Source organism: Tinamus guttatus, unplaced genomic scaffold, assembly GCF_059628265.1.
Source record: "Tinamus guttatus ecotype Peru unplaced genomic scaffold, ASM5962826v1 Tinamus_guttatus_pri_ptg000361l, whole genome shotgun sequence".
Taxonomy (NCBI): domain Eukaryota; kingdom Metazoa; phylum Chordata; class Aves; order Tinamiformes; family Tinamidae; genus Tinamus; species Tinamus guttatus.
This window is the reverse complement of record NW_028288895.1, coordinates 111,700-181,307: the sequence shown is the minus strand read 5'-3', so window position 1 is coordinate 181,307 and position 69,608 is coordinate 111,700. Positions and strand designations below refer to the sequence as shown.

The following is a 69,608-nucleotide window of genomic DNA, read 5'->3' as shown; positions in this document are numbered from 1 at the left end:
CTGTGAAACGCTTTAGCAGCCCGTTGGTGCTAGTATGGAGTCAGGGGATGGATGAAGCGGAGAGCCCCGTTTGGAGTGAGGCTGCAAAGGGCATGCCAAGGGAAGTGTTCTGCTGTGCCAAGACTCGTGCTGCGCACGCTTTGTGCTTGGAGTGAGAAACAGGTTCCTTGGTGTTTTCTGTGAAACGCTTTAGCAGCCCGTTGGTGCTAGTATGGAGTCAGGGGATGGATGAAGCGGAGAGCCCCGTTTGGAGTGAGGCTGCAAAGGGCATGCCAAAGGAAGTGTTTTGCTGTGCCAAGACTCGTGCTGCGCACACTTTGTGGTTGGAGTGAGAAACAGGTTCCTTGGTGTTTTCTGCGAAACGCTTTAGCAGCCCGTTGGTGCTAGTATGGAGTCAGGGGATGGATGAAGCGGAGAGCCCCGTTTGGAGTGAGGCTGCAAAGGGCATGCCAAGAGAAGTGTTTTGCTGTGCCAAGACTCGTGCTGCGCACGCTTTGTGGTTGGAGTGAGAAACAGGTTCCTTGGTGTTTTCTGCGAAACGCTTTAGCAGCCCGTTGGTGCTAGTATGGAGTCAGGGGATGGATGAAGCGGAGAGCCCCGTTTGGAGTGAGGCTGCAAAGGGCATGCCAAGGGAAGTGTTTTGCTGTGCCAAGACTCGTGCTGCGCACGCTTTGTGCTTGGAGTGAGAAACAGGTTCCTTGGTGTTTTCTGCGAAACGCTTTAGCAGCCCGTTGGTGCTAGTATGGAGTCAGGGGATGGATGAAGCGGAGAGCCCCGTTTGGAGTGAGGCTGCAAAGGGCATGCCAAAGGAAGTGTTTTGCTGTGCCAAGACTCGTGCTGCGCACAGCTTTGTGCTTGGAGTGAGAAACAGGTTCCTTGGTGTTTTCTGCGAAACGCTTTAGCAGCCCGTTGGTGCTAGTATGGAGTCAGGGGATGGATGAAGCGGAGAGCCCCGTTTGGAGTGAGGCTGCAAAGGGCATGCCAAAGGAAGTGTTCTGCTGTGCCAAGACTCGTGCTGCGCACACTTTGTGGTTGGAGTGAGAAACAGGTTCCTTGGTGTTTTCTGCGAAACGCTTTAGCAGCCCGTTGGTGCTAGTATGGAGTCAGGGGATGGATGAAGCGGAGAGCCCCGTTTGGAGTGAGGCTGCAAAGGGCATGCCAAGGGAAGTGTTCTGCTGGCCAAGACTCGTGCTGCGCACGCTTTGTGCTTGGAGTGAGAAACAGGTTCCTTGGTGTTTTCTGCGAAACGCTTTAGCAGCCCGTTGGTGCTAGTATGGAGTCAGGGGATGGATGAAGCGGAGAGCCCCGTTTGGAGTGAGGCTGCAAAGGGCATGCCAAAGGAAGTGTTTTGCTGTGCCAAGACTCGTGCTGCGCACGCTTTGTGCTTGGAGTGAGAAACAGGTTCCTTGGTGTTTTCTGCGAAACGCTTTAGCAGCCCGTTGGTGCTAGTATGGAGTCAGGGGATGGATGAAGCGGAGAGCCCCGTTTGGAGTGAGGCTGCAAAGGGCATGCCAAAGGAAGTGTTCTGCTGTGCCAAGACTCGTGCTGCGCACGCTTTGTGGTTGGAGTGAGAAACAGGTTCCTTGGTGTTTTCTGCGAAACGCTTTAGCAGCCCGTTGATGCTAGTATGGAGTCAGGGGATGGATGAAGCGGAGAGCCCCGTTTGGAGTGAGGCTGCAAAGGGCATGCCAAAGGAAGTGTTCTGCTGTGCCAAGACTCGTGCTGCGCACGCTTTGTGCTTGGAGTGAGAAACAGGTTCCTTGGTGTTTTCTGCGAAACGCTTTAGCAGCCCGTTGGTGCTAGTATGGAGTCAGGGGATGGATGAAGCGGAGAGCCCCGTTTGGAGTGAGGCTGCAAAGGGCATGCCAAAGGAAGTGTTTTGCTGTGCCAAGACTCGTGCTGCGCACGCTTTGTGCTTGGAGTGAGAAACAGGTTCCTTGGTGTTTTCTGCGAAACGCTTTAGCAGCCCGTTGGTGCTAGTATGGAGTCAGGGGATGGATGAAGCGGAGAGCCCCGTTTGGAGTGAGGCTGCAAAGGGCATGCCAAAGGAAGTGTTCTGCTGTGCCAAGACTCGTGCTGCGCACGCTTTGTGGTTGGAGTGAGAAACAGGTTCCTTGGTGTTTTCTGCGAAACGCTTTAGCAGCCCGTTGGTGCTAGTATGGAGTCAGGGGATGGATGAAGCGGAGAGCCCCGTTTGGAGTGAGGCTGCAAAGGGCATGCCAAGGGAAGTGTTCTGCTGTGCCAAGACTCGTGCTGCGCACGCTTTGTGCTTGGAGTGAGAAACAGGTTCCTTGGTGTTTTCTGCGAAACGCTTTAGCAGCCCGTTGGTGCTAGTATGGAGTCAGGGGATGGATGAAGCGGAGAGCCCCGTTTGGAGTGAGGCTGCAAAGGGCATGCCAAAGGAAGTGTTTTGCTGTGCCAAGACTCGTGCTGCGCACGCTTTGTGGTTGGAGTGAGAAACAGGTTCCTTGGTGTTTTCTGCGAAACGCTTTAGCAGCCCGTTGGTGCTAGTATGGAGTCAGGGGATGGATGAAGCGGAGAGCCCCGTTTGGAGTGAGGCTGCAAAGGGCATGCCAAAGGAAGTGTTCTGCTGTGCCAAGACTCGTGCTGCGCACGCTTTGTGCTTGGAGTGAGAAACAGGTTCCTTGGTGTTTTCTGCGAAACGCTTTAGCAGCCCGTTGATGCTAGTATGGAGTCAGGGGATGGATGAAGCGGAGAGCCCCGTTTGGAGTGAGGCTGCAAAGGGCATGCCAAAGGAAGTGTTCTGCTGTGCCAAGACTCGTGCTGCGCACGCTTTGTGCTTGGAGTGAGAAACAGGTTCCTTGGTGTTTTCTGCGAAACGCTTTAGCAGCCCGTTGGTGCTAGTATGGAGTCAGGGGATGGATGAAGCGGAGAGCCCCGTTTGGAGTGAGGCTGCAAAGGGCATGCCAAAGGAAGTGTTTTGCTGTGCCAAGACTCGTGCTGCGCACGCTTTGTGCTTGGAGTGAGAAACAGGTTCCTTGGTGTTTTCTGCGAAACGCTTTAGCAGCCCGTTGGTGCTAGTATGGAGTCAGGGGATGGATGAAGCGGAGAGCCCCGTTTGGAGTGAGGCTGCAAAGGGCATGCCAAAGGAAGTGTTTTGCTGTGCCAAGACTCGTGCTGCGCACGCTTTGTGGTTGGAGTGAGAAACAGGTTCCTTGGTGTTTTCTGCGAAACGCTTTAGCAGCCCGTTGGTGCTAGTATGGAGTCAGGGGATGGATGAAGCGGAGAGCCCCGTTTGGAGTGAGGCTGCAAAGGGCATGCCAAAGGAAGTGTTTTGCTGTGCCAAGACTCGTGCTGCGCACGCTTTGTGCTTGGAGTGAGAAACAGGTTCCTTGGTGTTTTCTGCGAAACGCTTTAGCAGCCCGTTGGTGCTAGTATGGAGTCAGGGGATGGATGAAGCGGAGAGCCCCGTTTGGAGTGAGGCTGCAAAGGGCATGCCAAAGGAAGTGTTCTGCTGTGCCAAGACTCGTGCTGCGCACGCTTTGTGCTTGGAGTGAGAAACAGGTTCCTTGGTGTTTTCTGCGAAACGCTTTAGCAGCCCGTTGGTGCTAGTATGGAGTCAGGGGATGGATGAAGCGGAGAGCCCCGTTTGGAGTGAGGCTGCAAAGGGCATGCCAAAGGAAGTGTTCTGCTGTGCCAAGACTCGTGCTGCGCACGCTTTGTGCTTGGAGTGAGAAACAGGTTCCTTGGTGTTTTCTGCGAAACGCTTTAGCAGCCCGTTGGTGCTAGTATGGAGTAAGGGGATGGATGAAGCGGAGAGCCCCGTTTGGAGTGAGGCTGCAAAGGGCATGCCAAAGGAAGTGTTCTGCTGTGCCAAGACTCGTGCTGCGCACGCTTTGTGGTTGGAGTGAGAAACAGGTTCCTTGGTGTTTTCTGCGAAACGCTTTAGCAGCCCGTTGGTGCTAGTATGGAGTCAGGGGATGGATGAAGCGGAGAGCCCCGTTTGGAGTGAGGCTGCAAAGGGCATGCCAAAGGAAGTGTTCTGCTGTGCCAAGACTCGTGCTGCGCACGCTTTGTGGTTGGAGTGAGAAACAGGTTCCTTGGTGTTTTCTGCGAAACGCTTTAGCAGCCCGTTGGTGCTAGTATGGAGTAAGGGGATGGATGAAGCGGAGAGCCCTGTTTGGAGTGAGGCTGCAAAGGGCATGCCAAAGGAAGTGTTTTGCTGTGCCAAGACTCGTGCTGCGCACGCTTTGTGCTTGGAGTGAGAAACAGGTTCCTTGGTGTTTTCTGCGAAACGCTTTAGCAGCCCGTTGGTGCTAGTATGGAGTCAGGGGATGGATGAAGCGGAGAGCCCCGTTTGGAGTGAGGCTGCAAAGGGCATGCCAAAGGAAGTGTTTTGCTGTGCCAAGACTCGTGCTGCGCACGCTTTGTGCTTGGAGTGAGAAACAGGTTCCTTGGTGTTTTCTGCGAAACGCTTTAGCAGCCCGTTGGTGCTAGTATGGAGTCAGGGGATGGATGAAGCGGAGAGCCCCGTTTGGAGTGAGGCTGCAAAGGGCATGCCAAAGGAAGTGTTCTGCTGTGCCAAGACTCGTGCTGCGCACGCTTTGTGCTTGGAGTGAGAAACAGGTTCCTTGGTGTTTTCTGCGAAACGCTTTAGCAGCCCGTTGGTGCTAGTATGGAGTCAGGGGATGGATGAAGCGGAGAGCCCCGTTTGGAGTGAGGCTGCAAAGGGTATGCCAAAGGAAGTGTTCTGCTGTGCCAAGACTCGTGCTGCGCACGCTTTGTGCTTGGAGTGAGAAACAGGTTCCTTGGTGTTTTCTGCGAAACGCTTTAGCAGCCCGTTGGTGCTAGTATGGAGTAAGGGGATGGATGAAGCGGAGAGCCCCGTTTGGAGTGAGGCTGCAAAGGGCATGCCAAAGGAAGTGTTCTGCTGTGCCAAGACTCGTGCTGCGCACGCTTTGTGCTTGGAGTGAGAAACAGGTTCCTTGGTGTTTTCTGCGAAACGCTTTAGCAGCCCGTTGGTGCTAGTATGGAGTCAGGGGATGGATGAAGCGGAGAGCCCCGTTTGGAGTGAGGCTGCAAAGGGCATGCCAAAGGAAGTGTTCTGCTGTGCCAAGACTCGTGCTGCGCACGCTTTGTGGTTGGAGTGAGAAACAGGTTCCTTGGTGTTTTCTGCGAAACGCTTTAGCAGCCCGTTGGTGCTAGTATGGAGTAAGGGGATGGATGAAGCGGAGAGCCCTGTTTGGAGTGAGGCTGCAAAGGGCATGCCAAAGGAAGTGTTTTGCTGTGCCAAGACTCGTGCTGCGCACGCTTTGTGCTTGGAGTGAGAAACAGGTTCCTTGGTGTTTTCTGCGAAACGCTTTAGCAGCCCGTTGGTGCTAGTATGGAGTCAGGGGATGGATGAAGCGGAGAGCCCCGTTTGGAGTGAGGCTGCAAAGGGCATGCCAAGGGAAGTGTTTTGCTGTGCCAAGACTCGTGCTGCGCACGCTTTGTGGTTGGAGTGAGAAACAGGTTCCTTGGTGTTTTCTGTGAAACGCTTTAGCAGCCCGTTGGTGCTAGTATGGAGTCAGGGGATGGATGAAGCGGAGAGCCCCGTTTGGAGTGAGGCTGCAAAGGGCATGCCAAGGGAAGTGTTCTGCTGTGCCAAGACTCGTGCTGCGCACGCTTTGTGCTTGGAGTGAGAAACAGGTTCCTTGGTGTTTTCTGTGAAACGCTTTAGCAGCCCGTTGGTGCTAGTATGGAGTCAGGGGATGGATGAAGCGGAGAGCCCCGTTTGGAGTGAGGCTGCAAAGGGCATGCCAAAGGAAGTGTTTTGCTGTGCCAAGACTCGTGCTGCGCACGCTTTGTGCTTGGAGTGAGAAACAGGTTCCTTGGTGTTTTCTGCGAAACGCTTTAGCAGCCCGTTGGTGCTAGTATGGAGTCAGGGGATGGATGAAGCGGAGAGCCCCGTTTGGAGTGAGGCTGCAAAGGGCATGCCAAGAGAAGTGTTTTGCTGTGCCAAGACTCGTGCTGCGCACGCTTTGTGCTTGGAGTGAGAAACAGGTTCCTTGGTGTTTTCTGCGAAACGCTTTAGCAGCCCGTTGGTGCTAGTATGGAGTCAGGGGATGGATGAAGCGGAGAGCCCCGTTTGGAGTGAGGCTGCAAAGGGCATGCCAAAGGAAGTGTTTTGCTGTGCCAAGACTCGTGCTGCGCACGCTTTGTGCTTGGAGTGAGAAACAGGTTCCTTGGTGTTTTCTGCGAAACGCTTTAGCAGCCCGTTGGTGCTAGTATGGAGTCAGGGGATGGATGAAGCGGAGAGCCCCGTTTGGAGTGAGGCTGCAAAGGGCATGCCAAAGGAAGTGTTTTGCTGTGCCAAGACTCGTGCTGCGCACGCTTTGTGCTTGGAGTGAGAAACAGGTTCCTTGGTGTTTTCTGCGAAACGCTTTAGCAGCCCGTTGGTGCTAGTATGGAGTCAGGGGATGGATGAAGCGGAGAGCCCCGTTTGGAGTGAGGCTGCAAAGGGCATGCCAAAGGAAGTGTTTTGCTGTGCCAAGACTCGTGCTGCGCACGCTTTGTGCTTGGAGTGAGAAACAGGTTCCTTGGTGTTTTCTGCGAAACGCTTTAGCAGCCCGTTGGTGCTAGTATGGAGTCAGGGGATGGATGAAGCGGAGAGCCCCGTTTGGAGTGAGGCTGCAAAGGGCATGCCAAAGGAAGTGTTCTGCTGTGCCAAGACTCGTGCTGCGCACGCTTTGTGCTTGGAGTGAGAAACAGGTTCCTTGGTGTTTTCTGCGAAACGCTTTAGCAGCCCGTTGGTGCTAGTATGGAGTCAGGGGATGGATGAAGCGGAGAGCCCCGTTTGGAGTGAGGCTGCAAAGGGCATGCCAAGGGAAGTGTTCTGCTGTGCCAAGACTCGTGCTGCGCACGCTTTGTGCTTGGAGTGAGAAACAGGTTCCTTGGTGTTTTCTGCGAAACGCTTTAGCAGCCCGTTGGTGCTAGTATGGAGTCAGGGGATGGATGAAGCGGAGAGCCCCGTTTGGAGTGAGGCTGCAAAGGGCATGCCAAGAGAAGTGTTTTGCTGTGCCAAGACTCGTGCTGCGCACGCTTTGTGGTTGGAGTGAGAAACAGGTTCCTTGGTGTTTTCTGCGAAACGCTTTAGCAGCCCGTTGGTGCTAGTATGGAGTCAGGGGATGGATGAAGCGGAGAGCCCCGTTTGGAGTGAGGCTGCAAAGGGCATGCCAAGGGAAGTGTTTTGATGTGCCAAGACTCGTGCTGCGCACGCTTTGTGCTTGGAGTGAGAAACAGGTTCCTTGGTGTTTTCTGCGAAACGCTTTAGCAGCCCGTTGGTGCTAGTATGGAGTCAGGGGATGGATGAAGCGGAGAGCCCCGTTTGGAGTGAGGCTGCAAAGGGCATGCCAAAGGAAGTGTTTTGCTGTGCCAAGACTCGTGCTGCGCACGCTTTGTGCTTGGAGTGAGAAACAGGTTCCTTGGTGTTTTCTGCGAAACGCTTTAGCAGCCCGTTGGTGCTAGTATGGAGTCAGGGGATGGATGAAGCGGAGAGCCCCGTTTGGAGTGAGGCTGCAAAGGGCATGCCAAAGGAAGTGTTCTGCTGTGCCAAGACTCGTGCTGCGCACACTTTGTGGTTGGAGTGAGAAACAGGTTCCTTGGTGTTTTCTGCGAAACGCTTTAGCAGCCCGTTGGTGCTAGTATGGAGTCAGGGGATGGATGAAGCGGAGAGCCCCGTTTGGAGTGAGGCTGCAAAGGGCATGCCAAGGGAAGTGTTCTGCTGTGCCAAGACTCGTGCTGCGCACGCTTTGTGCTTGGAGTGAGAAACAGGTTCCTTGGTGTTTTCTGCGAAACGCTTTAGCAGCCCGTTGGTGCTAGTATGGAGTCAGGCGATGGATGAAGCGGAGAGCCCCGTTTGGAGTGAGGCTGCAAAGGGCATGCCAAAGGAAGTGTTCTGCTGTGCCAAGACTCGTGCTGCGCACGCTTTGTGCTTGGAGTGAGAAACAGGTTCCTTGGTGTTTTCTGCGAAACGCTTTAGCAGCCCGTTGGTGCTAGTATGGAGTCAGGGGATGGATGAAGCGGAGAGCCCCGTTTGGAGTGAGGCTGCAAAGGGCATGCCAAAGGAAGTGTTCTGCTGTGCCAAGACTCGTGCTGCGCACGCTTTGTGGTTGGAGTGAGAAACAGGTTCCTTGGTGTTTTCTGCGAAACGCTTTAGCAGCCCGTTGATGCTAGTATGGAGTCAGGGGATGGATGAAGCGGAGAGCCCCGTTTGGAGTGAGGCTGCAAAGGGCATGCCAAAGGAAGTGTTCTGCTGTGCCAAGACTCGTGCTGCGCACGCTTTGTGCTTGGAGTGAGAAACAGGTTCCTTGGTGTTTTCTGCGAAACGCTTTAGCAGCCCGTTGGTGCTAGTATGGAGTCAGGGGATGGATGAAGCGGAGAGCCCCGTTTGGAGTGAGGCTGCAAAGGGCATGCCAAAGGAAGTGTTTTGCTGTGCCAAGACTCGTGCTGTGCACGCTTTGTGCTTGGAGTGAGAAACAGGTTCCTTGGTGTTTTCTGCGAAACGCTTTAGCAGCCCGTTGGTGCTAGTATGGAGTCAGGGGATGGATGAAGCGGAGAGCCCCGTTTGGAGTGAGGCTGCAAAGGGCATGCCAAAGGAAGTGTTTTGCTGTGCCAAGACTCGTGCTGCGCACGCTTTGTGCTTGGAGTGAGAAACAGGTTCCTTGGTGTTTTCTGCGAAACGCTTTAGCAGCCCGTTGGTGCTAGTATGGAGTCAGGGGATGGATGAAGCGGAGAGCCCCGTTTGGAGTGAGGCTGCAAAGGGCATGCCAAGGGAAGTGTTCTGCTGTGCCAAGACTCGTGCTGCGCACGCTTTGTGCTTGGAGTGAGAAACAGGTTCCTTGGTGTTTTCTGCGAAACGCTTTAGCAGCCCGTTGGTGCTAGTATGGAGTCAGGGGATGGATGAAGCGGAGAGCCCCGTTTGGAGTGAGGCTGCAAAGGGCATGCCAAAGGAAGTGTTCTGCTGTGCCAAGACTCGTGCTGCGCACGCTTTGTGCTTGGAGTGAGAAACAGGTTCCTTGGTGTTTTCTGCGAAACGCTTTAGCAGCCCATTGGTGCTAGTATGGAGTCAGGGGATGGATGAAGCGGAGAGCCCCGTTTGGAGTGAGGCTGCAAAGGGCATGCCAAAGGAAGTGTTTTGCTGTGCCAAGACTCGTGCTGCGCACGCTTTGTGCTTGGAGTGAGAAACAGGTTCCTTGGTGTTTTCTGCGAAACGCTTTAGCAGCCCATTGGTGCTAGTATGGAGTCAGGGGATGGATGAAGCGGAGAGCCCCGTTTGGAGTGAGGCTGCAAAGGGCATGCCAAAGGAAGTGTTTTGCTGTGCCAAGACTCGTGCTGCGCACGCTTTGTGCTTGGAGTGAGAAACAGGTTCCTTGGTGTTTTCTGCGAAACGCTTTAGCAGCCCGTTGGTGCTAGTATGGAGTCAGGGGATGGATGAAGCGGAGAGCCCCGTTTGGAGTGAGGCTGCAAAGGGCATGCCAAAGGAAGTGTTTTGCTGTGCCAAGACTCGTGCTGCGCACGCTTTGTGCTTGGAGTGAGAAACAGGTTCCTTGGTGTTTTCTGCGAAACGCTTTAGCAGCCCGTTGGTGCTAGTATGGAGTCAGGGGATGGATGAAGCGGAGAGCCCCGTTTGGAGTGAGGCTGCAAAGGGCATGCCAAAGGAAGTGTTTTGCTGTGCCAAGACTCGTGCTGCGCACGCTTTGTGGTTGGAGTGAGAAACAGGTTCCTTGGTGTTTTCTGCGAAACGCTTTAGCAGCCCGTTGGTGCTAGTATGGAGTCAGGGGATGGATGAAGCGGAGAGCCCCGTTTGGAGTGAGGCTGCAAAGGGCATGCCAAGGGAAGTGTTCTGCTATGCCAAGACTCGTGCTGCGCACGCTTTGTGCTTGGAGTGAGAAACAGGTTCCTTGGTGTTTTCTGTGAAACGCTTTAGCAGCCCGTTGGTGCTAGTATGGAGTCAGGGGATGGATGAAGCGGAGAGCCCCGTTTGGAGTGAGGCTGCAAAGGGCATGCCAAAGGAAGTGTTTTGCTGTGCCAAGACTCGTGCTGCGCACGCTTTGTGGTTGGAGTGAGAAACAGGTTCCTTGGTGTTTTCTGCGAAACGCTTTAGCAGCCCGTTGGTGCTAGTATGGAGTCAGGGGATGGATGAAGCGGAGAGCCCCGTTTGGAGTGAGGCTGCAAAGGGCATGCCAAGGGAAGTGTTCTGCTGTGCCAAGACTCGTGCTGCGCACGCTTTGTGCTTGGAGTGAGAAACAGGTTCCTTGGTGTTTTCTGCGAAACGCTTTAGCAGCCCGTTGGTGCTAGTATGGAGTCAGGGGATGGATGAAGCGGAGAGCCCCGTTTGGAGTGAGGCTGCAAAGGGCATGCCAAAGGAAGTGTTTTGCTGTGCCAAGACTCGTGCTGCGCACGCTTTGTGCTTGGAGTGAGAAACAGGTTCCTTGGTGTTTTCTGCGAAACGCTTTAGCAGCCCGTTGGTGCTAGTATGGAGTCAGGGGATGGATGAAGCGGAGAGCCCCGTTTGGAGTGAGGCTGCAAAGGGCATGCCAAAGGAAGTGTTCTGCTGTGCCAAGACTCGTGCTGCGCACGCTTTGTGCTTGGAGTGAGAAACAGGTTCCTTGGTGTTTTCTGCGAAACGCTTTAGCAGCCCGTTGGTGCTAGTATGGAGTAAGGGGATGGATGAAGCGGAGAGCCCCGTTTGGAGTGAGGCTGCAAAGGGCATGCCAAAGGAAGTGTTTTGCTGTGCCAAGACTCGTGCTGCGCACGCTTTGTGCTTGGAGTGAGAAACAGGTTCCTTGGTGTTTTCTGCGAAACGCTTTAGCAGCCCGTTGGTGCTAGTATGGAGTCAGGGGATGGATGAAGCGGAGAGCCCCGTTTGGAGTGAGGCTGCAAAGGGCATGCCAAGGGAAGTGTTCTGCTGTGCCAAGACTCGTGCTGCGCACGCTTTGTGCTTGGAGTGAGAAACAGGTTCCTTGGTGTTTTCTGTGAAACGCTTTAGCAGCCCGTTGGTGCTAGTATGGAGTCAGGGGATGGATGAAGCGGAGAGCCCCGTTTGGAGTGAGGCTGCAAAGGGCATGCCAAGGGAAGTGTTCTGCTGTGCCAAGACTCGTGCTGCGCACGCTTTGTGCTTGGAGTGAGAAACAGGTTCCTTGGTGTTTTCTGCGAAACGCTTTAGCAGCCCGTTGGTGCTAGTATGGAGTCAGGGGATGGATGAAGCGGAGAGCCCCGTTTGGAGTGAGGCTGCAAAGGGCATGCCAAAGGAAGTGTTTTGCTGTGCCAAGACTCGTGCTGCGCACGCTTTGTGCTTGGAGTGAGAAACAGGTTCCTTGGTGTTTTCTGCGAAACGCTTTAGCAGCCCGTTGGTGCTAGTATGGAGTCAGGGGATGGATGAAGCGGAGAGCCCCGTTTGGAGTGAGGCTGCAAAGGGCATGCCAAAGGAAGTGTTTTGCTGTGCCAAGACTCGTGCTGCGCACGCTTTGTGGTTGGAGTGAGAAACAGGTTCCTTGGTGTTTTCTGCGAAACGCTTTAGCAGCCCGTTGGTGCTAGTATGGAGTCAGGGGATGGATGAAGCGGAGAGCCCCGTTTGGAGTGAGGCTGCAAAGGGCATGCCAAGGGAAGTGTTCTGCTATGCCAAGACTCGTGCTGCGCACGCTTTGTGCTTGGAGTGAGAAACAGGTTCCTTGGTGTTTTCTGTGAAACGCTTTAGCAGCCCGTTGGTGCTAGTATGGAGTCAGGGGATGGATGAAGCGGAGAGCCCCGTTTGGAGTGAGGCTGCAAAGGGCATGCCAAAGGAAGTGTTTTGCTGTGCCAAGACTCGTGCTGCGCACGCTTTGTGGTTGGAGTGAGAAACAGGTTCCTTGGTGTTTTCTGCGAAACGCTTTAGCAGCCCGTTGGTGCTAGTATGGAGTCAGGGGATGGATGAAGCGGAGAGCCCCGTTTGGAGTGAGGCTGCAAAGGGCATGCCAAGGGAAGTGTTCTGCTGTGCCAAGACTCGTGCTGCGCACGCTTTGTGCTTGGAGTGAGAAACAGGTTCCTTGGTGTTTTCTGCGAAACGCTTTAGCAGCCCGTTGGTGCTAGTATGGAGTCAGGGGATGGATGAAGCGGAGAGCCCCGTTTGGAGTGAGGCTGCAAAGGGCATGCCAAAGGAAGTGTTTTGCTGTGCCAAGACTCGTGCTGCGCACGCTTTGTGCTTGGAGTGAGAAACAGGTTCCTTGGTGTTTTCTGCGAAACGCTTTAGCAGCCCGTTGGTGCTAGTATGGAGTCAGGGGATGGATGAAGCGGAGAGCCCCGTTTGGAGTGAGGCTGCAAAGGGCATGCCAAAGGAAGTGTTCTGCTGTGCCAAGACTCGTGCTGCGCACGCTTTGTGCTTGGAGTGAGAAACAGGTTCCTTGGTGTTTTCTGCGAAACGCTTTAGCAGCCCGTTGGTGCTAGTATGGAGTAAGGGGATGGATGAAGCGGAGAGCCCCGTTTGGAGTGAGGCTGCAAAGGGCATGCCAAAGGAAGTGTTTTGCTGTGCCAAGACTCGTGCTGCGCACGCTTTGTGCTTGGAGTGAGAAACAGGTTCCTTGGTGTTTTCTGCGAAACGCTTTAGCAGCCCGTTGGTGCTAGTATGGAGTCAGGGGATGGATGAAGCGGAGAGCCCCGTTTGGAGTGAGGCTGCAAAGGGCATGCCAAGGGAAGTGTTCTGCTGTGCCAAGACTCGTGCTGCGCACGCTTTGTGGTTGGAGTGAGAAACAGGTTCCTTGGTGTTTTCTGTGAAACGCTTTAGCAGCCCGTTGGTGCTAGTATGGAGTCAGGGGATGGATGAAGCGGAGAGCCCCGTTTGGAGTGAGGCTGCAAAGGGCATGCCAAGGGAAGTGTTCTGCTGTGCCAAGACTCGTGCTGCGCACGCTTTGTGCTTGGAGTGAGAAACAGGTTCCTTGGTGTTTTCTGTGAAACGCTTTAGCAGCCCGTTGGTGCTAGTATGGAGTCAGGGGATGGATGAAGCGGAGAGCCCCGTTTGGAGTGAGGCTGCAAAGGGCATGCCAAAGGAAGTGTTCTGCTGTGCCAAGACTCGTGCTGCGCACGCTTTGTGGTTGGAGTGAGAAACAGGTTCCTTGGTGTTTTCTGCGAAACGCTTTAGCAGCCCGTTGATGCTAGTATGGAGTCAGGGGATGGATGAAGCGGAGAGCCCCGTTTGGAGTGAGGCTGCAAAGGGCATGCCAAGGGAAGTGTTCTGCTGTGCCAAGACTCGTGCTGCGCACGCTTTGTGCTTGGAGTGAGAAACAGGTTCCTTGGTGTTTTCTGCGAAACGCTTTAGCAGCCCGTTGGTGCTAGTATGGAGTCAGGGGATGGATGAAGCGGAGAGCCCCGTTTGGAGTGAGGCTGCAAAGGGCATGCCAAGGGAAGTGTTCTGCTGTGCCAAGACTCGTGCTGCGCACGCTTTGTGCTTGGAGTGAGAAACAGGTTCCTTGGTGTTTTCTGCGAAACGCTTTAGCAGCCCGTTGGTGCTAGTATGGAGTCAGGGGATGGATGAAGCGGAGAGCCCCGTTTGGAGTGAGGCTGCAAAGGGCATGCCAAAGGAAGTGTTCTGCTGTGCCAAGACTCGTGCTGCGCACGCTTTGTGCTTGGAGTGAGAAACAGGTTCCTTGGTGTTTTCTGCGAAACGCTTTAGCAGCCCATTGGTGCTAGTATGGAGTCAGGGGATGGATGAAGCGGAGAGCCCCGTTTGGAGTGAGGCTGCAAAGGGCATGCCAAAGGAAGTGTTTTGCTGTGCCAAGACTCGTGCTGCGCACGCTTTGTGCTTGGAGTGAGAAACAGGTTCCTTGGTGTTTTCTGCGAAACGCTTTAGCAGCCCATTGGTGCTAGTATGGAGTCAGGGGATGGATGAAGCGGAGAGCCCCGTTTGGAGTGAGGCTGCAAAGGGCATGCCAAAGGAAGTGTTTTGCTGTGCCAAGACTCGTGCTGCGCACGCTTTGTGCTTGGAGTGAGAAACAGGTTCCTTGGTGTTTTCTGCGAAACGCTTTAGCAGCCCGTTGGTGCTAGTATGGAGTCAGGGGATGGATGAAGCGGAGAGCCCCGTTTGGAGTGAGGCTGCAAAGGGCATGCCAAAGGAAGTGTTTTGCTGTGCCAAGACTCGTGCTGCGCACGCTTTGTGCTTGGAGTGAGAAACAGGTTCCTTGGTGTTTTCTGCGAAACGCTTTAGCAGCCCGTTGGTGCTAGTATGGAGTCAGGGGATGGATGAAGCGGAGAGCCCCGTTTGGAGTGAGGCTGCAAAGGGCATGCCAAAGGAAGTGTTTTGCTGTGCCAAGACTCGTGCTGCGCACGCTTTGTGGTTGGAGTGAGAAACAGGTTCCTTGGTGTTTTCTGCGAAACGCTTTAGCAGCCCGTTGGTGCTAGTATGGAGTCAGGGGATGGATGAAGCGGAGAGCCCCGTTTGGAGTGAGGCTGCAAAGGGCATGCCAAGGGAAGTGTTCTGCTATGCCAAGACTCGTGCTGCGCACGCTTTGTGCTTGGAGTGAGAAACAGGTTCCTTGGTGTTTTCTGTGAAACGCTTTAGCAGCCCGTTGGTGCTAGTATGGAGTCAGGGGATGGATGAAGCGGAGAGCCCCGTTTGGAGTGAGGCTGCAAAGGGCATGCCAAAGGAAGTGTTTTGCTGTGCCAAGACTCGTGCTGCGCACGCTTTGTGCTTGGAGTGAGAAACAGGTTCCTTGGTGTTTTCTGCGAAACGCTTTAGCAGCCCGTTGGTGCTAGTATGGAGTCAGGGGATGGATGAAGCGGAGAGCCCCGTTTGGAGTGAGGCTGCAAAGGGCATGCCAAGGGAAGTGTTCTGCTGTGCCAAGACTCGTGCTGCGCACGCTTTGTGCTTGGAGTGAGAAACAGGTTCCTTGGTGTTTTCTGCGAAACGCTTTAGCAGCCCGTTGGTGCTAGTATGGAGTCAGGGGATGGATGAAGCGGAGAGCCCCGTTTGGAGTGAGGCTGCAAAGGGCATGCCAAGGGAAGTGTTCTGCTGTGCCAAGACTCGTGCTGCGCACGCTTTGTGCTTGGAGTGAGAAACAGGTTCCTTGGTGTTTTCTGCGAAACGCTTTAGCAGCCCGTTGGTGCTAGTATGGAGTCAGGGGATGGATGAAGCGGAGAGCCCCGTTTGGAGTGAGGCTGCAAAGGGCATGCCAAAGGAAGTGTTTTGCTGTGCCAAGACTCGTGCTGCGCACGCTTTGTGGTTGGAGTGAGAAACAGGTTCCTTGGTGTTTTCTGCGAAACGCTTTAGCAGCCCGTTGGTGCTAGTATGGAGTCAGGGGATGGATGAAGCGGAGAGCCCCGTTTGGAGTGAGGCTGCAAAGGGCATGCCAAAGGAAGTGTTCTGCTGTGCCAAGACTCGTGCTGCGCACGCTTTGTGGTTGGAGTGAGAAACAGGTTCCTTGGTGTTTTCTGCGAAACGCTTTAGCAGCCCGTTGGTGCTAGTATGGAGTCAGGGGATGGATGAAGCGGAGAGCCCCGTTTGGAGTGAGGCTGCAAAGGGCATGCCAAAGGAAGTGTTCTGCTGTGCCAAGACTCGTGCTGCGCACGCTTTGTGCTTGGAGTGAGAAACAGGTTCCTTGGTGTTTTCTGCGAAACGCTTTAGCAGCCCGTTGGTGCTAGTATGGAGTAAGGGGATGGATGAAGCGGAGAGCCCCGTTTGGAGTGAGGCTGCAAAGGGCATGCCAAAGGAAGTGTTTTGCTGTGCCAAGACTCGTGCTGCGCACGCTTTGTGCTTGGAGTGAGAAACAGGTTCCTTGGTGTTTTCTGCGAAACGCTTTAGCAGCCCGTTGGTGCTAGTATGGAGTCAGGGGATGGATGAAGCGGAGAGCCCCGTTTGGAGTGAGGCTGCAAAGGGCATGCCAAGGGAAGTGTTCTGCTGTGCCAAGACTCGTGCTGCGCACGCTTTGTGGTTGGAGTGAGAAACAGGTTCCTTGGTGTTTTCTGTGAAACGCTTTAGCAGCCCGTTGGTGCTAGTATGGAGTCAGGGGATGGATGAAGCGGAGAGCCCCGTTTGGAGTGAGGCTGCAAAGGGCATGCCAAGGGAAGTGTTCTGCTGTGCCAAGACTCGTGCTGCGCACGCTTTGTGCTTGGAGTGAGAAACAGGTTCCTTGGTGTTTTCTGTGAAACGCTTTAGCAGCCCGTTGGTGCTAGTATGGAGTCAGGGGATGGATGAAGCGGAGAGCCCCGTTTGGAGTGAGGCTGCAAAGGGCATGCCAAAGGAAGTGTTTTGCTGTGCCAAGACTCGTGCTGCGCACGCTTTGTGCTTGGAGTGAGAAACAGGTTCCTTGGTGTTTTCTGCGAAACGCTTTAGCAGCCCGTTGGTGCTAGTATGGAGTCAGGGGATGGATGAAGCGGAGAGCCCCGTTTGGAGTGAGGCTGCAAAGGGCATGCTAAGAGAAGTGTTTTGCTGTGCCAAGACTCGTGCTGCGCACGCTTTGTGCTTGGAGTGAGAAACAGGTTCCTTGGTGTTTTCTGCGAAACGCTTTAGCAGCCCGTTGGTGCTAGTATGGAGTCAGGGGATGGATGAAGCGGAGAGCCCCGTTTGGAGTGAGGCTGCAAAGGGCATGCCAAAGGAAGTGTTTTGCTGTGCCAAGACTCGTGCTGCGCACGCTTTGTGCTTGGAGTGAGAAACAGGTTCCTTGGTGTTTTCTGCGAAACGCTTTAGCAGCCCGTTGGTGCTAGTATGGAGTCAGGGGATGGATGAAGCGGAGAGCCCCGTTTGGAGTGAGGCTGCAAAGGGCATGCCAAAGGAAGTGTTCTGCTGTGCCAAGACTCGTGCTGCGCACGCTTTGTGCTTGGAGTGAGAAACAGGTTCCTTGGTGTTTTCTGCGAAACGCTTTAGCAGCCCGTTGGTGCTAGTATGGAGTCAGGGGATGGATGAAGCGGAGAGCCCCGTTTGGAGTGAGGCTGCAAAGGGCATGCCAAGGGAAGTGTTCTGCTGTGCCAAGACTCGTGCTGCGCACGCTTTGTGCTTGGAGTGAGAAACAGGTTCCTTGGTGTTTTCTGCGAAACGCTTTAGCAGCCCGTTGGTGCTAGTATGGAGTCAGGGGATGGATGAAGCGGAGAGCCCCGTTTGGAGTGAGGCTGCAAAGGGCATGCCAAAGGAAGTGTTTTGCTGTGCCAAGACTCGTGCTGCGCACGCTTTGTGGTTGGAGTGAGAAACAGGTTCCTTGGTGTTTTCTGCGAAACGCTTTAGCAGCCCGTTGGTGCTAGTATGGAGTCAGGGGATGGATGAAGCGGAGAGCCCCGTTTGGAGTGAGGCTGCAAAGGCCATGCCAAAGGAAGTGTTCTGCTGTGCCAAGACTCGTGCTGCGCACGCTTTGTGGTTGGAGTGAGAAACAGGTTCCTTGGTGTTTTCTGCGAAACGCTTTAGCAGCCCGTTGATGCTAGTATGGAGTCAGGGGATGGATGAAGCGGAGAGCCCCGTTTGGAGTGAGGCTGCAAAGGGCATGCCAAAGGAAGTGTTTTGCTGTGCCAAGACTCGTGCTGCGCACGCTTTGTGCTTGGAGTGAGAAACAGGTTCCTTGGTGTTTTCTGCGAAACGCTTTAGCAGCCCGTTGGTGCTAGTATGGAGTCAGGGGATGGATGAAGCGGAGAGCCCCGTTTGGAGTGAGGCTGCAAAGGGCATGCCAAAGGAAGTGTTTTGCTGTGCCAAGACTCGTGCTGCGCACGCTTTGTGCTTGGAGTGAGAAACAGGTTCCTTGGTGTTTTCTGTGAAACGCTTTAGCAGCCCGTTGGTGCTAGTATGGAGTCAGGGGATGGATGAAGCGGAGAGCCCCATTTGGAGTGAGGCTGCAAAGGGCATGCCAAAGGAAGTGTTTTGCTGTGCCAAGACTCGTGCTGCGCACGCTTTGTGCTTGGAGTGAGAAACAGGTTCCTTGGTGTTTTCTGCGAAACGCTTTAGCAGCCCGTTGGTGCTAGTATGGAGTCAGGGGATGGATGAAGCGGAGAGCCCCGTTTGGAGTGAGGCTGCAAAGGGCATGCCAAGGGAAGTGTTCTGCTGTGCCAAGACTCGTGCTGCGCACGCTTTGTGCTTGGAGTGAGAAACAGGTTCCTTGGTGTTTTCTGCGAAACGCTTTAGCAGCCCGTTGGTGCTAGTATGGAGTCAGGGGATGGATGAAGCGGAGAGCCCCGTTTGGAGTGAGGCTGCAAAGGGCATGCCAAAGGAAGTGTTTTGCTGTGCCAAGACTCGTGCTGCGCACGCTTTGTGCTTGGAGTGAGAAACAGGTTCCTTGGTGTTTTCTGCGAAACGCTTTAGCAGCCCGTTGATGCTAGTATGGAGTCAGGGGATGGATGAAGCGGAGAGCCCCGTTTGGAGTGAGGCTGCAAAGGGCATGCCAAAGGAAGTGTTTTGCTGTGCCAGGACTCGTGCTGCGCACGCTTTGTGCTTGGAGTGAGAAACAGGTTCCTTGGTGTTTTCTGCGAAACGCTTTAGCAGCCCGTTGGTGTTAGTATGGAGTCAGGGGATGGATGAAGCGGAGAGCCCCGTTTGGAGTGAGGCTGCAAAGGGCATGCCAAAGGAAGTGTTTTGCTGTGCCAAGACTCGTGCTGCGCACGCTTTGTGCTTGGAGTGAGAAACAGGTTCCTTGGTGTTTTCTGCGAAACGCTTTAGCAGCCCGTTGGTGCTAGTATGGAGTCAGGGGATGGATGAAGCGGAGAGCCCCGTTTGGAGTGAGGCTGCAAAGGGCATGCCAAGGGAAGTGTTCTGCTGTGCCAAGACTCGTGCTGCGCACGCTTTGTGCTTGGAGTGAGAAACAGGTTCCTTGGTGTTTTCTGCGAAACGCTTTAGCAGCCCGTTGGTGCTAGTATGGAGTCAGGGGATGGATGAAGCGGAGAGCCCCGTTTGGAGTGAGGCTGCAAAGGGCATGCCAAAGGAAGTGTTCTGCTGTGCCAAGACTCGTGCTGCGCACGCTTTGTGGTTGGAGTGAGAAACAGGTTCCTTGGTGTTTTCTGCGAAACGCTTTAGCAGCCCATTGGTGCTAGTATGGAGTCAGGGGATGGATGAAGCGGAGAGCCCCGTTTGGAGTGAGGCTGCAAAGGGCATGCCAAAGGAAGTGTTTTGCTGTGCCAAGACTCGTGCTGCGCACGCTTTGTGCTTGGAGTGAGAAACAGGTTCCTTGGTGTTTTCTGCGAAACGCTTTAGCAGCCCGTTGGTGCTAGTATGGAGTCAGGGGATGGATGAAGCGGAGAGCCCCGTTTGGAGTGAGGCTGCAAAGGGCATGCCAAAGGAAGTGTTTTGCTGTGCCAAGACTCGTGCTGCGCACGCTTTGTGCTTGGAGTGAGAAACAGGTTCCTTGGTGTTTTCTGCGAAACGCTTTAGCAGCCCGTTGGTGCTAGTATGGAGTCAGGGGATGGATGAAGCGGAGAGCCCCGTTTGGAGTGAGGCTGCAAAGGGCATGCCAAAGGAAGTGTTCTGCTGTGCCAAGACTCGTGCTGCGCACGCTTTGTGCTTGGAGTGAGAAACAGGTTCCTTGGTGTTTTCTGCGAAACGCTTTAGCAGCCCGTTGGTGCTAGTATGGAGTCAGGGGATGGATGAAGCGGAGAGCCCCGTTTGGAGTGAGGCTGCAAAGGGCATGCCAAAGGAAGTGTTTTGCTGTGCCAAGACTCATGCTGCGCACGCTTTGTGGTTGGAGTGAGAAACAGGTTCCTTGGTGTTTTCTGCGAAACGCTTTAGCAGCCCGTTGGTGCTAGTATGGAGTCAGGGGATGGATGAAGCGGAGAGCCCCGTTTGGAGTGAGGCTGCAAAGGGCATGCCAAAGGAAGTGTTCTGCTGTGCCAAGACTCGTGCTGCGCACGCTTTGTGCTTGGAGTGAGAAACAGGTTCCTTGGTGTTTTCTGCGAAACGCTTTAGCAGCCCGTTGGTGCTAGTATGGAGTCAGGGGATGGATGAAGCGGAGAGCCCCGTTTGGAGTGAGGCTGCAAAGGGCATGCCAAAGGAAGTGTTTTGCTGTGCCAAGACTCGTGCTGCGCACGCTTTGTGCTTGGAGTGAGAAACAGGTTCCTTGGTGTTTTCTGCGAAACGCTTTAGCAGCCCGTTGGTGCTAGTATGGAGTCAGGGGATGGATGAAGCGGAGAGCCCCGTTTGGAGTGAGGCTGCAAAGGGCATGCCAAAGGAAGTGTTCTGCTGTGCCAAGACTCGTGCTGCGCACGCTTTGTGCTTGGAGTGAGAAACAGGTTCCTTGGTGTTTTCTGCGAAACGCTTTAGCAGCCCGTTGGTGCTAGTATGGAGTCAGGGGATGGATGAAGCAGAGAGCCCCGTTTGGAGTGAGGCTGCAAAGGGCATGCCAAGAGAAGTGTTTTGCTGTGCCAAGACTCGTGCTGCGCACGCTTTGTGCTTGGAGTGAGAAACAGGTTCCTTGGTGTTTTCTGCGAAACGCTTTAGCAGCCCGTTGGTGCTAGTATGGAGTCAGGGGATGGATGAAGCGGAGAGCCCCGTTTGGAGTGAGGCTGCAAAGGGCATGCCAAAGGAAGTGTTTTGCTGTGCCAAGACTCGTGCTGCGCACGCTTTGTGCTTGGAGTGAGAAACAGGTTCCTTGGTGTTTTCTGCGAAACGCTTTAGCAGCCCGTTGGTGCTAGTATGGAGTCAGGGGATGGATGAAGCGGAGAGCCCCGTTTGGAGTGAGGCTGCAAAGGGCATGCCAAGGGAAGTGTTCTGCTGTGCCAAGACTCGTGCTGCGCACGCTTTGTGGTTGGAGTGAGAAACAGGTTCCTTGGTGTTTTCTGTGAAACGCTTTAGCAGCCCGTTGGTGCTAGTATGGAGTCAGGGGATGGATGAAGCGGAGAGCCCCGTTTGGAGTGAGGCTGCAAAGGGCATGCCAAGGGAAGTGTTCTGCTGTGCCAAGACTCGTGCTGCGCACGCTTTGTGCTTGGAGTGAGAAACAGGTTCCTTGGTGTTTTCTGTGAAACGCTTTAGCAGCCCGTTGGTGCTAGTATGGAGTCAGGGGATGGATGAAGCGGAGAGCCCCGTTTGGAGTGAGGCTGCAAAGGGCATGCCAAAGGAAGTGTTTTGCTGTGCCAAGACTCGTGCTGCGCACGCTTTGTGCTTGGAGTGAGAAACAGGTTCCTTGGTGTTTTCTGCGAAACGCTTTAGCAGCCCGTTGGTGCTAGTATGGAGTCAGGGGATGGATGAAGCGGAGAGCCCCGTTTGGAGTGAGGCTGCAAAGGGCATGCTAAGAGAAGTGTTTTGCTGTGCCAAGACTCGTGCTGCGCACGCTTTGTGCTTGGAGTGAGAAACAGGTTCCTTGGTGTTTTCTGCGAAACGCTTTAGCAGCCCGTTGGTGCTAGTATGGAGTCAGGGGATGGATGAAGCGGAGAGCCCCGTTTGGAGTGAGGCTGCAAAGGGCATGCCAAAGGAAGTGTTTTGCTGTGCCAAGACTCGTGCTGCGCACGCTTTGTGCTTGGAGTGAGAAACAGGTTCCTTGGTGTTTTCTGCGAAACGCTTTAGCAGCCCGTTGGTGCTAGTATGGAGTCAGGGGATGGATGAAGCGGAGAGCCCCGTTTGGAGTGAGGCTGCAAAGGGCATGCCAAAGGAAGTGTTCTGCTGTGCCAAGACTCGTGCTGCGCACGCTTTGTGCTTGGAGTGAGAAACAGGTTCCTTGGTGTTTTCTGCGAAACGCTTTAGCAGCCCGTTGGTGCTAGTATGGAGTCAGGGGATGGATGAAGCGGAGAGCCCCGTTTGGAGTGAGGCTGCAAAGGGCATGCCAAGGGAAGTGTTCTGCTGTGCCAAGACTCGTGCTGCGCACGCTTTGTGCTTGGAGTGAGAAACAGGTTCCTTGGTGTTTTCTGCGAAACGCTTTAGCAGCCCGTTGGTGCTAGTATGGAGTCAGGGGATGGATGAAGCGGAGAGCCCCGTTTGGAGTGAGGCTGCAAAGGGCATGCCAAAGGAAGTGTTTTGCTGTGCCAAGACTCGTGCTGCGCACGCTTTGTGGTTGGAGTGAGAAACAGGTTCCTTGGTGTTTTCTGCGAAACGCTTTAGCAGCCCGTTGGTGCTAGTATGGAGTCAGGGGATGGATGAAGCGGAGAGCCCCGTTTGGAGTGAGGCTGCAAAGGCCATGCCAAAGGAAGTGTTCTGCTGTGCCAAGACTCGTGCTGCGCACGCTTTGTGGTTGGAGTGAGAAACAGGTTCCTTGGTGTTTTCTGCGAAACGCTTTAGCAGCCCGTTGATGCTAGTATGGAGTCAGGGGATGGATGAAGCGGAGAGCCCCGTTTGGAGTGAGGCTGCAAAGGGCATGCCAAAGGAAGTGTTTTGCTGTGCCAAGACTCGTGCTGCGCACGCTTTGTGCTTGGAGTGAGAAACAGGTTCCTTGGTGTTTTCTGCGAAACGCTTTAGCAGCCCGTTGGTGCTAGTATGGAGTCAGGGGATGGATGAAGCGGAGAGCCCCGTTTGGAGTGAGGCTGCAAAGGGCATGCCAAAGGAAGTGTTTTGCTGTGCCAAGACTCGTGCTGCGCACGCTTTGTGCTTGGAGTGAGAAACAGGTTCCTTGGTGTTTTCTGTGAAACGCTTTAGCAGCCCGTTGGTGCTAGTATGGAGTCAGGGGATGGATGAAGCGGAGAGCCCCATTTGGAGTGAGGCTGCAAAGGGCATGCCAAAGGAAGTGTTTTGCTGTGCCAAGACTCGTGCTGCGCACGCTTTGTGCTTGGAGTGAGAAACAGGTTCCTTGGTGTTTTCTGCGAAACGCTTTAGCAGCCCGTTGGTGCTAGTATGGAGTCAGGGGATGGATGAAGCGGAGAGCCCCGTTTGGAGTGAGGCTGCAAAGGGCATGCCAAGGGAAGTGTTCTGCTGTGCCAAGACTCGTGCTGCGCACGCTTTGTGCTTGGAGTGAGAAACAGGTTCCTTGGTGTTTTCTGCGAAACGCTTTAGCAGCCCGTTGGTGCTAGTATGGAGTCAGGGGATGGATGAAGCGGAGAGCCCCGTTTGGAGTGAGGCTGCAAAGGGCATGCCAAAGGAAGTGTTTTGCTGTGCCAAGACTCGTGCTGCGCACGCTTTGTGCTTGGAGTGAGAAACAGGTTCCTTGGTGTTTTCTGCGAAACGCTTTAGCAGCCCGTTGATGCTAGTATGGAGTCAGGGGATGGATGAAGCGGAGAGCCCCGTTTGGAGTGAGGCTGCAAAGGGCATGCCAAAGGAAGTGTTTTGCTGTGCCAGGACTCGTGCTGCGCACGCTTTGTGCTTGGAGTGAGAAACAGGTTCCTTGGTGTTTTCTGCGAAACGCTTTAGCAGCCCGTTGGTGTTAGTATGGAGTCAGGGGATGGATGAAGCGGAGAGCCCCGTTTGGAGTGAGGCTGCAAAGGGCATGCCAAAGGAAGTGTTTTGCTGTGCCAAGACTCGTGCTGCGCACGCTTTGTGCTTGGAGTGAGAAACAGGTTCCTTGGTGTTTTCTGCGAAACGCTTTAGCAGCCCGTTGGTGCTAGTATGGAGTCAGGGGATGGATGAAGCGGAGAGCCCCGTTTGGAGTGAGGCTGCAAAGGGCATGCCAAGGGAAGTGTTCTGCTGTGCCAAGACTCGTGCTGCGCACGCTTTGTGCTTGGAGTGAGAAACAGGTTCCTTGGTGTTTTCTGCGAAACGCTTTAGCAGCCCGTTGGTGCTAGTATGGAGTCAGGGGATGGATGAAGCGGAGAGCCCCGTTTGGAGTGAGGCTGCAAAGGGCATGCCAAAGGAAGTGTTCTGCTGTGCCAAGACTCGTGCTGCGCACGCTTTGTGGTTGGAGTGAGAAACAGGTTCCTTGGTGTTTTCTGCGAAACGCTTTAGCAGCCCATTGGTGCTAGTATGGAGTCAGGGGATGGATGAAGCGGAGAGCCCCGTTTGGAGTGAGGCTGCAAAGGGCATGCCAAAGGAAGTGTTTTGCTGTGCCAAGACTCGTGCTGCGCACGCTTTGTGCTTGGAGTGAGAAACAGGTTCCTTGGTGTTTTCTGCGAAACGCTTTAGCAGCCCGTTGGTGCTAGTATGGAGTCAGGGGATGGATGAAGCGGAGAGCCCCGTTTGGAGTGAGGCTGCAAAGGGCATGCCAAAGGAAGTGTTTTGCTGTGCCAAGACTCGTGCTGCGCACGCTTTGTGCTTGGAGTGAGAAACAGGTTCCTTGGTGTTTTCTGCGAAACGCTTTAGCAGCCCGTTGGTGCTAGTATGGAGTCAGGGGATGGATGAAGCGGAGAGCCCCGTTTGGAGTGAGGCTGCAAAGGGCATGCCAAAGGAAGTGTTCTGCTGTGCCAAGACTCGTGCTGCGCACGCTTTGTGCTTGGAGTGAGAAACAGGTTCCTTGGTGTTTTCTGCGAAACGCTTTAGCAGCCCGTTGGTGCTAGTATGGAGTCAGGGGATGGATGAAGCGGAGAGCCCCGTTTGGAGTGAGGCTGCAAAGGGCATGCCAAAGGAAGTGTTTTGCTGTGCCAAGACTCATGCTGCGCACGCTTTGTGGTTGGAGTGAGAAACAGGTTCCTTGGTGTTTTCTGCGAAACGCTTTAGCAGCCCGTTGGTGCTAGTATGGAGTCAGGGGATGGATGAAGCGGAGAGCCCCGTTTGGAGTGAGGCTGCAAAGGGCATGCCAAAGGAAGTGTTCTGCTGTGCCAAGACTCGTGCTGCGCACGCTTTGTGCTTGGAGTGAGAAACAGGTTCCTTGGTGTTTTCTGCGAAACGCTTTAGCAGCCCGTTGGTGCTAGTATGGAGTCAGGGGATGGATGAAGCGGAGAGCCCCGTTTGGAGTGAGGCTGCAAAGGGCATGCCAAAGGAAGTGTTTTGCTGTGCCAAGACTCGTGCTGCGCACGCTTTGTGCTTGGAGTGAGAAACAGGTTCCTTGGTGTTTTCTGCGAAACGCTTTAGCAGCCCGTTGGTGCTAGTATGGAGTCAGGGGATGGATGAAGCGGAGAGCCCCGTTTGGAGTGAGGCTGCAAAGGGCATGCCAAAGGAAGTGTTCTGCTGTGCCAAGACTCGTGCTGCGCACGCTTTGTGCTTGGAGTGAGAAACAGGTTCCTTGGTGTTTTCTGCGAAACGCTTTAGCAGCCCGTTGGTGCTAGTATGGAGTCAGGGGATGGATGAAGCAGAGAGCCCCGTTTGGAGTGAGGCTGCAAAGGGCATGCCAAGAGAAGTGTTTTGCTGTGCCAAGACTCGTGCTGCGCACGCTTTGTGCTTGGAGTGAGAAACAGGTTCCTTGGTGTTTTCTGCGAAACGCTTTAGCAGCCCGTTGGTGCTAGTATGGAGTCAGGGGATGGATGAAGCGGAGAGCCCCGTTTGGAGTGAGGCTGCAAAGGGCATGCCAAAGGAAGTGTTTTGCTGTGCCAAGACTCGTGCTGCGCACGCTTTGTGCTTGGAGTGAGAAACAGGTTCCTTGGTGTTTTCTGCGAAACGCTTTAGCAGCCCGTTGGTGCTAGTATGGAGTCAGGGGATGGATGAAGCGGAGAGCCCCGTTTGGAGTGAGGCTGCAAAGGGCATGCCAAAGGAAGTGTTTTGCTGTGCCAAGACTCGTGCTGCGCACGCTTTGTGCTTGGAGTGAGAAACAGGTTCCTTGGTGTTTTCTGCGAAACGCTTTAGCAGCCCGTTGGTGCTAGTATGGAGTCAGGGGATGGATGAAGCGGAGAGCCCCGTTTGGAGTGAGGCTGCAAAGGGCATGCCAAAGGAAGTGTTTTGCTGTGCCAAGACTCGTGCTGCGCACGCTTTGTGCTTGGAGTGAGAAACAGGTTCCTTGGTGTTTTCTGCGAAACGCTTTAGCAGCCCGTTGGTGCTAGTATGGAGTCAGGGGATGGATGAAGCGGAGAGCCCCGTTTGGAGTGAGGCTGCAAAGGGCATGCCAAAGGAAGTGTTTTGCTGTGCCAAGACTCGTGCTGCGCACGCTTTGTGGTTGGAGTGAGAAACAGGTTCCTTGGTGTTTTCTGCGAAACGCTTTAGCAGCCCGTTGGTGCTAGTATGGAGTCAGGGGATGGATGAAGCGGAGAGCCCCGTTTGGAGTGAGGCTGCAAAGGGCATGCCAAAGGAAGTGTTTTGCTGTGCCAAGACTCGTGCTGCGCACGCTTTGTGCTTGGAGTGAGAAACAGGTTCCTTGGTGTTTTCTGCGAAACGCTTTAGCAGCCCGTTGGTGCTAGTATGGAGTCAGGGGATGGATGAAGCGGAGAGCCCCGTTTGGAGTGAGGCTGCAAAGGGCATGCCAAAGGAAGTGTTTTGCTGTGCCAAGACTCGTGCTGCGCACGCTTTGTGCTTGGAGTGAGAAACAGGTTCCTTGGTGTTTTCTGCGAAACGCTTTAGCAGCCCGTTGGTGCTAGTATGGAGTCAGGGGATGGATGAAGCGGAGAGCCCCGTTTGGAGTGAGGCTGCAAAGGGCATGCCAAAGGAAGTGTGAAACCACCCAGGGTTGGTGGTTTGGGTGTATCATTATAAATGTTTTCTGAGTAGGTTGATCAAACTGATCTGGTGAATCAGCCTAGGACCCCGGGAACGCATTTTACATGTCTGGTTAAAAAGTGAATTGCGTGTTTCCAATTTACAATTGCTGTTGAAGTTTTGTGTATTAACTCATACACCGCACTTGCAAATAATAGAAACTTAAGATGTTTTGCCTGAGTTTCTCCCTGGCAACTTCCTGTACTGCATGCTTTAACTTCAAACATGTTATTTATTCCACAGGGCCACAGTATCATTCCGATGCTGACAGGAGAAGTTATTCCTGTAATGGAACTCCTTTCGTCTATGAAATCACACAGTGTTTCAGAAGAAATAGATGTAAGTCCTTATATTTATTGCATTCTGAGTAATAAAGTGATGTTCTCATTTGAAGCTCTCAACAACAACAAAAAATAACGTTCCACTTAGTGAAGTTTTGCTCAGCACTTAGTAAAATTAGCTACCAGTGATACCATTTTTAAAAGAACGGGAGAGAGGCTGTTCACACAAAACAAAACAAGTGAAGATGTAATTGGGTTTAATGTTGATAACCGTTTCAGTGTGGTTTATCATTCTCATGAAAGAAATAGAAGTGATTTGACTTGAACTAATTTAAGGTAATCTGGAGAAGGCATTAGAAAAACCTCTTGGGTGCAATCTGACTGTCAAGTTGGAGAAACAAGTTTAATCATCAGTGACTTGTTCAGTATTCTTTGGCCAAAGACTGAGGCCTTTTTACGCTTTTGGTTTTCTGGCAATGTTAAAACTTTAGTTTAAGCAGATCCTAAAGAGAGAGTTCCTGAAGAGCAAGCACCTGTGTTCAAAACAAAAAGTAGTTATTTAAAATTGGCACATATCCTTGTGTAACCTTTGTTTATGTTTATTTGCGTTTCAGGTAAGTGATACTGTGCTAAATGACGATGACATTGGGGATAGTTGTCATGAAGGCTTTCTCCTCAAGTATGAAATACAGTTTTGATAGCAAAATGACATAGACTTGTGTGTGTGTATATTTATAAATATGTATGCATGTGAGTGTGTGATTAGATTTATTTGTAAGAATGGAAAAAGACATGTATTTGACTTTTATTGTATTTTTAATGTAAAACCAGAAATAATTGCACTTCAGAGAAACAGTATTCTGTGGGAATAGTATTTCATCGATTTTTAGATCATGTTATTTTAGAATATCACCCTTACAATTTCATTAATTTCTGTACTGCTTAACTTCAAATAATCTATAATCTGTTTATACAGTGTGACATATTCTTTCAGTACTGCACAAATTCATGTGTTAAATTTACAAATTATTGACACATAGTATTTACTTTTATAGAAAAATTGGGTTCTCTTTGTGTTTTTAATCCTTTAAGGCTATCACTCTTTATAAAATAATATGACGAATGTTGTTAGATGGATTATTGTAAACAACTAGAGTCACTGATTCTATGATGATAAGTTACTCTTCTATCAGTAATGGCTGCCTTGATGCTACTTCTCTTTCACAGATAAAATTTTCAAGAAGCAGAATAACTTGGCCATTTGCCTAAAGGGTCCTAACATCAAGGACCCTGCTTGAAACATATCTATTACTCTGACATGCTGCTGACAACATCCAAATAAAGAGCAGTGAGATGTGCAGTGTTGCACAGTAGTCCTCCTAAGTCAGAGTCACTGCATATGTTATAGCTGTGTATCTCTACAGTGATCAGGAGCATACTTCTGCGTTATGTGATTTTCTGTGTACCCCCTTTTCCTGCTTTTATAACTTTTTAAAAAATTACTGCTAATAGTATCAAGGTCGTACAGTTTTATGCAGCAGTTGTACAATCAGTGGCAAGATTATTGACCAGAAGTGACATGAATGATCTGATAAACTCTGTGTCTTGAAGGATAAAGATTCAGTTAAGCTTCCTGTGCTGCTCTACTTGATGCTGTTTTTCAGAGGGTAGTAGACCTTATCAAGTCCTCTGGGTCTGCTCTCAATCTAATACAGTGTTGGAATGGATTTCCGTATTTTGCTGACTAAAAATTGGATCGCACAAAGTAAGAACTTCATCTGCACACCTTGAATCTATTTTAAAAATATTTGGTAAGGTAAAGAGTAGTAGGCCCACTATAAAGTCCACCTGTAGGACTTTCACCTGTAGGAGAGTCTCAGCATAGCTGTTATAATCCTAACAATCTTAGAAGTGTTTATTAGAACTGCTTAAACAGTATCCAAACAGTTGCTCAATTCTAATACTTATTCACAGATGTCGGAAAAAAGCTTTCTAATTACAAAGGTAACCAGACTTTTGATACCGTGTGGTAGGTAAGAAAAGTGACGACAAAGGTGACGACAAAACATCAACAGAAGTCTGTTAAGAACAGGCTAAGAGTTGTGAGGATTAGTGCAGATAAACTTGTAGCAGCTGCCAAGCTGAGGAGTGACTAAATCAGAGCAGTGCTGCTGGCAAATCACAAGACAACACTCTCTAATTCCCAGTGTGTCACTGTATATCAAGGATCTCATACCTGTGAAGTGTTCTTGTCCATGTAGTTAACAAGAGTAGGGCAGTCCATCTACCAAGTGTCCCAAAACTGGTATCTGACACAAAGTTTTCGAAAATGAGAACCATCAAATAAATCATCTTTCAAAATTCTTTCAAATCCTTTATTATTAATGTCTTCTGCTATTTTAGGTGAATTATTTTGTAGTGGTGGTGAAGTGGTGTAGATGGTATACTACAGTTACGATACAGAGACTGTTTGGGTTAGCACCCAAGTGATATTTGGAGATTTTGTCTGCCGGTTTTTCTATCAATTGGACTAAAACTGTAAGTGTTGCTAAAATCTGAAAGTTATACTGGGGACTTAATTCTGTGGAATCATGGTGATGATTATATTTTAAAAGTATTTATAAAGGTATTAACCTGTTCTGTTTTTATTTGCAGTGCAATTAGTTCACATTTGCAGACCTGTGGTTGTTCTGTAGTTTCTAGGAAGCAGTGCAGAAAAAGTGAATAAGGTAATGCACTTCTGAACAAACCAACTGGAATGGCCATTGTTAAGAGTGTTAATGTGTCATTTGCCTATAGATGTACCTGAGGTTGAAGAGAGAGAGAATATCATTATGGAATTGTCTTCAGTTAGTTACTCTAACAGTTATCAATTCTGCTTGAAAAGTGGCTTATAAGTTGTTTTCTGGCAACTTTAAGCAAGGCAATATATTTAATTTTATTCATATTGTTCATAAGGGAGTAGTGGATGAATTGGAGATTTTAAGATCAGGTTTGTTAGCTATAAATATGAATTGAACCATTCTGGTGTGACTTGCATAGCTCAGGTCAACAGGTGTTGTCCATGTACTTTAAGAAATGGATATCTGCATAATTTTACTGTGCTGGGGAATACATACTTCTGCATCATGAACTGCTTGTGTTTCATGAAACAGATACACAACTGTAGTTATAAACACACTCCTCAGAATGTGCAGCTTATTAGGATCTTCATCTGTACCATCAGTTTCAAGATATTTGCATACCTGTGTCTGCAATCTATTTGAAATTAATTTGTAAATAACTGCAGACTTAGACCCTTAAATTAAGTTGACTCAACTTTTCAGAAGAGCCAAAGAGATGCAAAACACAAATGTAGACCCCTAAAACTGCAAGAAAAACACCATATTTCAACATAATTGCTGTAGCATGTGTAAAACTGACCTAATGTTAGCAACTTTCCAGGGCTAGAAACAACAGGCAGCATTAGCTGCACTTCTTGGTAGAGAATAGTAAAATGTACATATACCACTATGATCCAGAACTCACCGTTGGAGGCTGTCATTTTGGAACAATAAAATTACTACCTTTTTTATAGTCACCCTTTTCTCCATTTTATTAATACTTTTTAACTTTCTTCTAAATCTGTTGATTTCATATTGGTTCAGGTTAAGTATTTGTTATCTTTTCTGTTTTTTCTTGTAATGTTTTTTGTACAAATATGGGAAGTTTTGATGCTTTTTTAAAATTTACTAAGTGTTTAAAAGAAAAATTAAAGGAAGATTTTTTTTTTATTCAGTGTTTTCCAGCTCAAATTTTATACACAGCTTTCTGATTACATATAAAGCTAGTTTCAAATAAATTGAAAATAATTTCTGGAAGATATATATCTGTGTTTGTAGTCCACTGAAATATTTCTAAAATCTTATCTATTTATGGCATATGGCAGTATATCAGCCTTTCACCCAGGAGGGTTTCCCTCCACCCAGGAGGACTTAATTAGACTATTTTTCCATCTTTTCTAATAAATTCACCAAAGTTAATCTTGAATCAAAATATGCACAGACAAATCATGGATTTTATTTTTTAAAAAGTAAATGGAAGTCACTAACTAAATTGCCTCTCTGCTTTCACTCTTTAATCTTCTAATGTTAAAGCCTGTTTGATTCAGAATATCCCTGCAGGTGGGAATGGAAAGAAGGGTTTTATAAAAACATACGATCCTAGAGCCTTCAGGTATTAGATACTATTACGTTTAATGAGGACACTGGTACTACTCAGAGTATTTTCTCTGCAGAGTAGTAACAATATTTTCATGTTCTTAGACCGTGACATGGCTGCTGGAGTATACATGTGGAGAAGCAGTATGGTCAAATAAATTCATTTCCTGACAGAAAATATTTTTCTATATTGGAGTTTTCTCTCCGATCATGTTTTTTTAATTATGGTGTACTGATCGTTCAGTTCTAGTTTATTTTGTAAGCATAAGACTTTCCATTTACAGAAATTCTCACTTTCGTGTTTTTTTGATAAATATGTGAATGTATCTGTGTGTATTGCTTCAACATAAAATAAAAAGAATACTCGGCCTATTGAATATGTTATAGATTTGGTAAGTAACTGTATATTAGCTACTCTGCAATATATTCCTTTTTTAAAAGTTTAGAAAAAAAAAAAGGTCTTCTTGAGTAAACCTGTTTTAAAATAAGTACTTTGTGATATTTTTAAAAAATGTGAAAGAAAGAAGCTGTTTTGTGTGTATTGAGAGTGATGATAAACTACTCCCAATCAAACGCATACTAACACTTGACGTTCTGTTCATGAGATACAGATAACTGGAGAAAAGAAAATGATCAATTCTTAGATGAAATTTGCTAAATATAATTAGTAAGTATTGTTCCAGGGATATTAGATATTAAAGGCTTAAATAGTTAGGACAGTTTTAAAAAATGTATATTGATAAGCTAGATGTTTGAGAGAAAAAAAAAAGTCTGGAACAATGTGAGTTTCAATATATATCCAGGGCAATATTGGTATTTGATATAAATCAATAGATAGATATACATTGATATAGATATAAATTCTATACAAGTCCTTGTTGTTACTGTGTTCTTGTGCTCATTTTGTCATGGTGCATCTATTCTAAAGAAAATGCTTTCTCTAGCTTGCTTTATAACTAAAATACCTGTTGCAAAGCATCAAATAGATTCTGTCAGAAAGTAGCATGGCATTGGTGGTGTTAAAGATACTGAGCAAGGATAGGGCCTTCCCAAACACAGATAGATAAGAAATTACAGTTTAAGACTGTAGTTAAGATTAGTACCATGGAATATGTGCTAATATTTGAAGATTACTTTTAGTTGTTGCAGGATAGGTGTATGCAAAAGGTTAATGAAAAACATTTTTTACTTTTGATAGAGATCTTAAGGAAATAACATTGAGGAAACATAATAAGCATGGATGTTTATTGTTTAAAAAAATAACTTTGTCTATTGGAGAGAATAGCTAGTGTTTCAGTATGCAGCAATTAACAAGCCTAAATGAGCCAGAAAAGTAATCATAGTAACTCATTTTTAAGTAATAGGAAGACACAGCAAAAGTGATTTGCCCTATGTAGTTGGCTAAGAGAGTTTTGGCAAAAGGTGTAGAGTTTTACTCATTTAATAGGAAATTGGGATAATATGGCTTATGTCTTTATAATTCAAGTGTGTTACTACTCTCCCATTTTATTTCTGGGTCTTCTAAAAAAATTAGCATTTGAAATATGTAGTATGTTCTAGTCAAAAATTGTTTTTCAGGATCAACTTAGTCTTTAATTTTTCTTGTCTTTACAAAACTATTTTTAACACAGTTTTAAAACAATTTTTAAAATGCAGATTGTGAGAACATTGTGTCTGTTTCTTACGCCATCAGAACGGAAATGTTCCAGACTCTGTAGAAATGAATCATCTTTCAAGTATGAGTCAGGACTTTTTGTTCAAGGATTACTCAAAGTAAGTCCATTAGGCAAATTTTATTATGCAATAGCTTAAGATCATTACCCAGCTTGTGTATATGTGTATGCGTATCTAATATGTGACATTTTTACATTCTTGCCTAGAGAAATTTATTGTCTTTCATTCATTGTTTCCTAGTGCTAAAGGTATCCCTTTCACTATCTGTATGTTAAAATTACAAACTGTCTTTTCTACGAGTTACATATTTCTTTTTCCTGAAAAAGAAATATATATCTGGGGTGCAATAATAATTTTCTTTTTCCTGCTTGAGGTAGCTTAGATTCTAACATGCACTGGTTTTGTATTATAGCAAAACCCAATCCTATAGTTTCCAAGCATTTTAAAAGGACTGTAACAATGAGTGCAGATATATAGAAAAGTAGTGCTCCTTGCTTTGGTAAGTCTGTCACATTAGCCTAAATATGTCAGATAAGTATAATACTGAATTCTTAATGGAATCAAGAAGCGGGTCATGTAATAATGAAATGAAATAAACAAATTAACTCAAGACCTGTTTTCTCATCATGACCTAAAGGGAATCATCCATTACTCTAGGACGTTTTACTGGGCTTACTGTCACCAGTTTTGTCAAGTGAAATATGTCTAAACAAATGTCATTTAAACTGTAGGAATGATGTTTTAATGTTGTTTGATTTCACTATAGCTTTGTTTTTTCAAAAGAGTGACTATTTTTTTTCACGATAACAGGATGCAACAGGAAGCTTTGTGTTGCCCTTCCGTCAAGTAATGTATGCTCCATATCCCACTACACATATAGATGTAGATGTCAATACAGTGAAGCAGATGCCACCTTGTCATGAACACATCTATAACCAACGACGATACATGAGATCTGAGTTGTCAGCATTTTGGAGAGCTAATTCAGATGAAGAGATGTCTCAGGATCCTATTATCCACACAGATGTTGCCTGACATTGGCAATCGACTCCGTCCGCCGAGGCGGCCAGGCACGTCCCACCCGTGCCTGGGCCAGAGAGCACAGACACCAATATGAGGATGCTGCAAATGGCGTTTAATATACGCAGGTTGGACCTTATAAAGGTAGCAAAGGCGGAAGCATGCCTATATAGCCAATAAGCGTTGCTCTTTACCTAATATGGCATATGCCTTAGTTCCCTATTCTTCCCGTACATCGCGAGATCTTCCGAGCGCCGTACCCTACATCTCCCCCCCCCCAAGTTAATCTAAATATCCTAAATATCACTACTTTGAACAAGCTGCTAATAGCGTACATTGTGACTGCCTTGTTTCTGTGAGCGTCGTAGCTGATGCAATACATAGTGGATTATACATGACAAAATAGGCATGCTGCAAAAGACACCAATCAATACCATAATGATAATCAACCCAAGCTTCCACAATCAATCCAATTGAGCCAGGATAGTAATCATGTCCAGATACTGTTGCCTATGTTCTCAAGCCATCTCCAGTTTCCTGGGTTACGTCTTATCATCTGTAGCAGATCTGATCCTACGTTTTGAATGTCCTCCGACCTCTTGTCGATCTTCTCGTAGTCTTTTGTGGTCAGGCAACAAAATTTTAGGTTTTTGAATGTTCTGGACCGGCCTCCCCCACCTGGAGAATCTCGAAGATTACGTTGATGACCTCGTGATGTGCTTTGAGTATCTTGTTGACATCCCTAAAACCTGCCGCTATCTGTTGAGACAATGTGTTTACTGCTTTATTCGTCCACAACAAGTGACAGGTCGAGCTTTGAATTTTGTATAGCCCTGTTGATCCTAAAATCGGGCCGAGGCAAGTAATATTAGCATTCACCAGGACGAGGAATGGTGCCTCGCTCATATTACCCGGTAAAAAGACACCAGGTGACATGGGGGCAAAAAATTTTACAAGGGTTGGGGGTATTTCGTCTGGTGGTAGGTATGCAGCAGCCAGCAAGCATAGCGCGCTAGAGCAGGAAACGTTTCAGGTGGGGAGAATTATAGTACCGTTCGTCCATCTTGTACCTGAGTGTCTAAACAAGTCTTCGGGTATAATGCACTTCCTGTTTCCTTCATCATCCCCGCAGCTAAATCTTCCCACACCTCTGTCTATATTTATTGTGTTATAACTTTCACAGGTGGCAGAGGGGTCTGATGTAATCTTTCTCTCCCATTTCTGAACCTTCTGAGTGACTATCTCTAGGTACCCTGTGAAATTCACATGATGGGAGCGGTATGTCACATTAACATATGACCCATATGGTGACCATGATTCCCCATACACTGTCCCACTAGGCAGTATTGTGAAATTTGCTGCTCTTTGTGCCATTAATTTGCATAAGGCGTTATCTGTTAGCGAAGCCGCAAAGCTTACAAAAGCAAAGCATGTTAGTGGATTGTGTGGAAGGAGCGTTTGTAGAAGAATTGTTTGAAAGCAGGAACTGAGAGGAAAACTAGGGCCTCACATAGCTCTGGCATTACAGAGGCCTGCTTGGGGTGCTACGCAGTTGCCACTTCCAGGATGGTTGGTATGCACGGACTCTGCTCCTCCACGGTTCCCTGGGCAACGCAATCTGCCCTCCTCGCAGCTGCGAAAGGGAGTAACGGAGGACGGAGCGGGGTGAAAGCTCCACGGCCAAACTCTGTTGCACTCCCTGTGCTGGGCTGCTGATAAGCTGCACAGTGACTGTCTAATGAGAGATATACGATAACAAGTCCGGTGCTGTGCCAGCAAAAGTGGCAAATGATGAACTTTGCTCGAACTTTGCTCATTATAATGTGAAAACTGTACCTCCATCTCAGAAGTTACCCGTCTCCGAGGTACGACCACCCCTCACTGAGCATGCGCTTTAGATTTTCGCTTGACTGTACCTTTAAATGAAAGCGAGAAACTTTTCCACCAATCAACAACAATATTAAGTATGACTTTAGTCACTCAAGCTCCACCTGAATGTAAAGAAAGTATAAAAGGTGAACTAAGGATGAAAAGTCTGGAGGGAAGAATTCATCGTAACTCCTGGGTCAGTTGAGAGGCTGAGCCCCCTTCCCTCCCCTTGCGCCAGGACGCTGCCTGAGGAGACTCGAGACTGGACGTCTTCTCCCATTTTCTGGGGTGAGTGACGATTGCACATTTGTACATCAGAGCTAGCTAAAAATCCCATGCTCTAGTAGAGAATTTCCTGTACTAACATCCGAAACCTGCTTTGTAAATGCTGCACTTGAATAAATCATACTGTTTGCGAACTCGACTATTTGTTTGGCGGGGGGGCAATCGGACCTACAGTTGACAGACTGTTCGTGAATCCGATACCTTTTTTGATACCTCCTTCCCCCCCCCCACCATTACCACTACGGCTTTCAAACTGCAACATTTCCAACACAGGTTGAGATCAGGACTTTCCCCTTTTTTTCTACCCCGGTGGGGAAGCAATAATGGGATGCGCCTCTCGCCCATTGTCGGGCCTAGGATTCTGTGTTTCCTGGTCGACTCCATACAACCTGTATCAGCAGGATAACGCAAAGAGACCCTTTCCTCGTCTTGCCATGTCGATCTTTTGTTTTGCTGTTCTCCAATATTTCCTTTTCAACCGGACAAGGTGCTTTCTTAGGAGGTCGGGGTCCAGTCGAATCCTCCATCACTGAGGTGTATGGGTTGTGAGGTCATCCCACCAGCCGTTCCTGTAGGGGGAAGCTCCTAAAAGCCACAATATACAGCTAATAATAACAGTAACACTTCTTCCTCCCATGTTGTTCTTCTGCAGGCTCACACTTTCCACAGCTAGGGTACCAGCTGCCTGCCTGCTACGTTTGATGTATCCGAGTTTGCTTCCAGCCAAGGTCTCACCCATTTTTGCTGGCACCCATCTGGTTCCAGTATCTGTAACGACACAAGCATACCCTTTTCCCCAGGTTATTAAGCCCAAGGGTCCCATCCAGTTTCCCGTGTTCCAGTCTCTCAGCATCTCCTTACACGGACCCGACTGTACTTCTGTCAGGCCTCCCTTTAGCCCAGCCCTGTGTTTAACCATCAGAGGGACTAGGCTATCCTGGGGCAATCTCAAAATTTTAAAACATATTCTGCTCTTGCCAATTTTTCGTTTTTCGTAGCTGGCGTTTCAGCGTTTGGTTCATATGTTCCACTATGTCATGGTCCTCAGGATGTAATAGTATGGTGAAAAAACAATCTTTTAAATCGATTATTAAGATGTCCGAATCATTTTGAAAGGTTCTCGATTTCCATTTCTATTTATGTTTGCATAGCTTCAATTTGGTTTCCTCCCCAGAAATTGCTTGGGATTTCTGTATATTAAGGAGGCGCCCGCTCCAGTAGCATTGAGGCTTTTACAATTTGTAAGGACTGTTGCAGGTCCTTCCGTGTCAGTTGCACTGGAGCGTGGCCATCGCTTCATTCTTGTTTCCCATGCTGAAGTACTTCCCTAGTCTCTTTCCAAGGATACAAGTCAGAGTACGGCTCCCAGTCCTCCATCGGTGGGGTGGGTGGGCGGGGGAGGTGGGGGGGGACGCCGTAGTCTGAGTTATTCCTGACTTTCCCACTTTCAAATTCTGGACTTTCTTGTTGTCTTATTTAGCCCTCTCTGCTGATATATATATTACACAATAAAGATCTAAAAACCACAGATACAAACAGCACAAACACAATTTCCTTCAGTGGCACGACCTCACGTAGCTGTGCACTCCACTAGTGAGTTCCACTGTCTCAATTGCCTAATCCCATCCTCGCTGCCAATTAGGTTGCGAATGGGTTTGGGATTCGGCAATAATCACACAGAACAAAGTGGCTACGGCTATTCAGGTGAAAGCACGTTAAAGAAGCAAAGTATGCCTAATTACTCGTGAGGTAATACTTGTCGGCAGGACACTGAGACTGAACATTCTCTTGAGTTGGCAGATGAGAGGGTTGCTGACAGGCTCCCAACTCAGCGGGCGTCCCCGCAGAGACAACGTGGGTCTCAGTGTTAGGAGTCTCACCCCTCCTTTCTCTCTGCACTCTCTGTTTATGCCCGGTGCATCCTGCCACGTAGGGCCAGTACGTGCCAGCAGGCAGACCGGGGGGCGGACAAACTCCGCCTTCAGTCACATAACCTTCCCTCCTGGGTGCACAGGTGCGCATGTCAGTAAATTGTCCCAGTCGTCAGTCTGAGGGTCCTGCCTTTCTCATCTCCCTCCCTCTCGGGTGTTTGACCTTCAAACTAATTTAGAGGATGTTTGCAGTTAAGTTGGCTACAAGCCCGGTCGAGCAGCCGCCTTCAGCTGCTTTTGGAGGAGGTCGGCTCTGAGCCTGGCTGGGCAGCCGCCTCCGCACTCCTTATCGCTCAGCCTGGGCAGGCAAACATCTTCTTTCTCAGGGTCTTGGATCCTATTTTGCACAATAGTTTTAAGACTCTACAGATCATACAAAATTTCCACCTTTCAACCATACCTCGTGTCGGCATCAATATACAAAGGATACAACACATAATAGAGATGAACATAGCAAATAGAAATAATAGCCCTAATAACGGTTTCCGTCCTCACTTAAAGCATTACAGTTCTACAACCTCTACTTTTAAAGACAGATCAAATTCCTCTGCACCTCCCTCCTGGCTTTCATCAAGCCTTCAGCAACATAAGTTTCCTTGATCTCATTCGCCTTCTCTTCCCCAGCTCCCCTTTCTCCTTTTTTCAAGGCAATCTAACAAGCGGAAGCCGGGGCACAGACAGTGTAGGCGCCGCAGGTGCAGGCACAGAGGCAGGCACGGGCGGGGGGGTTAGCGATGGATCTCCAAACACCAGTGGTTTTCAGTGGCGTGGCGGTCCCGGTCCTGAAGTGCTTGCAAAGGCTGCCGTGGCTCCGATGGCCACTTTGCTTTTGGCTTTCACATCGGGTTTGAATACTAGGTGGTGTTCGGCTTTGAACCCGTTCTCTCTGCACCAGATTGAAAGCTTGCAGAGGGTCTGTTCATCAGCCTCTGTCTGCACTCCCACTGCTTCGCTCTTCCCGAGCGCCTCCCGTGCTGCCCTCCAAGTCTCCCTCTCCTCCCTTGCTCTCTGGAGGACCTGCCGTATCACTCCCCATGTCTTTAGATCTTTCGCACTCCCTTTAGACATACCATATTCCGTTAACGCGGTGGTACATCTCTGCCAGTGCTGGGGGAATAAAACTTCCCCGGCACTGTTAACCGCCCCTTCTTCAAGGAGCCGCTCAATGCAGCTCTTAACTGCGTTCGATTTCATAGAAATCCCCCATTCACGAGCACACGATAATACGACCTTAATTATCCCTTCCATGATCCGCGGATCCCTCGACCGCCTACGGTTCGCCGCCTACGGTCCGCCGCCTCGGAGTATCACGTCGGGGTCACCACTTGTTGCCTGACATTGGCAATCGACTCCGTCCGCCGAGGCGGCCAGGCACGTCCCACCCGTGCCTGGGCCAGAGAGCACAGACACCAATATGAGGATGCTGCAAATGGCGTTTAATATACGCAGGTTGGACCTTATAAAGGTAGCAAAGGCGGAAGCATGCCTATATAGCCAATAAGCGTTGCTCTTTACCTAATATGGCATATGCCTTAGTTCCCTATTCTTCCCGTACATCGCGAGATCTTCCGAGCGCCGTACCCTACACACAGATGAGAGTTTCACACCTGATTTGTATGTGCTGTCACGGCTCTCAAAGTTATTTGTTATGGGTTGAGAGAATATCAGTATAAAGCTTTTCAATAAAGTACAGGATTGGGGCTTGCTGTTGCACGAAACTACTTCAACTGTGGTACTTGGTCTTCATCTTTTGGATTTTCCTGGTTCTGTCAGTAGTCTTGCTGCATTAAATGTTACTGAAATTCATTTTCAGTGACGCTTCAAACAGTGTTTTGTTCATTTTGTTGCCTCATTTTAAAAGGAATATATTAGGACAAAGTGTATTTGACAAGGCCTGATGGCTTTTCTGTTTTTGGTTCATTTTGCATGGCAAAAAAATAAGGCATAGAGGTTTTTTGTTACCCTTAAAAATAGCAGGATTATCGTTCACTACAATGGAGTTCACTTAATTTCTGCCAGACCATAAATGGTAATGCCGTTCATGTACAGAAATGTGTAGTGTCTCTTCATGGCATTGCCTTACATGTTTTTTTTTGCTTTCGTTGCAAACGAAATACGTTAGTAAAAGCCTTCCTGGATCAGGTAAATGGTTTCATTTTCAAAAAGAAGGAGAGCTTAACATCAGTACTTTGGGCTCTAGCAATAAATAATTCAATGCAAATAGTTTTTTTTCTTGTCAGGTAGCTCCGTTTTACATTCCTACTGCTATTCCTTTCTGTACTGCTAGAGAGAAACTTCTAACAATGGTCATTTAAAATGTCTGGTTACTAGCACAGATATCTTTGAAAATATTTCAACTTAATTTGAAAATTGGGATAATGGTGACTTACTAGTCTTAGTTTTATTATCTATGAAAAACAGCGCACATTTTTCTATTACTATGCAACAATGTCTGGAATTTCAGCATTAGAAAAGATACCTGAGATTCACTTCAGATAATTTTAAAAAGGAAAATACAACTCAAATATCAATTGAAATGTGAAACAGCTTAACATACTATCTTTGAACAGTTAGAGCAGTAAGAATGTGTATGTATGAATCCAATGTTAGTTTGTTTGTTTTGCGTATTAGGAACCTGTTTGTCACATTTGCACACTATTTCTTTATATTCCATAGTTTGATTTCTGTATACAGCTAATTTTCTGGTGTAATTTTTAACAGATCTTTCACCTGAAACCAGGCTTATCTCTGAGGAGTACTTTTCTTGCACAATTTCTGCTAGTCCTTCACAGAAAAGCCTTAACTTTAATAAAATACATAGAGGATGACACGTAAGTGAATAAGTAATAGAAAATAGACTGTAGGAAATTATGTTCTTTTTGATGTAATCCAGCTTCAAAAATTCTCATCTTTCTTGCAGGCAAAAAGGAAAAAGGCCTTTTAAGTCTCTTTGGAGTTTAAAGATAGACCTTGACCTAACAGCAGAGGGCGATCTTAACATAATAATGGCTTGAGCTGAGAAGATTAAACCAGGTCTACATTCCTTCATCTTTGGGAGACCATTCTACATTAGTGTACAAGAACGTGATATGCTGATGACATTTTAAAATTACCCATTGTTCATGTGTAATATTGCAGTCTTGCATGCTGGTAAAAGAAATCAATGTGAATACCACATTTCAGACAATCACTGATTTATAATGAAGCAATAGTAATAAAGGAAATCTGCAAGAAGCAGGAAGAAGTGCTATCAGACGGAATATCAACTGAAATAGAAGAGCATGCTTTGACTGTTAACAAGCAAGTGTTAACAAGCAATTGTTGATTGTTAACAACATAAATTGCAGCACTGCACAATGGAACTGTGACCTTATTTAAGATGTTATGTTCACTGCCAACCAGGATATTCTGCCACAGATCATTGGTCTACCATTAAATATTCAGTAATCTAGCATAATTGAGATCTTTCAAAGCACAGAAGATTTGTTTTTCTCAGCTTCTGTTGTCAGTCTTTGGCTATTAACTGCTATTGTTTTATCCACTGTCAGTTTGTATGCAGGCCAGGTCAAAACCTTAAAATCTTCCCGCAGAGCACCAAAGTGATATTCTAAGTATTCTATTTGTATGCTGTAAACCTTTTCATTACTATGTTTTTTTGTTTGTTTTGTTTTTTGACACTTTGGCTCATGGTTAATGTATGCTGTATTGAAACGGGTGACACATCTGTGTTTGATGACGGTGTATTTCTCTTTCTTTTGGATGAAGGCAGCAATATGTGTCATGTTTTAGAGTAACCTTATAACTAGTTGTTAATTGTAAAAGAACTGCTCTTGTAGTTTGAAAAGCTGCTATTGCTTGTTTGATGAACTTATTCACAGCAGTCCTTGGAGGACAGTTTCCTCTTTTCAAGGTAGTCTTTACTATCTCTTCCGTGAAATGAGATATAAAATCAATAATTCAGATTCATGTTTTTTTTTAAATGGAATACTCTCAGTTCCTAACACATTCAGAATTCTTTACTTTTCACAGAAAGGAGAGATTTATTGTTAAATATTGAGAGCTCCTGCAGGAAGGCAGTTGTGTCTCAGTTATGTGCTGTTTTTATGAATGAAAATGTTCAACCTCAGTAAGTAGCTGCATCTTGTCCAGCCTTTTTTACTTCTTTTTTTTTATTATTTTTGGACAACAGACTTCACCAATTTTTCAGGAGCACTTGTCAGAGTTATGCTGACATAAGTTGCTTGTGCTTAGATTCTGTTTGTCTTGCTAGCATTTTCTTTTCCTTCTGCACTTTAGTCGGTTTATAATTAAACTACAAGTCTGATTCATAACCTTTAACTCTCTAGGCTCACAATTGTGGGAGAAATTATAATGAACAGTTTTGAACCTTACATAGAAATAGTGTTAAAGTCTAAATAGATGTAAATGTGGTGCTGCAATTAATCACTGTAGCTTGATAGCCGTTGGAAACGTAACATTAACACTATTAACAGTAAAGCTCTAATTTATTGAATATGCTCTCACTTTTTGACTAAATCCTGGAAACTTAATACTTTTGTTACACTTCTGTCAGCACAGAATGTATTATGAAGTAAATTATTAAATGCATCTGCATGCCCTGTTGTAAATCTTGTTCAGAAAATGAAAGTATTCTAAGAAAACTCATACAGACTTTTTGCCTTGAGTTTCTGCTGAAATTTTTCAAAGAATTATTGTTCAGTATCTGAATCATGTAAGCCTTTATCCTTTGACACAAAGAACGAACAAACTTCTCATTAAAAGTAAGAAATGTTTATTCTAAGATGGGAACAATATAGGAACATTGTCAAGGAATGCAGGGATGCAATGAGGAAAGCCAAGGCCCCTGTGGAATTAGAGGTAGCAAGAAGTGCCAGGAACAATAGGAAGGGCTTCTATAAATACACCAGCACCAAGAGGAAGACTAGGGAAAATGTTGGTCCGCTGCTGAATGGGGGGGGGGGGGGGGGCCTTGGTGACAGAGAAGGAAGAGTTACTAAATGCCTTATTTGCTTCTGTCTTTACTGCCAAGGATGGTCACCGTGAACTACAGGGACCAGAGACAAAACAGAAAACCTGGAGAGAGGAAGACTTTCCATCGTTGAGGAGAATTGGGTTATAGATTATTTAGGCAAACTGAACACACATGGAACAGCACACAAGAGTGCTTAGAGAGCTGGCGGGGATTATTGCTGAGCCACTCTCCATCATCTTCGAGAGGTCATGGAGAGCAGGAGAGGTACCGGAGGACTGGAAGAAAGCCAGCATCACTCCAGTCTTCAAAAAGGGCAAGAGGGAAGACCTGGAAAACTGCAGGCCAGTCAGCCTCACCTTCTTCTCTGGAAAGGTGATGGAGCAGCTCATCCTAGAGACCATCTCTAGGTATGTCAAGGAAAAGAAAGTGATCAGGAGTAGTCAGCATGGATTCACCAAGGGAAAGGCATGTCTGATGAACCTGATAGCCTTGTACAATGGGATGACAGGCTGGATGGATGAGAGGAAAGTCATGGATGTTGTCTGCCTCGATTTCAGCAAGGCTTTTAACACAGTCATAGAATCATAGAATGCTTAAGGTTGGAAGGGACCTTTAGAGATCATGTAGTCCAACCCCGCTGCACATGCAGGGTCACCTAGAGCATGTGGCACAGGGTGGCATCCAAGTGGGTTTTGACTCCACAACCTCTCTGAGCAGCCTGTTCCAGTGGTCTGTCACACTCACTTTCAAGAAGTGTTAAGAAGCACCCTCACTGCTCCTTATCTGCACCTTTTTTGGGGGGGGCATGCTTACAGTACAACTGTACAGAACTTTGTGTGTCCCTTCAGTGGTCACATTGCTCAGACACATATATAACATATTTATATATTGTTTCTGGATATGGTATCACAGTGGTGCAAAATACTTATATACTCCTATTGGTTAAATATGCTTCAGTAGGCACTTAGATAATGCTTCTAGGCAAGGTAATATTATACCTGACGGTGATGATTTTGATTGTGGCACTCTTGATTTCTACATGTTACAAGCCTCTGTTTTTGTTATAGTTAGCTAAATCGTATAAGTTTGCAGTCATACATATTGTTCTATTTAGGCATAAGGAAAGCTAATTCGGTTTTACACTCTTTCCTATTTCTTTGTAATATAGCATGGATTAAGGGCAGTGGTCCTGAAACAGTACCTCCAAAACCAGGGTTTCTTTTGTACTTTGTAGCCAAATCGTGGTTTGCTTTGTATGAAAAAGGTATCTTATGGAAATATGAGGAGAGCAAGAAAGGCAGGTTGGTTATAAGTTTGACATTCTCGTATGTTCAGCCCTTGGTTTTGAGTGGAAGACTTAAAGAAGACAAACACACGGAAAAGGACACAAATACATGCAAAAGAGTGCCAGATTTGTTTTATGCAAATTCAGATTAGTTTATGCAATTGGTTTTCTGCCACATTGACAATCCCAAATCAGTTACGATGACAAACGGAAAAAAAGATGATATTCAGTGTTTTTAAAAGCTTCATAGGATTTAGTACAACTCAGTCATCCTTAGATATACTTGAGAATTTTACCTGGAGAAATGGCCATCTGAGATCACTCCATTATACAGTTGCATTATCTGTGTGCTTAATATAGGCAAGATTGTACATGCTTGATTTATTTATCTATCTATTTATTTATCTGTATTTTCTCCAAGAGCATGGCACTGAATATTCATAGCATTCAGTGCCATTCCTCTACTACATGTGGATTTTTAATATGACCATATATATAACTATGAAAAACAAGTCCTTTATTTTTTTATTTTTCTGAAAAGATAGGAGTTTAAAGTACTGAGCAGATGTACACTGGAGACTTCCCATCATGTAATCTGTGCTTCATTGTTCAAATGACTTGAAATTACTTTAGATTTATAAAAAATTGCTTACTGGTTGAATTTCACTTGAAAGAACTTAACATGTTAAGCTCTTCTGAGTATGTAATAAGGGAAAAACACTCCGAATTAGTAACACGTGAAATTAAACAACTTCAAATGAACATATAATTGGATTTTTTTTCCATCTTAACAGATAAAAATGCCTGGGTACTTTTCAGACTGATTCAACTAGGAAATATAGCAACATGATGGAGACAAATAACCAGCTAATCAGTAAAAATATCAAAAAATATATATATTTTGTTTCAAAGGTACTTTAGACCTGACTGGAGATATATAGAGAGAGAATACAGAAGCTCTTAATTTTATGCTGTCTCTCAAGTATTATAATTGGAAAATATTTGGTATGAAGTTCCCTAGATAAAATGGTAGTAAAAGAAAACAAAATTCTCACTGGCATGTCAGCAACCAAAAGTAGAACAGATTCCCCAAAACGGCACTAAAGGCCACATGGTTGAAGTGCAGTAGTGCAGTGCCCAAGCTGCATTGAAAGTCTCTGTTCTAAATGTTGTCATAGCTCACATAGCTCACAACTCTTCCTCTTCTCACTTTAGGAAGAAAAATATCTATGTGACAATTCTGTAGTAATTGCAGATGGGTAAGATAGCAAAACCCACATAAATCAAAGGTTTTAATAAACAGAGATTTCATGTCATAAAATAATAATTCTTGAAAAACAAAAAAATTATATATCCGTTGAAGGACAAGATGAAGCCAAAAGACACAGCATTGCCTGACAGACAAAATACCATCAGCAAAGAAATGCATAAAATCCTCTCGACACTTTCAATTGCAAACTTCTAGAAAGAACAGGAAATAACTTGGGTGGGGAAAGAAAGCATTTAAGAGAGGAAAAGTGGTGTGTAGAAAGCCAAGATCACCGTCATCAGAATGCTCTTACATTCAGTTGACAGAACAATCAAGTCAGAGAGCTGTTTGATCTGTCTTTAAAAGATCAGGATTCTTTTTTCACTCTCTTTTTGCAAAAGTTCAAGTGAATTCCATTTTTCTTGTTTGAACAGAAATACATTTCTTCAGTATTTTGTAAACTTTATTTCTTAACTGCAAGCAGATGCAGGCTGTGAATTAGAAACTTGTTCAAGTATTTATTTTCTAACTTAATTGACCTTTCTCTTTCTGTGCCTATCTCTAAATCCCAATCAACCGGTTGCAAACAAAAAAACACCAACCCAATATTTGTTTCTGTTTTTTTTTTTTTTTCATCCTACCAGGCACATAGTAGCTGTAGTGTTTTTCCAGAAATCTGATTAAAAGCATAGTTTGTATTAATTTGTGAAATTGATGCTTACAATAAAAACAATATGGACTATAGAATGGTGACCCCACTGAAAGGAGGAATTTTGCCACGATAAAATTGTAGTACGATCAAACTAATATTCAGGACTCAGGTGAGGTTTCTGAGTTAAAGAAATAACCAAAATAGCAAGTGAATATGTAAGGTAGGCATAAATTCTTGAAAATGCAGTTTTGAAATTACCTCAGAATCATAGAATGCTTAAGGTTGGAACGGACCTCTAGAGGTCATCTAGTCCAACCCCCCTGCACACGCAGGATCACCTAGAGCACATGGCACAGGACTGTGTCCAAGTGAGTTTGGAAATTCTCCAGAGAAGGAGACTCCACAACCTCTCTGGGCAGCCTGTGCCAGTGCTCTGTCACGCTCACTGTTAAAAAAAATTTCCTTAATTTCCTGTGGAACGTTTGGTGTTCCAGTTTGTGGCCATCACCCCTAGTTCTGTTGGTAGCCACCACTGAAAAGAGGCCAGCACCATCCTCCTCCCTCCCTCCCTTGAGGTATTTATAAACACTGATTAGATCCCCTCTCAGCCTTCCCTTCTCCAGGCTGAACAGGCCCAGCTCCCTCAGCCTCTCTTTATAGGGCGGATGTTCCAGGCTCCTGATCATCCTTGTAGCCCTGCGCTGGACTCTCTCCAGCAGCTCCACATCCCTCTTGTACTGGGGGGCCCAGCATGGGACACAATACTCTGGATGTGGCCTCACCAGGCCTGAGTAGAAGGGCAGGATCACCTCCCTCACCCTGCTGGAGACGCTCTTCTTAATGCACCCCAGGATCCCATTGGCCTTCTTGGCCACAAGAGCACACTGCTGCCTCCTGGTCAACTTGTCCACCAAGACACCCAGGTCTTTCTCTGCAGAGCTGCCCTCCACAAGGTCCGTCCCCAGCCTGTACTGGTGTCTGGGGCTTATTTCTCCCCAAGTACAGGACTTTGCACGTGGCCTTGTTGAACTGCATGAGGTTTTTCACCGCACAGTTGTCCAGTCTGTCCAGGTCCCTCTGGATGGCAGCGCAGCCCTCTGGGGTATCAGTTATTCCTCCCAGTTTGGTATCATCAGCAAACTTGCTGAGGGAGCACTCTGTGCCTTCATCCAGGTCATTGATGAATAAATTGAACAGGACTGGACCGAGGACTGACCCCTGGGGGACACCGCTAGCTACAGGCCTCCAACTAGACCCTGCACCACTGATCACCGCCCTCTCAGCTCTGCCATCCAGCCAGTTCCTAACCCACCTCACTGTGCACTCATCTATCCCATACTTCCAGACCTTGCCCAGGAGGATGTCGTGAGGGACGATGTCAAAAGCCTTGCTGAAGTCAAGACAGACAACATCCACCGCTCTCCCCTCATCTATCCAGCTGGTCATTCCATCATAGAAGGCTATCAGGTTAGTCAAGCAAGATTTCCCCTTGGTGAATCCATGCTGACTACTCCTGAGTACCTTCTTGTCCTCTATGCCTGGAGACAACGGCCAGTATGAGCCGTTCCATCACTTTTCCAGGGACGGAGGTGAGGCTGACTGGCCTGTAGTTGCCTGGGTCCTCCTTCTTGCCTGTTTTGAAGACTGGCGTGACATTGGCTTTCTTCCAGTCCTCCGGCACCCTCCCCCATTCTCCAGGATCTTTCAAAGATGATGGAGAGCGGCTTAGCTATGACATCCGCCAGCTCCCGCAGCACTCTGGGGTGCATCCCATCAGGGCCCATGGATTTGTGGGTATCGAGGTTCCTTAGGTGCTCTCTGACCCAATCTTCCTCTACCCAGGGCAAGTCTTCCTCTCTCCAGGCTTCTTCTCTTGTCCCTAGGGCCTGGGGCTCTAAGGGGCTGCCCTTGGTAAACACCGAAGCAAAGAAGGCATTCAACCACTCTGCTTTTTCTGTGTTATTCGTAACCAGGGTGCCCATCCCATTCACCAGTGGACCCACCTTTTCCCTTGATTTTCCTTTTGCTGTTAATATAGCTGAAGAAGTTTTTCTTGTTATTTTTAATGTCACTTGCCAGATTGTGTTCCAAACGCGCCTTAGCTTTCCTTGTCGCATCTCTGCATTCCCTGACTACGTTCCTGTATTTCTCCCAGGGGACCTGTCCTTTTTTCCACATTCTGTATACCGCTGCCTTCTGCTTGAGCATGAGCTCCTTGCTCATCCACACAGGTCTCCTGCCCCCTCTGCCTGACTCCTTACACGCAGGGATGCACTGTTGCTGGGCGTGGAGGAAGTGCTGCTTGAAAACTAACCAGCTCTCTTGGGCCCCCCTTCCTTCTAGAGCTCTAGCCCATGGGATTCTTCCAAGGAGGTCTCTGAAGAGGTTAAAGTTGGCCCTCCTGAAGTCCATGGTTGCAAGACTACTTACAGCCCTGCCTCCTCCTTGGAGGCATGGGAGGAAGTCTCCCATAACTTCCTCACAAGGAAGCTCAGGAGGTGAAGCTTAGATGAATGGACAGTGGAGAGAGGACTGGCTGGATGGCAGAGCTCAGAGGATTGTGATAAATGAGGTCAAGTTTTGTTGGAGGCTTGTGGCCAGTGGTGTCCCGCAGGGGTCAGTACTGGAACCGGTGCTCTTCAACTTGTTCATCAATGATTTGAATGAGGGCACAGAGCGCGCCCTGAGCAAGTTTCAAGATGATACAAAACTGGGTGGAGTGGCCAACACTCCAGAGGTCTGTGCTGCCATTCAGAGAGACCTGGACAGGATGGGCAGGGAGGAACGTCACAAGGTTCAACAACAATTGGGATAGCACAAGGTGTACGGACTCTGAATTGCATGTAGTATTTAGAGGTTTACAGCAATTTTGAGCCTGGTCTTGAACTGCCAAAAGCTACCAAAGTTGAAAGCACATTAACATAATCCTGCACAGGCTTGAATCAGTGAGAGAAATATGGTAATGCCAGTTTTGGAATTGACCCCCAATTTTTGAAAGCAGTAGCTGTCATCCTGACTCTCCATGGGGTTGAGTGCTCCCCACAGCCTAAGCTGTTCACTGAGCTTCTAACACTGGTCTGGGTTCTGCACAAGGCTGTAAAAATGCTAAAACAAACAAAAAAAGAGCCTGGCACAGAGGGAGAAAAAAATTGTATGCTTAGTGCAACATATGAAATTCATGGACTTCGGTGGGGGTGAAACCAAAGATCTTTATTTAGAGTTAACCACAACTTATACAGCTTCTGACCCTGGAGCAGCCCCCACCCTGTCTGGCAGCACGCAAAGCCCAGCAACCCAACCAACCGATCAATTAGATGATCACATCTCATACACATCGCGAAGGGACCCATCTTGGTCTCTTGTCTGTTAAAACACAAGCATGAACTCTTCCTCAAGTTACTAAGTCTTTTGGACCTCTCAACTTCCACATACCTAGACCTTTTATGGTAACTTGTCTGTAAATTTTCTGACTTGGCCAAAGTGTTGAGTAACTTGTCTCTCACCTCCTATGTTACAATTTAAAAAATTAAGTACATATAAAGCTTTATCCAATCTTTCTTGGGGGCCATCTCCCTGAGCTCTCCCTTTCTGTTTAATTAACATATTTTTTAGGGTCTGGTGCACACGCTCAGTAACTGCCTGCCCAGTAGGAGAATGAGGTATACCGAAGACATGTTAAAGGCCCCATTGTGTAAGAGTCCTGGGTTTGCATAGCAACATACGCAGGCCCATTGTCTTATCATTTTTGGAACACCCATGACTGCAAAACATCTCAACCAGTGCTTACACACATCCCAAATAAAGTATGGATTGGCTCAGTGATTTAACAAAGTCCATAAATTTCTTCCACTTCTGCTGCTTCTGCTTCCTCTGCTTATTTTTCTGCTTGTACTTCATCTCCTTCTTTTGCTTCTCTCCTGAACATTTCCCAGCCATCTGACCCTCGATCCCCTTTTGTAACCCCATTATGTGGGTCTGGGAGGGTACAAATCGGGTGCCTTCTCTGGGTCCACATGGCCTGAGTCGAACAGATCTTAGCGCAGAGGATTGGCAGCCACCCCTCCCCCCCATATGCTGGTGCAGACGGTCCTGCTGCACATGGCTGATTGCTTTTGTCCCCCTGAACATCCCAGGCCATTTTTAAGATGATCCACCACCAGGTGGTCACATGTTTTACCGCGCGTGTATCGCCATCTGCCACCGCCTCCTTAAAGCACTTTCTGCGATCTTCCCACATCTATCGCTAGAGCCTGCCTTCCTTCAGGAAAGTAGGTACCTTCTCCCGAATCCACTCAAGTAACATGACTAAATCCTTCCCGGAAACCTGTGGTGCGCAGTTCTGTTCGTGTACCACGCGCTGCAGCTCGTCTACACTGCCTTTCTGCTCTTGAGACGTTCCACCTCCCATGGGTCCAGGCCGCTTGTGTAATTAGGAGATGGGTGCACACTGGAGCTCTTCCTGCTCCGTTCCCAGTTAGGCTGGGCTGTGCTACCAGGTTCAGGCTTGCCAGCCGCCTCAATGTTAGTGCTCCACGTTGGGCAACACTTGCACAATATGATGCACACAGACTTCAGTGGGGGTGAAACCAAAAACCTCTACTTATACTTAAACGCCACTTACAGAGCTTCTGACCTCAGAGCAGTCCCCACCCTGCCCGGCAGCACGCGACACCCCACCATCAAGCAACCAATCAACCAGATGATCACAGGCTGATCACGCGCGAGGCCATCCAGTGACCTTCTTGGTCATGCGCTGCCCATGTGGCTGCAGCTTCCCGCCTCTCCAGCACAGCCGTCCGTCTGTGAACCAGACATTCTTTGCTACTGACCTTAGGCTGATATGCATAGCCTCGTGTCTCTGTGCAGGGCACAGAGGGGCACCTCTTGTCCACTCATCTTTCCTCCTTCTCCAGCTCAGCCTCAGCTCTGAGCTCCTGGATCTCTTTACCCTAACTGGAGCTCTCCAGGGAGCAAGAGGCAGCCCACAGTGACCCTTGCCCCAGGGACCAGACTCTGTAACAGTCCTGCTGTCCACAGGCTTCACAGTGGTAGGAAGGGCTCTCCACCTGCCTGTGGGCCACAGGCACTACTGCTCCTGTGGTGCAGCACATGAGGACTTGCGCAAGGTCTGTCCACACAAGTCGTACCTGCCCACAGAGCAGGATGCCCCGCCAGGCACCTATGGAGATCTAGTAGTGAGAAAGAGCAGAAATAGAAGGATGTGGTAGAAGTCGATGCATAAATGGAACCATTGCTAATGTAACTTGAGGTCCAAAGTTCTCCTTTTGCCACTGACAAGTCTCCTCAAATGCATGTTAAAGCCAAAAGACTTTGGCTTTGGCTAGGGGCTTATGATGACCACAGCCGTGGAAGAGCAGACTGTGACCAGTGATGGGCTGTGAACCAACAGCTCCAGGAGGTGCTCCTGGAAAGGGCAGCTGAGTACGTGGAGCAGCGTCAGAGAGACTCTGGGCACAGGCTGTTTGATGCAGAAAAAAACCTTTATTGGGCTTATGGGGAAGGGATTGCGTGGAGGCCGGGTTAGGGTTAGGAGACACACACACGGCTGCAGTGCTGGCTCTGGAGGCCTGTGCGGGGTGCGAGCGTCAGCGCACGCTGCTCCAGCAGCGCCGCACGTCATCGTCAGGAGGCCCGTGCACGCCAGCTGGCCAGAAGACGGCCAGGTTGTCCTGCCGCACGCCGAAGAGAATGTGGATGAGCAGGCTGCTGCCCGAGGCGCTGTGCAGGCAGAGCTGGCAGGCATGTGCGCAGGGCAGCACGGCAAGGCGGCAGTGCTGTGAGGCGGGCAGCAGCAGCCAGGCTCTCTGCGCCACGTCCTGGAACCATTCTGTTATCTTGCGCGCGTCGAGGAAGGAGTGGGTGCAGAGGGTGCGCAGGAGGCCTGGGCCGCGGAAGGAGCCCGGCAGCGACGCGGTCTGGTGCAAGAGGCAGGGCACATCGCCCAGCAGGCGCTGCCGCGTGCACACGCACCGCTCGTGCACACGCACACGGCCCTCCCACGGCGAGCGTCCCTGCCCATGGGTCGTCTCCAGGCGGAAGGCATGGCCGGGTGGTGGGCGCAGCGGCACCAGGAAGCTGTAGTGGCTGCTGGGGCGGTCTGGGTTGCTGCCAGTCACACAGATGCCTGGGCCCAGGCGCGGGAAGAAGGAGCCCAAGGAGAGCGCGTGGCAGGCGGAGAGCAGCTCGTCCAGCAGTTCCTCCAGGGCCTCGGGCATGACCCAGACCGGTTGCTGGAGCTGCCGCTGCTGCAGACACCCCGCTGCCTGTCTCTGGCCCGCACACTCCTCATCCTTGCCCTCATCCTCCTTCTGCTCTTCTTCCTCTTCTTCCTGCTCTTCCTTGTCCTCCTCCTCCTGGTCTTGCTGCTGCCCTGCCCAGCTGCACGACGGACTCGACGGCTTCCCCAGCTCACGGCGCTGCTTCCTGGCCAGCCAGCTGTGGCCCACAAGCAGCACGAGGGCTCCCAGCGCCTCCCCGAGCTTCCCCCAACGGCTGCCAGCCAAGAGCCACTGCTGGGCAGCGTCACTGCCCTCCTGCCGCTGCCGCTGCTGCTGCATGATGGACTGCGGCTGCTCCAGCTCTTCCTGCAGCCGGGCCATGGAATGTGTGAGGTGCTGCAGGCGCCGCTGCAGCCGCTCCTGCGTGCCCGCATCCACGTGGTCGCTGACCCTGAGCGGCTGCTGCACCACGGCCAGCGCCATCAGCATGAGCACCAGGCACACAGCCATGGCGCTCTCGCTGGCCGGACCGAAGTGCCACGGTAACGGCTGCGCGTCCCGTACCCTCGCATTCCGCCCGCCTGTGACACCCGCTGCCCCTTTGTGACTGTGCCGCATGCTCTGTGCTGCCGCGGGCACTGCCCTGCCACCAGCCCTGGCCCAGCCCAGCAACGGCATGAGAGGGCCTGGAGCCTTCATGTCATGAAACTAAACTCAATATGAGTTTAGATCTTGCTCCGTTTATTAGCCAAAGTGCGCGTATATTTATACCTACAAGCATCTGAGGGATTTCTTGGCTAGCTTTGGTTGGTTGCTAGGGGGGTTGGTAGGTCCCGGCCGCATAGGCTCTTCTCAGCTCTGCAAAGTTGTTTACCCGAAACGGCCAGCTACTCTTTCCCAGCTAGCTCCTCATTCCCAGCCGGCCAAGGACAACTTGCTAACACTCCCCTGCACATTATCAGCAAGGCGCAGGTGGTGCAGATCCTCAGCACAGCATTTCCCTACAATTCCCCCTTTTTTCTTTTGCACTAGTCAAGCCTTGCTGGTAAGCGAGACTATCATACGTCTAATACATGCAAAAGTACAGCTAAAGATACAAAGCATAAACAGTAAAACAACCAGTAACATCAGCCTCAATTTTACTAGTACATGCACCCATCCCCAAGTCCATGTTGGTCTGCAAAGTCTTCCCAGCCAGAGAGTCCGACGTCCTGCTGAGCAGCGTCCATTGTTTATTGATCTGCTGATGGGCAGTTCAAAGACTCTCGATCATTTCAACGTCGGGGTTGTGCTTACCACCTGGAGCCGTAAGGTGTCCTTGGTCTCCAAGCCATTCCTCTATAAGTCCTCCTTTTTTCTTTTGCAATAACCAGGCTTTATGAGTATGGGAGGGTAGCATTCGCCTTAAGCATGCAAAGGCACAGCTGAATAAGCCTAGGACAAGAAGCATAACAATCCAAAGCATCAGTCCTGTCTTAAGCAAGGATTTTAGCCACCCACCAATACCCAATAAATCAGTTAACCCATCCAGCCCAAAGAAGACCACATCTTTCTGTATCTTCTGGGTGTGTTCCATCAGCTGTTGGATTTGCTAGTGGATTGCTCTGGAATGGTCCTGCAGGTCCATGCAGCACATTCCTTCAAAGTCTTCACATCCGTGCCCATGGGCTAGCAGCAGGAAGTCGATGGCCGCTCTATTTTGTAGCACCGCGTGTTGCACCTGTGATAAATCTAGCGCAAGATTAGAGAGGACCTGACTGGTGACATTTGCTTGTTTAACCACCCAGCAGGACAGGGTGTCTAAGACTTTGTGGGCTCGTGCTGCTGCCGCCCCCAGTACGAAGAGGGATGCGAAAACTACCTCCCACTTAGACCAGAGGCGGACTTCGTCATTACAGTCCTCCGTCTGGGTTATGCTACGCGCCATTCGCCGAGTTCTTCTTTTGACACTGGTGCTGTTAGGGTGGACCCAGGGCAAAGCCATACTTACTTGGCCTACCGTACATGGACCCCCCTATAAGCTTTGATGGAATTCAGACGACTTTTGCTGGACCCTCCCATAACCTGGTTCGAGGATGCCGATAGTGCACGCTCATAGGTGACTCCTGCATTTTTTCACTACGGACCTGCTGTGCATGCACCTACATGGAGGGTTCCGTGTCATCTCCAAACACACAAAGATGGTTTGATACAAACAGTATGTAGGACAACGGCTCTTTTGGGTCTGTCATTTCCTTAAATTTCATCAGGTAATTTTTTAAGGTGCGATTAGCCCGTTCTACCATGGCCTGGCCGGTGGGCGAATTTGAGATTCCCCTGACATGCTTAATGCCCCATTTTTTGCAAAGCTGACGGACACTGTCACTGGCATATGCCGGACCATTGTCCGTCTTAATCATTTCTGGGACTCCTAACACTGCAAAGCAAGCGGTGAGATGTTTTTTCACATGGAGGGCTCTTTCCCCAGGCGGAGCAGTTGCCCATATTACATGCAAGTATCAATAGATACATGCACATACTTAAGTCGAGCAGACTCCGGAATATGTGTTACATCCATTTGCCATATCTCTAATGCCTTCAGGCCCCTGGGGTTCACAGCAATGCCCAGACCTGGCCCATTTCTGGTCCATGCTGCAAGGCTGCTCCCCCTAAAGTGAAAAGGAGCACCCGGAAGAAGTGGCGGGTGATCGTCGTGGGTGACTCCATGCTACAGGGCATGGAGGGACCGATATGTAGACCGGACCCCTCATCCAGAGAGGTCTGCTGCTTGCCTGGGGCCAAAATAAAGGATGTTACAGAAAGGCTCCCAAGAATTGTTCAAGAGTCTGACTATTATCCTCTAGTATTGTTTCATGTGGGCGCTAATGATGCCATGGGGAAAATGAGGGATGTCAAGCAAGACTTCAGAGCCCTAGGGATGGCCATCAAAGGTACAGGTGCCCAGGTAGTGTTCTCCTCTATTCTGTCAACGAGGGGAATGGATTCAAGGAGGAGAAGGCGAATATGGCAGCTTAACAACTGGCTGCGCCGCTGGGCTTGGCAACAGGGTTTTGGCTTCTATGACCATGGGACTCTGTTTGATGTCCACCAGCTAGTGGGGAATGATGGGACCCATCTTAGCAAGAGGGGCACACGTCTCTTTGCCAAAAGGCTGGCCAACCTGGTTAGGAGGGCTTTAAACTAGGCAAGAAGGGGGAAGGGGAGTGGCACACTGACACGGCAAGCAGTACCGCACAGCCCAGGTCAGATGGCGTCCAGCGGGAGTACGCTAGTGGGGAAGTGAGGATAGGAAATGATCACGGAGGGTCCTCTTCCACCCCTCCTGGGAAACCTGTGGCCTCTGCTGCTTCCCTGAAATGCCTGTACACCAATGCGCGAAGCATGGGGAATAAGCAGGATGAACTGGAGATCTGTGTGCGGTCCCAGCGTCATGATCTCATTGGAATCACAGAGACGTGGTGGGATAGCTCGCACGACTGGACCGCTGCCATGGAAGGCTATGTGCTCTTTAGGAAGGACAGGCTGGGAAGGCGAGGTGGTGGAGTTGCTCTTTATGTGAGAGAGCAACTGGAATGCATGGAACTCAACCTGGGAGTGGAGGATGAGCGAATTGAGAGCTTGTGGGTAAGGATTAGAGGGCAGGCTAATGTGGGAGACACTGTGGTGGGTGTCTGCTACAGGCCACCTAGCCAAGACGAGGAGGTTGATGAGGCCTTCTATAGGCAGCTGGATATTGCCTCACGGTCACAGGCCCTGGTTCTCATGGGGGACTTCAACTACCCCGACATCAACTGGGAGGACAACACAGCCAGGCACAAGCAGTCCTGGAGGTTCCTGCAGAGCGTCGACGATAACTTTTTGACGTAGGTTGTGGAGGAGCCGACGAGGAGAGGTGGGCTATTGGACCCATGGGCTAGTGCTCTAGAAGGCAGGGGGGCCCAAGAGAGCTGGTTAGTTTTCAAGCGGCGCTTCCTCCACGCCCAGCAACAGTGCATCCCTGTGTGTAGGAAGTCAGGCAGAGGGGGCAGGAGACCTGTGTGGATGAGCCGTGAGCTTGTGGCAATGCTCAAGCACAAGGCAGAGGTATACAGAAAGTGGAAAAAAGGACATGTCCCCTGGGAGAAATACAGGAACATAGTCAGGGAATGCAGAGATGAGACAAGGAAAGCTAAGGCACGCCTGGAAGGCAATCTGGCAAGGGACGTTAAAAATAACAAAAAAAAAATTCTTCAAATACATCAACAGCAAAAGGAAAATCAGGGAAAACGTGGGTCCGCTGGCGGACGGGATGGGCACTCTGGTTACGAATAACACAGAAAAAGCAGAGTTGCTCAATGCCTTCCTTGCTTCGGTGTTTACCAAGGGCAGCCCTTTAGAGCCCCAGGCCCTAGGGACAAGAGAAGAAGCCTGGAGAGAGGAAGACTTGCCCTGGGTAGAGGAAGATTGGGTCAGAGAGCACCTAAGGAACCTCGATACCCACAAATCCATGGGCCCTGATGGGATGCACCCCAGAGTGCTGCGGGAGCTGGCAGATGCCATAGCTAAGCCGCTCTCCATCATCTTTGAAAGATCCTGGAGAACGGGGGAGGTGCCGGAACACTGGAAGAAGGCCAATGTCACGCCAGTCTTCAAAACAGGCAAGAAGGAGGACCCAGGCAACTACAGGCCAGTCAGCCTCACCTCCGTCCCCGGAAAAGTGATGGAACGGCTCATACTGGCCGTTGTCTCCAGGCACATGGAGGACAAGAAGGTGCTCAAGAGTAGTCAGCATGGATTCACCAAGGGGAAATCTTGCCTGACTAACTTGATAGCCTTCTATGATAGAATGACCAGCTGGATAGATGAGGGGAGAGCGGTGGATGTCGTCTATCTCGACTTCACCAAGGCTTCTGACACCGTCCCCCTCAACATCCTCCTGAGCAAGCTCCGGAAGTGTGGGATAGATGAGTGGACAGTGAGGTGGATTAGGAACTGGCTGGATGGCAGGACCCAGAGAGTGGTGATCAGCAGTGCAGAGTCTAGTTGGAGGCCTGTAGCTAGTGGGGTTCCCCAGGGGTCAGTCCTTGGTCCAGTCCTGTTCAATTTATTCATCAATGACCTGGATGAAGGCACAGAGTGCTCCCTCAGCAAGTTTGCTGATGACACGAAACTGGGAGGAGTAGCCGATACCCCAGGGGGCTGTGCTGCCATCCAGAGGGACCTGGACAGACTGGACAACTGGGCGGTGGAAAACCTCATGCAATTCAACAAGGCCAAGTGCAAGGTCCTGCACCTGGGGATGAATAACCCCAGACACCAGTACAGGCTGGGGACCGACCTTCTGGAGAGCAGCTCTGCGGAGAAAGACCTGGGTGTCATGGTGGATGATAAGTTGACCATGAGGCAGCAGTGTGCCCTCGTGGCCAAGAAGGCCAATGGAATCCTGGGCTGCATTAAGAAGAGCGTCTCCAGCAGGTCGAGGGAGGTGATCCTGCCCCTCTACTCAGCCCTGGTGAGGCTGCGTCTGGAGTATTGTGCCCAGTTCTGGGCTCCACAGTACAAGAGGGATGTGGAGCTGCTGGAGAGAGTCCAGCGCAGGGCCACAAGGATGATCAGGGGCCTGGAACATCTGCCCTACGAGGAGAGGCTGAGGGAGCTGGGCCTGTTCAGCCTGGAGAAGAGAAGGCTGAGAGGGGATCTAATCAGTGTATATAAATACCTCAAGGGAGGGAGTGCAGAGGACGGTGATGGTCTCTTTTCACTGGTGGCCACTGATAGGACTAGAGGAAATGGCCGGAAACTGAAACACCAAAAATGCCATAGGAACTTAAGGAAAAAATTCTTAACAGTGAGGGTGACAGAGCACTGGAACAGGCTGCCCAGAGAGGTTGTGGAGTCTCCTCCTCTGGAGATCTTCAAAACCCGCTTGGATGCAGTCCTGTGCCACGTGCTCTAGGTGACCCTGCGTGTGCAGGGGGGTTGGACTAGATGATCTCTAGAGGTCCCTTCCAACCCTAAGCATTCTATGATTCTATGATTCTATGATACTTCACTGTTCTTAACATGAATGCAGCTTATGTTGCACAAACCAGAGCTACTTCAGAAAGGCTCAATTTCTCCCTGGAAGAATGAACAGCTGGGGATACAGAAATGCAAGATTTGCTTTCTGTAGAACTTAATCTGGCTTTATTTATTTCATTAACCCACTTATTTCATTAACCCATTTCAGAAATCTGCACTGCTATGGAGAGTCCCTGCTCCTTATATCCCAAGAAAACACTTCCACTCCCTCTCTTTTACCGTGTGTAGTAGTTCTGTTGCTCTCTGACCTGACCAGAAAATGAGTTTTTATCACTGTGAAATTAGGTTTTTCCAAGACAGTGTTTCCACAGTGGTAAAAACTCATGTTGGCTGTAAACTATAAAAACTACACATGGTTCCAGAGCAGCAGGAAACCTAAGGCTCCTTCCATTCATGTGTTTCTTTGGACTTTCTCCACTTACACTGCATGCCAGGTGCACTCCAACCCTCCAGACCTTCTTTTGCTAGAAAACAGTAAAATACCTAGTGTCTGCAAGCAGCTTTGAGGAACTGAGGCCCGGAGACAGTTTTTTCTCATTGAAGCTGATTGAGCCAAGGTCTCCTCAGAAGTGGTAACAAGGGGAGGGAGATGTGAGAACCCCATTCCCAGCTGAAAATAAAATAAAAAATAAAAAGCCGGGGCGTGGGGGGGGGGAGGGAGGGGGCGGGCGGGGGGGATGCAGGTAATGGACCCAGAAACAGGAACTTGGGATGGAAACATCCCCGGTGCTGACAAGTCCTCCAGGTTGGATTCCAACTTGGAGTATGAAGAGGACGCAGATGACTAGCAGCTGGCAAAGCAGCTTTCTGAACCAAACGCAGCCAACGTGCAAATCGGCCAGAACTACTTCTCGTTTTAAAGCACCCGAGCAGCAGAACATGCACGGCCGTTTCAAGCAGCAATCCCATGAAAGCTTTCCGTGAGAGTGTTAAAGCTGCGGCAGTAGGGCAGAGGCAGTTTATTTTATTAAAAATAAGCCCTTTGGGGATAGCACGGACCAGAGCGGCTGCCCGAGCACTCCTCCCCCGCACCGCCCTCTCCCCCCGCCATTTTCCCCTCGGGCTGCTGCGCGCTCGGGTGCTTCCTGGCGGCGAGCGCGCATGCGCGGCAGGGAGGCCGGGGCCGCTCGCGGGGGCGGGGGCGGGGGCGGGGGCGGGGGCGGGGGCGGGGGAGGAGCACGCGCATGCGCATGCGCGCGGCGCCGCACAGGGGGCGGCCGTTGTGGCGGTTCCGCGGGTGAGTAAGGCGGGGGCCGCGTCCTGTCCCGGTGCTGCCCTTTTACGAGGTGGCGGGTTGGAGGGGGGCGGCTCAGTTTTCAGCCGGGAACGAAGGGAGGGCGCAGGGATGTGTCTGTTTCGGCTTCCCCTGAAACGGTGACGTTGCATTTTGAGCCTGTGTGCGTGGTTTTCTTCTGCCGGCGCAGCCTGTCATAGGCTATATAGGAAGGTCGCCTAGCGCTGTTAGATGAGGCCTAAGAAAAAAAAAAGGGAGCAGGTGCTTTTCTGCCCTAGGGGGAAACAGTTGGACAGTTTTAGTTGGGACCTGAAAACACATAGATATATGTATCAAAAACAAAACAAAAAAAGGCCTCATGAAAAAAACAGATATATCAAGTAGGATCAGTATCACTTCTTCATTTTGCCCTTTCTTCCATTCTCTTCTATAGCGTGCAGCAATCAAGGTGCAGACATTTTAAAAAGGAACAACGAGGTTTAATGTCTCCAAGTTTAGCCAGGATAAATGCATTTCGGTGTTTTATTTGTCTATCCTGGGTTGAGATTTTTAGAATAACTCCTGATCTAATATATCTGGGTTCTTGGTGTAATATATTTGGGTCCTGAAGCTATTGCTGTGAGCAGCATGCTGTTTTTTGTCGAGGTGGAACTTCCTGTTATCTCTTGCAACCTCATCAAAATTGAGAAGATGTAGGGTCTTTGGAAATGGCCAGGGCATGCATGTATATTACTTTAAAGTAAAGGAAATGCTTCTCATGTGTCTTTTCTTCTACACTACTTGAATGTGTTGCAGGTTCATCGTAATAAGCTTTTTAGAGCTGCTAAAGAATATCCGAGCGATTGACTAAAATTTGAATCATGCCACTTTGTTATGTAGAGAGTATGCATGTAAACTTGCTTCTTGCATGAAGGCTAGAACGGAATCCTAAAAGTGGAAGCCAGAGCTGTGGATGTGGTGAAATCTTATTTGAAAGCAAAAAAAAAAAAAAAGAGAGAGAGAGAAAATAATGTATGTGGTTCTTATTTATTTTTCTGCTAAAACTTTGTTTTTTAGGCAATGTAAGCATTTTAAGGATATGGTTGAGAAGAAATAGGTATGTCAGCTCTTTGCCCACCACCCTCACCTGCAGTTGCCAAAACAGAGATCTGTTTGAATGGAGAGTCTCCTTTGTTAGCTGCCACTTTTGCTTACTGGGACAATATTCTTGGTCCCAGAGTGCGACACATTTGGGCCCCAAAGACCAAACAAGTTCTCCTCAGCGATGGTGAAAGAACTTTTCTTGCAAATCACACACTAAATGGAGAGATACTTCGGAATGCAGAAAGCGGTGCAATAGATGTGAAGTTTTTCGTTTTGGCAGAGAAAAGAGTAATCATTGTGTCATTAATCTTCGATGGAAACTGGAATGGAGACAGAAGCACCTATGGACTGTCCATTATACTTCCACAAAGTGACCTTGGCTTCTACCTGCCTCTTCACAGGGTGTGTGTGGATAGCTTAACACATATTATAAGGAAAGGAAGAATATGGATGCACAAGGTAGGTTTGCTTTTCATTGCTAAAAACAGTTGTCTTAGTTGTTTTGGGCACTAGCAAAATATGAGGCTGTGTCATACCCAGACAAAAACTGGAAGGAAAGTGATCTCTCTAGAAGTAAGAAATCCATATGTCAGCAAATTCAAAGCTGGATTTTCAGTCATGTGAATTGTTGTTACATAGGGCATTGTATGAGCATATGCCAGTTTCTAGTTAAAACAGGTGTCCTACGCATTGTCTTTCATCTCCCTGAATCTAATAAAAATTAGTACTACAAAATGTGCTAAATAAAGTATTCGTATTCAGTAGAATTGGAAAATTACTATGTTTCAGATAATTGTTTTCACACTTTGTGTCCAAAAAAGGAAACTCTTGGAATGATTTCACGTTACTGCTATTGTATACAGTAGTCACTGCATTATTTCCCCAAAAAGATATTGGCAAGCAGTTTTTGCAAGAGAACTCACCAGAGTATTAAGCTGTGGGAGAATCAGTAAGATAAATCTGCTTTAGTCCAAATATTATTACTACTTCTGAATCCTGAAGAAGAAAACTCTATTAAATTATTTTTAAAGAATTGCACCTTAGTGCATTGTGGATTTTTCGTGATTAAATGGAAATCATGTCTTTCATTAAAAATACGTGATGGTCTGATAATAAAGTCAGTTGCTCTCTATACGTTAGTACTTTTGACATAAAGAAATGCTCATGCTCTTACTTAATTTCCCAGTCATTTAGGTCTCTCTTTACAGACTTTCTGTGTGGAATAGGGAAGTTCAGATAAAGCTTTGTGCATCGTTGTTAACTACAGCTTCCCTCTTTTTCAATCTACTGTAGAAATGGCCTTTCAGTTATTTAAGCTTTTATTGTGAATAATAATTCAATATTGTTCAATTACATTTTGAATGTTGTTTGCTACTGAGCTGCTGGTGAGTGTGTTTGGAAAGCCTAGTCCAATCTCTTTTACAGTGGTGTTTTATATGCTGTGAGGTTTTGTGTCTCCTGGACTTGACTTCTGGTTCTTTAAAACAGAAGGCATGTTTTGAAGTCTTGTCAGTGTCTGAAGATGTGAAAATAATCCTGTCTTTCCTCCCCTGTCCAAACCAATGTCTTTCCTTATCCTAGAGATATCATTTTCTCCTGTTTCTGTGGGAGTCATCCCTGTGTATGTTAATCATTTGAAAATAAAAGTATATAAAACGGAATTCTGAACTTTAATCTTTTGATCATTTGTCATTTTCTTGGTCTGTAACAAAAGAACTACTAATCTGTTGTTACTGACATCATTCTCTCACTTTCCTGCTACTCCTGCTATGTGTAAGAGGTTTGGTGGGAAGTGGAACAGGGAGCACTGATCACTTTGAAGTGACTTCATTCCTAGCAGTGTCAACTCTGTAAAAGAAAAAGACTTGAACATCAAAGTTTGAATCTAAGAAGCATGTTTCTGAAGGGAAGAAATTTGGCCTTTGACTGTTGTGTGCATGCGTGTATAGAGAAATACCAAAGCTTTTATATTTAACTGCTTTCTTGCTCAGGAGAGGCAAGAACATTTCCAGAAGATTGCCTTGGAAGGCACGGAGAGAATGGAGGATCAGGTAAGACAGGCGGTTGATGAATATGGCACAACATGACAAAATTAATCGACTGGATCTCGTGACTGTAGCACTTGGTGCCACTTCTCATTTCTGGGATTCAGGAAGATACTTTGGACTGGCTGATGACCTGCCATACACATGAGGCCAACTACTGAAGATAGGATGGTGGGAGCTGTGAAAAAACAAATACATTGCGTCACTTTATGTGTAAAAGGAAAGTCTATGAAGAATGTTGTATTTCAGAAGAGGGAAGTGTTTTATGTGTAGTTCAGTTTCCCTAAAGGTAGTAGCTTCCACAGATATATGCTTTCTCCTGTTAAGAGTAGTTTTTCAATAGGTCATTACCTTTTCAGGTTACAGAGATGTATGGAATCTGTTGTGTTAGAATGTGCTTGTAGATCTAATGTGTGAGACTGTGAGGTTTCTGAAAGAGTAAGTAGGAAAATGTGGCTTTTGTGTGTGTGTGAAGCAAGAGAAATAAGGCACCATGTTAATAACTAGTAAGCCTGATACTGTTGCCCTGTCACTGTGAAAACATTATAGTTTGAATACAGTACTTGCATGTAATATGGTGTGAATAAATTGTATCATTATAAATGTTTTCTGAGTAGGTTGATCAAACTGATCTGGTGAATCAGCCTAGCACCCCTGGAACACATTTTACATGTCTGGTTAAAAAGTGAATTGCGTGTTTCCAATTTACAATTGCTGTTGAAGTTTTGTGTATTAACTCATACACCGCACTTGCAAATAATAGAAACTTAAGATGTTTTGCCTGAGTTTCTCCCTGGCAACTTCCTGTACTGCATGCTTTAACTTCAAACATGTTATTTATTCCACAGGGCCACAGTATCATTCCGATGCTGACAGGAGAAGTTATTCCTGTAATGGAACTCCTTTCGTCTATGAAATCACACAGTGTTTCAGAAGAAATAGATGTAAGTCCTTATATTTATTGCATTCTGAGTAATAAAGTGATGTTCTCATTTGAAGCTCTCAACAACAACAAAAAATAACGTTCCACTTAGTGAAGTTTTGCTCAGCACTTAGTAAAATTAGCTACCAGTGATACCATTTTTAAAAGAACGGGAGAGAGGCTGTTCACACAAAACAAAACAAGTGAAGATGTAATTGGGTTTAATGTTGATAACCGTTTCAGTGTGGTTTATCATTCTCATGAAAGAAATAGAAGTGATTTGACTTGAACTAATTTAAGGTAATCTGGAGAAGGCATTAGAAAAACCTCTTGGGTGCAATCTGACTGTCAAGTTGGAGAAACAAGTTTAATCATCAGTGACTTGTTCAGTATTCTTTGGCCAAAGACTGAGGCCTTTTTACGCTTTTGGTTTTCTGGCAATGTTAAAACTTTAGCTTAAGCAGATCCTAAAGAGAGAGTTCCTGAAGAGCAAGCACCTGTGTTCAAAACAAAAAGTAGTTATTTAAAATTGGCGCATATCCTTGTGTAACCTTTGTTTATGTTTATTGCGTTTCAGATAAGTGATACTGTGCTAAATGACAATGACATTGGGGATAGTTGTCATGAAGGCTTTCTCCTCAAGTATGAAATTCAGTTTTGATAGCAAAATGACATAGACTTGTGTGTGTGTATATTTATAAATATGTATGCATGTGAGTGTGTGATTAGATTTATTTGTAAGAATGGAAAAAGACATGTATTTGACTTTTATTGTATTTTTAATGTAAAACCAGAAATAATTGCACTTCAGAGAAACAGTATTCTGTGGGAATAGTATTTCATCGATTTTTAGATCATGTTATTTTAGAATATCACCCTTACAATTTCATTAATTTCTGTACTGCTTAACTTCAAATAATCTATAATCTGTTTATACAGTGTGACATATTCTTTCAGTACTGCACAAATTCATGTGTTAAATTTACAAATTATTGACACATAGTATTTACTTTTATAGAAAAATTGGGTTCTCTTTGTGTTTTTAATCCTTTAAGGCTATCACTCTTTATAAAATAATATGACGAATGTTGTTAGATGGATTGTTGTAAACAACTAGAGTCACTGATTCTATGATGATAAGTTACTCTTCTATCAGTTAATGGCTGCCTTGATGCTACTTCTCTTTCACAGATAAAATTTTCAAGAAGCAGAATAACTTGGCCATTTGCCTAACGGGTCCTAACATCAAGGACCCTGCTTGAAACATATCTATTACTCTGACATGCTGCTGACAACATCCAAATAAAGAGCAGTGAGATGTGCAGTGTTGCACAGTAGTCCTCCTAAGTCAGAGTCACTGCATATGTTATAGCTGTGTATCTCTACAGTGATCAGGAGCATACTTCTGCGTTATGTGATTTTCTGTGTACCCCCTTTTCCTGCTTTTATAACTTTTTAAAAAATTACTGCTAATAGTATCAAGGTCGTACAGTTTTATGCAGCAGTTGTACAATTAGTGGCAAGGTTATTGACCAGAAGTGACATGAATGATCTGATGAACTCTGTGTCTTGAAGGATAAAGATTCAGTTAAGCTTCCTGTGCTGCTCTACTTGATGCTGTTTTTCAGAGGGTAGTAGACCTTATCAAGTCCTCTGGGTGTGCTCTCAATCTAATATAGTGTTGGAATGGATTTCCGTATTTTGCTGACTAAAAATTGGATCGCACAAAGTAAGAAATTCATCTGCACACCTTGAATCTATTTTAAAAATATTTGGTAAGGTAAAGAGTAGTAGGCCCACTATAAAGTCCACCTGTAGGACTTTCACCTGTAGGAGAGTCTCAGCATAGCTGTTATAATCCTAACCATTTTAGAAGTGTTTATTAGAACTGCTTAAACAGTATCCAAACAGTTGCTCAATTCTAATACTTATTCACAGCTGTCGGAAAAAAGCTTTCTAATTACAAAGATAACCAGACTTTTGATACCGTGTGGTAGGTAAGAAAAGTGACGACAAAGGTGACGACAAAACATCAACAGAAGTCTGTTAAGAACAGGCTAAGAGTTGTGAGGATGAGTGCAGATAAACTTGTAGCAGCTGCCAAACTGAGGAGTGACTAAATCAGAGCAGTGCTGCTGGCAAATCACAAGACAACACTCTCTAATTCCCAGTGTGTCACTCTATATCAAGGATCTCACACCTGTGAAGTGTTCTTGTCCATGTAGTTAACAAGAGTAGGGCAGTCCATCTACCAAGTGTCCCAAAACTGGTATCTGACACAAAGTTTTCGAAAATGAGAACCATCAAATAAATCATCTTTCAAAATTCTTTCAAATCCTTTATTATTAATGTCTTCTGCTATTTTAGGTGAATTATTTTGTAGTGGTGGTGAAGTGGTGTAGATGGTATACTACAGTTACGATACAGAGACAGTTTGGGTTAGCACCCAAGTGATATTTGGAGATTTTGTCTGCCGGTTTTTCTATCAATTGGACTAAAACTGTAAGTGTTGCTAAAATCTGAAAGTTATACTGGGGACTTAATTCTGTGGAATCATGGTGATGATTATATTTTAAAAGTATTTATAAAGGCATTAACCTGTTCTGTTTTTATTTGCAGTGCAATTAGTTCACATTTGCAGACCTGTGGTTGTTCTGTAGTTGTAGGAAGCAGTGCAGAAAAAGTGAATAAGGTAATGCACTTCTGAACAAACCAACTGGAATGGCCATTGTTAAGAGTGTGAATGTGTCATTTGCCTATAGATGTACCTGAGGTTGAAGAGAGAGAGAATATCATTATGGAATTGTCTTCAGTTAATTACTCTAACAGTTATCAATTCTGCTTGAAAAGTGGCTTATAAGTTGTTTTCTGGCAACTTTAAGCAAGGCAATATATTTAATTTTATTCATATTGTTCATAAGGGAATAGTGGATGAATTGGAGATTTTAATATCAGGTTTGTTAGCTATAAATATGAATTCAACCATTCTGGTGTGACTTGCATAGCTCAGGTCAACAGGTGTTGTCCATGTACTTTAAGAAATGGATATCTGCATAATTTTACTGTGCTGGGGAATACATACTTCTGCATCATGAACTGCTTGTGTTTCATGAAACAGATACACAACTGTAGTTATAAACACACTCCTCAGAATGTGCAGCTTATTAGGATCTTCATCTGTACCATCAGTTTCAAGATATTTGCATACCTGTGTCTGCAATCTATTTGAAATTAATTTGTAAATAACTGCAGACTTAGACCCTTAAATTAAGTTGACTCAACTTTTCAGAAGAGCCAAAGAGATGCAAAACACAAATGTAGACCCCTAAAACTGCAAGAAAAACACCATATTTCAACGTAACTGCTGTAGCATGTGTAAAACCGACCTAATGTTAGCAACTTTCCAGGGCTAGAAACAACAGGCAGCATTAGCTGCACTTCTTGGTAGAGAATAGTAAAATGTACATATACCACTATGATCCAGAACTCACCGTTGGAGGCTGTCATTTTGGAACAATAAAATTACTACCTTTTTTGATAGCCACCCTTTTCTCCATTTTATTAATACTTTTTAACTTTCTTCTAAATCTGTTGATTTCATACTGGTTCAGGTTAAGTATTTGTTATCTTTTCTGTTTTTTCTTGTAATGTTTTTTGTACAAATATGGGAAGTTTTGATGCTTTTTTTAAAATTTACTAAGTGTTTAAAAGAAAAATTAAAGGACGATTTTTTTTTATTCAGTGTTTTCCAACTCAAATTTTATACACAGCTTTCTGATTACATATAAAGCTAGTTTCAAATAAATTGAAAATAATTTCTGGAAGATATATATCTGTGTTGGTAGTCCACTGAAATATTTCTAAAATCTTATTTATTTATGGCATATGGCAGTATATCAGCCTTTCACCCAGGAGGGTTTCCCTCCACCCAGGAGGACTTAATTAGACTATTATTCCATCTTTTCTAATAAATTCACCAAAGTTAATCTTGAATCAAAATATGCACAGACAAATCATGGATTTTATTTTTTAAAAAGTAAATGGAAGTCACTAAATAAATTGCCTCTCTGCTTTCACTCTTTAATCTTCTAATGTTAAAGCCTGTTTGATTCAGAATATCCCTGCAGGTGGGAATGGAAAGAAGGGCTTTATAAAAACATAGGATCCTAGAGCCTTCAGGTATTAGATACTATTACGTTTAATGAGGACACTGGTACTACTCAGAGTATTTTCTCTGCAGAGCAGTAACAATATTTTCATGTTCTTAGACCGTGACATGGCTCCTGGAGTATACATGTGGAGAAGCAGTATGGTCAAATAAATTCATTTCCTGACAGAAAATATTTTTCTATATTGGAGTTTTCTCTCCGATCATGTTTTTTTAATTATGGTGTACTGATCGTTCAGTTCTAGTTTATTTTGTAAGCATAAGACTTTCCATTTACAGAAATTCTCACTTTCGTGTTTTTTTGATAAATATGTGAATGTATCTGTGTGTATTGCTTCAACTCAAATATCAATTGAAATGTGAAACAGCTTAACATACTATCTTTGAACAGTTAGAGCAGTAAGAATGTGTATGTATGAATCCAATGTTAGTATGTTTGTTTTGCATATTAGGAACCTGTTTGTCACATTTGCACACTATTTCTTTATATTCCATAGTTTGATTTCTGTATACAGCTAATTTTCTGGTGTAATTTTTAACAGATCTTTCACCTGAAACCAGGCTTATCTCTGAGGAATACTTTTCTTGCACAATTTCTGCTAGTCCTTCACAGAAAAGCCTTAACTTTAATAAAATGCATAGAGGATGACACGTAAGTGAATAAGTAATAGAAAACAGACTGTAGGAAATTATGTTCTTTTTGATGTAATCCAGCTTCAAAAATTCTTCTCATCTTTCTTGCAGGCAAAAAGGAAAAAGGCCTTTTAAGTCTCTTTGGAGTTTAAAGATAGACCTTGACCTAACAGCAGAGGGCGATCTTAACATAATAATGGCTTGAGCTGAGAAGATTAAACCAGGTCTACATTCCTTCATCTTTGGGGGACCATTCTACATTAGTGTACAAGAACGTGATATGCTGATGACATTTTAAAATTACCCATTGTTCATGTGTAATATTGCAGTCTTGCATGCTGGTAAAAGAAATCAATGTGAATACCACATTTCAGACAATCACTGATTTATAATGAAGCAATAGTAATAAAGGAAATCTGCAAGAAGCAGGAAGAAGTGCTATCAGACGGAATATCAACTGAAATAGAAGAGCATGCTTTGACTGTTAACAAGCAAGTGTTAACAAGCAATTGTTGATTGTTAACAACATAAATTGCAGCACTGCACAATGGAACTGTGACCTTATTTAAGATGTTATGTTCACTGCCAACCAGGATATTCTGCCACAGATCGTTGGTCTACCATTAAATATTCAGTAATGTAGCATAATTGAGATCTTTCAAAGCACAGAAAATTTGTTTTTCTCAGCTTCTGTTGTCAGTCTTTGGCTATTAACTGCTATTGTTTTATCCACTGTCAGTTTGTATGCAGGCCAGGTCAAAACCTTAAAATCTTCCCGCAGAGCACCAAAGTGATATTCTAAGTATTCTATTTGTATACCGTAAAATTTTTCATTACTATGTTTTTTTGTTTGTTTTTGTTTTTTGACACTTTGGCTCATGGTTAATGTATGCTGTATTGAAACGGGTGACACATCTGTGTTTGATGACGGTGTATTTCTCTTTTTTTTGGATGAAGGCAGGAATATGTGTCATGTTTTAGAGTAACCTTATAAGTAGTTGTTAATTGTAAAAGAACTGCTCTTGTAGTTTGAAAAGCTGCTATTGCTTGTTTGATGAACTTATTCACAGCAGTCCTTGGAGGACAGTTTCCTCTTTCCAAGGTAGTCTTTACTATCTCTTCCGTGAAATGAGATATAAAATCAATAATTCAGATTCATGATGTTCTTTTAAATGGAATACTGCCAGTTCCTAACACATTCAGAATTCTTTACTTTTCACAGAAAGATTTATTGTTAAATATTGAGAGCTCCTGCAGGAAGGCAGTTGTGTCTCAGTTATGTGCTCTTTTTATGAATGAAAATGTTCAACCTCAGTAAGTAACTGCATCTTGTCCAGCCTTTTTTACTTCTTTTTTTATTATTTTTGGACAACAGACTTCACCAATTTTTCAGGAGAACTTGTCAGAGTTATGCTGACATAAGTTGCTTGGGCTTAGAT

General features: G+C 47.1%; 1 protein-coding gene and 3 long non-coding RNA genes across 4 annotated transcripts; all 4 read left to right on the top strand.

Moving 5' to 3' along the window:
• The first annotated feature begins 26,580 nt into the window (after positions 1-26,580).
• LOC148593621 (uncharacterized) lies at positions 26,581-29,324 on the top strand. The gene is made up of 3 exons (XR_015913678.1): positions 26,581-26,686; positions 27,243-27,307; positions 29,284-29,324. It is a non-coding gene; the product is annotated as an uncharacterized LOC148593621 (long non-coding RNA).
• Positions 29,325-29,328: 4 nt separating this feature from the next.
• Positions 29,329-33,431, top strand: LOC148593620 (uncharacterized). Its single transcript, XR_015913677.1, has 3 exons — positions 29,329-29,357; positions 32,484-32,600; positions 33,312-33,431. It is a non-coding gene; the product is annotated as an uncharacterized LOC148593620 (long non-coding RNA).
• Positions 33,432-39,715: 6,284 nt separating this feature from the next.
• Positions 39,716-40,441, top strand: LOC148593619 (uncharacterized). Its single transcript, XR_015913676.1, has 2 exons — positions 39,716-39,748; positions 40,328-40,441. It is a non-coding gene; the product is annotated as an uncharacterized LOC148593619 (long non-coding RNA).
• A 19,908-nt stretch (positions 40,442-60,349) lies between these two features.
• LOC148593618 (guanine nucleotide exchange factor C9orf72-like) lies at positions 60,350-68,304 on the top strand. The gene is made up of 6 exons (XM_088530153.1): positions 60,350-60,860; positions 62,393-62,452; positions 63,295-63,390; positions 63,946-64,010; positions 65,988-66,060; positions 68,281-68,304. The coding sequence occupies exons 1-6, from the start codon at positions 60,417-60,419 to the stop codon at positions 68,302-68,304; spliced, it is 762 nt and encodes a 253-aa protein (XP_088386279.1). The 5' UTR covers positions 60,350-60,416.
• Positions 68,305-69,608: the final 1,304 nt, after the last annotated feature.

Bases quoted from the DNA above. Each gene is read 5' to 3' on its own strand.
- LOC148593618 (XM_088530153.1), top strand. From the start codon at position 60,417: ATGTCAGCTCTTTGCCCACCACCCTCACCTGCAGTTGCCAAAACAGAG. The intron at 62,453-63,294 runs GTAAGACAGGCG...TTTATTCCACAG, and splicing joins CGGAGAGAATGGAGGATCAG to GGCCACAGTATCATTCCGAT. The intron at 64,011-65,987 runs GTATGAAATTCA...TTTTATTTGCAG, and splicing joins CATGAAGGCTTTCTCCTCAA to TGCAATTAGTTCACATTTGC.